The following is a 72,089-nucleotide window of genomic DNA, read 5'->3' on the forward strand; positions in this document are numbered from 1 at the left end:
ATTACCATGGTGTTGTTTTTGTGCAAAAAATGGAAGTTCTCGGAATCACCCGAAACTTTTTTATATTTTTTCTGAAGGATATAATTTATATTGGAGTGAAGAACCACCGGAGGGGAGCCACTTGTGGGCCACAAGCCAACAGGGCGTGCCCCCAGGCCGCACCAATGATGGCTTGTGGGGCCCACATGGCTTCGTTTTGCGTGATTCCAGTGCTGGAAAAACATATATATACCAAAACCCTCAGAAATAAAGAGAGAACTTCACTCCGCCGCCGCAACCCTGTGTATCGATGAAAACCCATCTGGAGCTTTTCCAGTACCCTGCCGGAGAGGGGAAATCATCTCCGGTAGCCATCTTCATCATTCTAGCAGAGGCCATGATGAGGAGGGAGTAGTTCACCCTCGGGGCTAAGGGTATGTACCACTAGCTATGTGTTTGATCTCTCTCTCTCTCTCTCGTGTTCTTGAGATGGCACGATCTTGATGTATCATGGGCCTTGTTAATCTAGTTGGATCATATGATGTTATTCCCTTGCCATCTTGTTGTGATGAACTGAATATTTTCCTGTAAGATCTCGTTATATTGGATTGGATATTTTGATTTGAGGACACTTGATGTATGTCTTGCATGCGGATCCCCATAGTGACATTAGGGTATTCAAGTGATTCATTTGATATATGTTATGGCATCAACTTGGGGATTCCGATGACCTTAGGGATCTACGCACAGGGGTTGATTGCACGTTTTTATACTACATTCTCCGATGGAAATCTTGGGGTGCTCCTTGACGTTGTTTGTGTTGGATTGAATATGATAGGTCTAAAATTGTTTGATGCATGTCGCATAATTTACCCACGGATACTTGAGGTGACATTGGAGTATATAGGTGATATTAGGGTTGATTGATATGTATCATGGGTGTTATTCTAATACAATCTCTATGGTTGTTTGTGACACTTATATGAATAGCTCAGAAGATTGATCATAAAGAATAACTTTGACGTGGTTCTACTACCTACACCAATTTCATCTTGTTCTCCGCTACTTTGGATTGAGTCTTTGTTGCACACTGAGGGATGATCATATGATTCTGCTATGTTAGTATTGTCGAGAGATTGCACTAGTGAAAGCATGAAACCTAGGCCTTATTTCCAAACATTTATACAATGTTTTGCTCGCTGTTTTACATGTGCTACCTTGCTGTTTTTATATTTTCAGATTACAAAACCTATATCTATCATCCATATTGCACTTGTATCACCATCTCTTCATTGAACTAGTGCACCTATACAATTTGTCATTGTATTGGGTGTGTTTTGGACACAAGATATTTATTGTATTTGATTGCATGGTGGTTTGAGAGAGACCATCGTCATCCTATACCTCCCATAGGTTGATAAACCTTAGGTCATCCACTTAAGGGAAATTGTTGTTATCCTACAAAACTTTGCACTTGAAGGCCCAACAACATCTACAAGAATAAAGTTGCGTAGTAGACATTAGCGATGCAATGGAGCGGGTCGCTGGTGGCTCTTTTTCAATGTTGTGATGCAACATTCTCTGACAGTTCCGGTGTTGCGAGGTCGCTGGCACAGGTGCCACGGTGGGTGCATAGTTGCTTTTTGCTGCACCATTGATGTATTCAAAGGAGGCGAGTTGTGTGTTGACGACACGGTGCCACGGCTTAACTCTGGAAGAGGCCGCGATGTGGATCGAGGACAGGCTACTCGATTGAACGTCATCCGGCTGATTTGTAGCAGCCCATCATATATAGTACTAGAGCAGCACTAATAACAGACTCGCACTATCACCTGATTATCACTTACCTGATTCAAACAATTACGGCAAGCTACCAAATCACATGTGCTGATTAAACTGTACTGTTACTACTATGTTTGGGGTAAATTAATTTATATTACGAATTGTGCTTTCCATGCAGAACACTACTGACCAACTGACTTGGTTACTTTCCCAGTTTAACCAAACTCTACCTAATCAGCAGACAGCCCGTACGTGCAAGATCTCATCTTGCATGCCCAGTTGCCCACCCAGTCACATGCACGGAAGAGAATCTCCAACCAGGAAGCAGCACACGAGAAAAGCAGAAAAGCACTCCATCGCATAGTCACATGCAGAGGGCGGGTAGGGCCAGGGCCGGTAGGTCCGGCGGGTAGAGAAGAAGAAAGCAGACAAGCGAAGTGAGGAAAAAGAGGAGATAGAGAGGGAGGCCAGTAGTACCTGCAAAAGCAAGAGAGAGAAACACGGATCCATGTGGCCACCCGCTAGGCTAGCCGGCAGCAGGTACTGGTACCATCAGGGATGGCCCGTAGACGGATGGCCCACTGTCCACTTGCCTATCATTCACGCACTTGCAGGCAACCCAGAACAATTTGCTACTGGTACCACCAGGTCACGCAAACAATTTGCACATGGGATGAGACAACCTTCGATCGGTCTTTGCTGCTATCAGTTTACTTTTCTGGTCTTTTCAATTTGCCTTGTTGTGAAAAATTGCTAAAAGAATGCATAAAAGTTGCTAAAAATATTTATAACTAATGGAAAGAAAATGCAAATTTAAGAATGAAGAAAATAAAAAAGTATAAAATTGAATTACTGTTAAAAAAAATGTCAATGTGAATGTAAACTACATAGGTATGATGCAAGCGACAAACACATATATTTTCAATAAAATATCTAATGAAAAAAATAAGTTGTGGATAGCATGCAAGAATTGATGATATGTTGCTTGCATGCATAAAGTAATGTAAAAATAATGTAGTTTATGACTTGCATGCATGACTTGCTTTTGTGGCATAGTTACACGATTTAGGAAACATATCTAGTGGGTAGTAGCTATACTGAAATAGAAGATGATATGGTGCTTACATGCATAAAGTAATGCAAAAATAATGTAGTTTATGACTTGCATGCATCACTTGCTTTTGTGGCATAGTTGCATGTGCAGGGGAAAATTAGAAATAGAAGATTATGGTGTGCCTTACTTATTTTATATTCTATTGAGATAAAAACGCTAGTGATACATAAACTTGCGCGTTATGTTCAAATTAGTCACAAAGTTGCAAAATACAGTTTTTTGGTCCAAAAACTTGTCTATGGTGCACCTTTGGTCAATCCGTCGTATCCTGTCGTTTTCGTGATGACGTGGAAAGATGACATGGCACAGGGCCCACTCTATTGGAGAAGGAAAGGTTTTAGATCAGTGCCCGCGAAACATAATCCCTCGTGTGAAATTTTCCCCTGCTCGGAAAACGGCCTGAGCGATCGGCAGCCCACGTCTCATCTCCATCTATCCTTCCCGATCATTCCCACGTGACGACGACAATACTGATATTTGGCGAAGTATGGATGAACCTCTTCGTCGTTGACCCAGCGAGAACGCCCCCGTGTACGGTGAGACCTTGTCAACTTCATCGTCCCCGACTCTCTTTCTCCCCCACCCAGCAAGGACGCCGCCGAGTATGGTAAAATTGTGGTTAGGGTTTGTTAGCGCACATGGTCGTTCGCATTGTGGTTTGCTTCTGCTCGTGTTCATTTGTGATTCATGTTTAGTGGTAACGGTTCCTCCAAGTTTTGGTTGTGCCCATACCACACAAAGACAAGGTACAAAGAAAATTTGCTAAGCAGTTCGAATTGACCCCAACGACTGCATATTTCCCATTGCTTTTGGTCTAGTGGAAGTTGAGTCGAATGACATCTGGAAATGGTTTCTAACCAGTTTAAAGGATGACCTGCATATTTGCAACACATCACCATTCACAATCATGAGTGACAAGCAAAAGGCACTAAACTTTGCTCTATGAATTTTGTTGCACACTCTCATAACATAAGACGGAGTTTTCCTTTTAACATGCTCTCTGAATGCTCTCTCATGTAATATTACTTATTGGTAGGGTTTAATTGCTACTGTATAAAAGGTATTTTCATATTCTGAACATCGATTTTGTGTGAGGCATCTTTACCAAAATTTCCACAAACTTCATAAGGGTCAAACACTCAAGAACAACCTATGGACCATAGCTAGATCAACTACTATTCCGGCATATACCAATAATATGGACACGATGAGAGTTGATAGACAGGATGCATATAATTGGGCTGACAGACTGTCACCCGGAACATGGATTTAAAGCATTCTTCAATCCTTTCCCAAAATGTGACATTCTCTTGAACAACATGTCTCAGTATGGGAATTGTCAGGAGTTCCATGCCATCATGCCATAGCATGTGCTAGAAGTGAGAGGATTGAGCCTGAAAGCCTTGTGCATGAATGTTACACTGTAGAACCTTACAAAAACGCCTATGGGACTCCTTTAATGCCAATGAGGGACAAAGTGTTTCGGGAAAAATAATAGGTCACGAGAACTTAAAGTTATATATCTGAATATTACAAGAAATTATTTGGTGCACCTGATGAGACTTGGGTCTCTTTGGATGAAAGCACAACTCATGACATTCCTCAACTCAATTCAGATGAGAATGAGATGTTATCACCACCATTTACCGAGCACGAGGTGTACGACTCAATATTACAAATGAAACAAAATAAGGCCCCGGGGCCAGACGGGTTTCCGGTGGAATTTTATAAAAAATGCTGGCACATCATTAAAGGAGATTTATTACCTATGTTTCAAGTTACAGTTATTCCATCTTAACTTTGGAACAATTATGTTGTTGCCCAAGAAGACGGAGGCTGTACGCATAAAGCAGTTCAGACTGATATGTTTGCTCAATGTCAGCTTCAATTTTTTTACAAAGGTTGGCACGAATAGGTTAATGAAGATAGCTCATTCAGTAGTCCAACCAACCCAGATGGCGTTTATGCCTGGGAGACACATCTTAGAGGGTGTTGTTGTCCTGCACGAAACGCTGCACGAAATCCATTCAAAGAAACTAGATGGGGTTATCTTTAAAGTGGATTTCGAGAAAGCATATGATAAAGTGAAATGGCCATTTCTTCAACTGGCCTTACGTATGAAAGGATTCAATGAAAGATGGAGAGATCATGTTCATACTTTCATTCAGAAAGGCAGTGTGGGGATTAAAGTTAACGATGACATTGGTCATTTCTTTAAAACACACAAAGGGTTAAGACAAGGTGATTCCATGCCCCCAATGTTGTTCAACATTGTAGCATACATGTTGACAATACTCATTAATCGGGCCAAAGAAAAGGGTCAAGTGGGAGGCCTTATTCCGCATCTAGTAGATGGGGGTGTATCTATACTGCAATATGCGGATGATACGATAATTTTCATGGAAGACGATATGGCTAAATCGAGGAATATGAAACTACTTTTATGTTTATTTGAACATCTTTCGGGGCTGAAAATTAATTTCAATAAAAGCGAACTCTTCTGTTTTGGGAAGGCAAAAGAGGAGCAAAATGCTTACAAACAACTATTTGGATGTGAAATGGGATCACTACCGTTTAGTTATCTGGGTATTCCTATTCATCATAGAAGACCGACGAATAAGGAATGGAAATATATTGAAGATAGGTTCGAGAAAAAACTAAGTTGCTAGAAGGGCAAGCTTATGTCATACGGGGGGAGGCTAGTACTAATAAACTCTGTATTAACAAGCCTGCCCATGTATCTATTGTCTTTCTTTGAAGTACCAGTAGGGGTACGAAAAAGATTAGATTTTTACATATCTCGTTTCTTCAGACAAAGTGATGAGGCTAAGAAGAAATACAGGTTGACACGTTGGGATATTATATGTAGACCAAAAGATCAAGGGGGTTTGGGAATAGAAAATTGGAAGTAAAGAACAAATGTCTACTTACCAAATGGCTATATAGGATATCCACAGAGACCAAGGGGATGTGGATTCAAATATTAAGGAATAAGTATTTACATTCCAAGACTTTAGCGCAGGTTACATCTAGACCAAACGACTCACCATTCGGGAAAGGATTAATGAAGATTAAGGTTGCTTTTTTTTCCAGAAGGTCAAATTCGTTGTTGGGGATGGTACCTCAACAAGATTTTGGGAAGATACTTAGCTTGGGGACATTTCTTTAGCACTACAATATCCAATGCTTTATAATATTGCACAACGTAAACAGGACTATGTGTCTACGGTACTACAGTTGGTACCTTTCAATATGCAGTTCAGGCGAGCTTTGTTGGGAGCACGCTGGAACGAATGGTTACATCTGGTAAGCAGACTCATGTACATACAATTATCTGACTAGGCAGATAGTGTTCGATGGACTTTAGCTGTGAATGGTGAATTCTCAATAAAGTCCAAGTACACGCATCTCATTAACACTGGACCACTGCCCATATCACTACATATTTGGAATATCAAAGTGCCTCTCAGGATTAAAAAAATTATGTGGTTCATACACAAAGGGGTGGTATTAACCAAAGGTAACTTAATAAAAAGAAGATGGGAGGAAGACCTTATTGTTATTGTGATAACAATGAAACAAAAAAATATGACACTTATTTCTAGACTGCAATCTTGCAAAACTACTATGGTGCACTGTTCATATAGCATTTAATGTTTCCCCTCATCTATGCATTAGTTCGTTATTTACAACGTGGCTCAGTGGAGTGGACGTTAAAATATCAAAAATTATCAGAATTGGGGTCTGTGCTTTATTTTGGGCTATATGGAATACCAGGAATGATATCATCTTCAATGGCAAGAACTTCAACAACTTTTTGCAGATTATCTTCAGAGAAATGTCTTGGATCCTTACGTGGTCGTTACTTAGTCATGCGGACTCCAGGGATCTTATGGATATTTGGTACAACCGATGGGAGATGGTCGCACGGGCTATCTTCAGCCGATTTGGATGGTGTGCTAGTAATAGACTATGTGTATAGGCATCGTAGTCTGCTTTTATTGACGCCGGATATGGCAGTTTGTTTTTTTATTTTATCTTTGTTTTCATTAACTAGTAGAAAATGGGTCTTTCGGCCGGAGCACAAAAGACCATTAGCCCCGGTTCAAATTAAAACCGAGACCAATGTCAGGCATTGGTCCCGGTTCAGTTTGCCAAGGCATTGGTCCCGGTTCGTTTCATCTCATTAGTATTTGTCTAGGTTTGGTCGTGCACCAACTACACAAGTGTTTTAAAATGTTAGCTACTTCATCCTTTCATCTCTCACTTCTAGTTTAGCTCATTTCAAACAGGTGGTATCGATCCGGAGTTTGTTGCAATATACGGAGAAGCGGTCAAGGCTCAAGGCATGTCTATTGATGAGTACTTAAACCATTTGCAGGAATGCGCTGACATAACATACGTGTACCAGTACGGGGCTCCTCTCGTCAAACCTCAGTTAGTCAACGAGCTACCAACAAAAATGCGAAGATTGCATGACTGGTACATGCAAGCATGTTCTTCACAGCAAAACTGGATCTACCTTGCATATAAGGACGAGCATTTTGGCACTGGGCGAGGCGTGATAATGATTGAATTCAACGAATTATTTTAGTTATACCAACAAGACGCCCTCGACAAATCTATCATCACTGCTTATTGTTTGTAAGTATTATTAATTTATGTCATTAAGTCTTACTCAGCTCGTTCTTGCATGTATAATCTTACTCGTCACTATATTAATTTTGGAGGATGAAGATTCTCGAATGCAAAAGAGGACAAATCTATGACATTGGGTTCATTGAACCATATTACATTCATCACCAAAGTCTCGCAACGAATCCCCGCGACACAGAGAATAACTTGGTACAAGGGTTAAGGTTTTCCGGTACCAAAAGGAAAATACTATTTCCTTACAACTTCAAGTGAGTGTTACTACACACATTCTATTTTCGCTTACTCGATGTTATTATAAGTGTATAATTGACTCGTTATGCGTGCGTAGGTTTCACTTTATTTTGTTAATCACTGTACCTGATGAGGGACAAGTAATAGTCATGGACCCGAAACGCACACCCCTCGCTGAATGGGCGAACATGCAGGAATGCCTCTAGAGGTATTTTCAATCATTATGGCACTATATTGGTAACTTCTCGTTCATTTCTTGATAGGAAGGAATTAATATAGAACTCTTTTATTCATTTCCTTTTCTTGGCACGGCTTGGCAACGGTTCACCGTCAAGGCTCGGGGTGTTTGGAAGTCGGAGCTTACATTTAAACAAATTGATGTAAGTGACTACTAGCTAGATCCGCACATCTCTTTATTCTAGTTTCAATAGCATTATAATTCTTGATTATGTTTTTGATTGAACTCTGTTCACGTAAAGTGCTTGAGGCAGGAACAGGGAAACAATTTATGTGGATACTATGTTTGCGAGTTCATTCGCCAGACGACCCATGAGACGAGCAAAAACCGGGACATAAAAAAATTAAAGTACGATAAACAATACTCACGGATTTATTTTATTACCGTGAATTGTGTTCGTTTTCATTTATATATATATATTGACACCTTCTTTAAATTTGATTGAATAGTTGCGGGACGGTCTTCTACCACAGGAATGTGTACGAGCAATTCAATTCAAGAGGAAATTGCCGGATTCTTAGATGCAGAGGTCCTAGATGTCAAGGGAGAATACTATTGGCTGTCGATGCAATTGATATGAAATGATATAGTGTAAAAAAAGTTGCGTATATGTGCATGTAACTCGTGTCCACATTTTGTAATATGTTCGACAAAGCACGACGGATGAGATGGTGTAATATATTCGTGACAATGATGTGCAATATAGTTGTTCCTTTATTGCTGTGTATATACCATCCAATTTAGTGCAAAACAAGAATTAAAAAGTGCCCAAAACACATAAATGGGAAAATAGGGGGCAACAAAATAGCCCCATCCAATTTAGTGCAAAACCCTAAACCCTAAAAAGTGCTAAAATAAAGCAGTGAAGAAATAGCCCCGGTTTGTAATACGAACCGGGACTAATACCCCTCCCCCCTCGCTCCCAGCCCCGCCACGTGGAAGGTCATTAGCCCCGGTTCGGGGCCGAACCGGGGCTAGCATTAGTCCCGGTTCGTGAACCGGGACTAATGGCCCAACCGAACCGGGACTATAGGCCCTTTTTCTACTAGTGATTATTGAGCTTCAAAGACTTATGGAGCTTAGACATTGTTTTGAACCTTTTTTTAATAAGATGGCTGGATGCATCGACTGATGCAGAGGTCGGGGACTAAATTCCTCCTTTTAAAAAAAAGTGTTTCGGGAAAAGTTAAACGACATTGATGTTCATCCACCATTGTACACTAAAGTGATGGGAAGGCCCAACAAAAGTAGAAAGAAAGATCCGGAAGAGAAATTAGATAAGTTTGGGGGTGGGGGACTTACCAGGCATGGTGCTACAATGCACTACTCAGTTTGTGGAGGTGCTGATCACAACAAGAAGAGCCATCAAAAATATCAGAGCAGTACAACAACACCTATTACAGAAGAAGAAGAAGAAGAAGAAGAAGAAGAAGAAGAAGAAGAAGAAGAAGAAGAAGAAGAAGAAAAGGAGGAGGAGGAACCAGATTTCCAAGCATCACTCATGCACTGTAGTTTTCATACAAACATTGTCGTTTTCCAATTTCTGCAATTATTGAATTAAATACTATAATCTACTTTTGTAGAATGTAGCGCACACAAAGTTAATCCATGGAAGGATCCAATACAAACAAGAGGCAGCATGATCTACACTATATAGGAACGGTAATGAGGTTTGTCAGATTTTGAATGGGCTAAGAAGACTAGATGCTGATCTAATACTCTCTGAATTTCACTACGTTGTTATTTCCTTGTTTAGGAGAGAAATAATTATGCACCACCCAGACAAAACGTCCCTCTCGCTGAGTCAACATTTGTTGCTGGAGCCAGGGGCGCAATCCCTCGGGGCAGCGCCATCTTGTCCGGTTGAAGGAGATGTGCCAGAAACAAGTAGCCAAGCAAGAGGAGGAGCTGTAAACAGAGCTAGAGGAAGCCGTGCTGCTACTAACACAACTGGAGGCAGAGGAGTTGCTACAAAATGCACCATACGCACAAGTTTTTAGACCAAAAAACTGTACTTTTCAACTTTGCGGCTAATTTGAACATAACGCGCAAGTTTATGTATCACTGGCATTTTTACCTCTATTCTATTGGTGGAAAATAACAAGAAAGCTATCGATAAGTTGGTCAAACACACACTAAAATAGGCAACGGTTGGTTGCCAAACACATATCGTAATCTACCACTATGCCAAACGCAGTCTTAGTGTGCACATCTATTTTCAGCTGACTACCATATGATTCCAATTCCCTCACAAAAATAAACACATTATTCTTTGCATAACTTGGTGGCCTAAGTTTGGGTATATGTTAGATATGAAGCCTTTTTAAAAAGAATTTGAAGGACTAATAATTGGTTTCCATAGTGGTATCAGTCGTAGGTCACGACCCACTATTAGCTTGCTCAAGACTTACTACATGTACTCCCTCTATTCACAAATATTAGATGTTTAAACTTTTTTCTAAATCGAATATATATAAACGCGTTTTAGTGTGTTTGTTCATCCGTTTAAGATTGTATATAGTCCATATTGAAATTTTCAAAAGATATTATATTTGTGAACGGAGGGAGTACTTCTGTGCAGCCATACTAATGTAATCTTGATGATCTTACCTACAAAAATAATAATCAATGATATTGTTCCACCTGCATGATTTTTTCACCACAATGCAAATAGCTCTTGGAACGTCTATTAACTCTGTCCCAAATGCGAATCAAACTGCGGTTAAATGGTTAGAGGGACTGTGGAATTTTCAGCCCATCAGGGTTCAAGTCTTGGTGCTCGCATTATTTTTGGATTTATTTTGAAATCCGGTGATGCGCATTCAGTGGGAGGAGACGTTCCCGTCCACGACAAGAGGCGCCTACGGTGACTTCTTAAATCTCAAGATGATATGTCGGCTTAGTCTCTCGGAGGTTTTCATAAGGGTAGGATGTGCGTGTGTGCTTTCATAGGGATGAGTGTATGCGCGTTTATATGAGCGCTTGCGCCTGTACTGTGGTTAGAAAAAAAAATGTCCCCTATACATTTCATTTTTTCGCAATTGGAATGTCTATTAACTATGTTTAATTGACATCTACCTTTTGTTTCTTAATTCCTCATAAGTTCTTGCCCAGTTTATTTCCCATTTTCCCAATGACATAACAAAGTTATTGTGTTTGCCCTCTTTAGCATGTAAAGAGCCCATCTAATGAAATGCTCAATATTGTACATTTCTTATTTTCTTCTATACAGTTATTTAGCCAATAGATTACATATTGCTTTCTTATTTTCTCTACCGCTAATTGTTTTTTTCCTCTTAAGTTGGGATGCATGATTGGAAAAAAGGAGGGTGGTTTAAATTTATTCTTAGAAAAATAGTGATTAAGTAAACCTGTTTTTAATATCCCATTTTGTGTAGGTCACTAAAATCACAACTCATCAATATTACCACTGAATTCAAAGAAAAATGAAGAAAGTCATTTGAATTGCCCCACTTTGTACATGTACCTTTCCAAGTTCTATTATATGGATTGTGTTGTTCACACATAAAAACTTCTATTAGTTGGATAGGGCATGCTTGATTTCTTCATATTTGCACTCCTTACACTAGATCACCGCGATGTTTATTGTTCTATTCATATACTTCCTCCGTTTCTAAATATAAGACCTTCTAAAGATTTCAATATAGATTACATATGGATGTATACAGACTTATTTTAGAATATACATTCACTCATTTCGCTCCATATATTGTTCATAGTGGAATCTCTAAAAGATCTTATATTTAAAAATGAAGGTATTACTTTATTGGTAATATACTTCGGACACTTATTGAATGTTGTCTTGTGGCTTGCTTCTTCGGCCCTGCACACTAGTGGAAAACGGGCCTTTGGCCGGGACCCTTTAGTCCCGGCCTGCCTCTGGGCCGGGACTAAAGTCCCGGCCACGTCGCCCCAATTCTCAATGCCTCCCTCGAGGCTTTAGTCCCTGCCCGTAAGGAGCCTTTAGTCCCGGTTCGTGTCCCAAACCGGGACTAAAGAGCTACGCGGCAGGCAGCCCGCATGTGCGCCACCTTTAGTCCCGGTTTGTGTCTCAAACCGGGACTAAAGTCCTCTGCCTATATATAGCACAACCCCCCTCTCCCCTCTTCCTTGCATTTTTCTTGGATGGAGGATTGTTGGTGGGTGCTAGCTCTCCACTTTTTTTGATGCACTAGAGGTGTTTGTTGAAATGTGTGTTAGAGCGATGCCGCTTTAGTTCACCGAACACAACTACGATATGAGATGCCTGAGCCACGCTTAAACCTCTTCATATTTATTTCTACTTATTCTAATAGGTTAGCAACTATATTTCCTCGTTTAGACCGTGCGGTACTAATTTTTAGGATCGTGATTGTATTTGATATACTGTCGTATAACACAGATGAGCCATCCATGGATGTACGGTGATCGACGCACAGCCGCTTACAGAGAAGGCGTGCATTCTTTTCGGGATGCAGCCGATGCGAACAAGCATGGTGGTGTCTATATGTTTTGTCCATGTGTTGAATGTCGGAATGAGAAGGATTACACTTCCTCAAGATTCATTCAGAGCCACCTGCTTCGGTCCGGTTTTATGTCGGGCCATAATGTTTGGACCAAGCACGGAGAAAGAGGGGTTATGATGGAAGACGACGATGAAGAAGAAGAGAACAATGATGACAACTACCGATCTATGTTCCCTGAGTATGCTGATACCGCAATGGAAGACAATGAAGAAGAAGATCAGGATGAAGAACGGGAACCAGATGAGCACGCTGATGATCTTGGCCGGGTCATTTCTGATGCACGGCGAGGTTGCGACACAGAAAAGGAGAGGTTGCAGTTCGAGCAGATGTTACAGGACCACAAGAAATTGTTGTACCCAACTTGTGAAGATGGCCAGAAGAAGCTGGGTAGCACACTGGAATTGCTGAAGTGGAAGGCAGAGACCGGTGTGACTGACTCGTCATTCGAAAAGTTGCTGGTACTGATGAAGAAGATGCTTCCAAGAAAGAACGAATTGCCCGCCAGCATGTACGAAGCAAAGAAGCTTGTCTGCCCTCTAGGATTAGACGTGCAGAAGATACATGCATGCCCTAATGACTGCATCCTCTACCGCGGTGAGAAGTACGAGAATATGGATAAATGCCCAGTATGCACTGCATTGCGGTATAAGATCAGAAAAGATGACCCTGGTGATATTGAGGGCGAGCCACCCAGGAAGAGGGTTCCTACCAAGGTGATGTGGTATGCTCCTATAATACCACGGTTGAAACGTCTGTTCAGAAATAAAGATCATGCGAAGTTGTTGCGATGGCACATGGAAGATCGTATGAAAGACGATAAGTTGAGGCACACCGCTGATGGTCGGCAGTGGAGAAAAATCGAGAGAGAGTTCCCGAGATTTGCAACTGATGCAAGGAACATATGGTTAGGTCTGAGTACAGATGGCATGAATCCTTTTGGGAGCAGAGTTGCAGTCACAGCACCTGGCCCGTTACTCTATGTATCTACAACCTTCCTCCTTGGTTGTGCATGAAGCAGAAGTTCATTATGATGCCAGTGCTTATCCAAGGTCCAAAGCAACCCGGCAACGATATTGATGTGTACCTAAGGCCATTAGTTGATGAACTTTTACAGTTGTGGGCCGAACCAGGTGTACGTGTGTGGGACGAGCACAAACAAGAGGAATTTGACCTTCGAGCGTTGCTTTTCTAACCATCAATGATTGGCCTGCTCTTAGTAACATTTCAGGACAGTCAAACAAGGGATACAATGCATGCACGCACTGTTTGGATCAGACAGAAAGTATATATCTGGACAAATGTAGGAAGAATGTGTACCCGTACAATCGTCGTTTTCTTCCGCCCAAGCATCCCTTAAAGAAAAAAGGCAAGCATTTCAATGGCAAGGCAGAACCCCGGGGGAAGCCTGTCATCTGCACTGGTGCTGAAGTATTTGATATGGTCAAAGATTTAAAAGTAATCTTTGGAAAGGGTCCTGGTAGCCAACCTGTTCCTAACGGCCCTGATAAGCGCGTACCCATGTGGAAGAAGAAATCTATATTTTGGGAGCTACCCTACTGGGAAGTCCATGAGGTCCGCTCGGCAATCGACGTGATGCACCTGACGAAGAATCTCTGCGTGAATATTCTAGGCTTCTTGGGCTTGTATGGGAAGTCAAAAGATACACCGGAAGCACGGGAGGACCAGGAACGTCATAAAGGAAGAGATGGTATGCATCCAGGGCAGTTTCAAGGGCGTGCCAGCTACGCTCTTACTAAGGAAGAGAAGGAAATCTTCTTTGAAGTCCTTTTCAGTATCAAGGTCCCGACTGGCTTCTCGTCGAATATAAAGGGAATCGTAAATATAAAGACAAAAAATTCCAAAACCTAAAGTCTCATGACTGCCACGTGCTTATGACGCAATTGCTTCCGGTTGCATTGAGGGGAATTCTACCGGAAAATGTTTGCCTGGCAATTGTGAAGGTATGTGCATTCCTCAATGCAATTTCTCAGAAGGTAATCGATCGAGAAAGTCTAACAGGGTTACAGACTGATGTGGTCCAATGTCTGGTCAGCTTTGAGTTGTTGTTCCCGCCATCCTTCTTCAATATAATGACACACCTCCTAGTTCACCTAGTCGAAGAGATTAGAATTCTCGGTCCTGTGTTTCTACACAATATGTTCCCCTTCGAGAGGTTCATGGGAGTCTTAAAGAAATATGTTCGTAACCGTGCTAGGCCAGAAGGAAGCATCTCCAAGGGCTATGGAACAGAGGAGGTCATTGAGTTTTGTGTGGACTTTCTTCCTGACCTTAAGCCGATTGGTGTTCCTGAATCTCGGTACGAGGGTAGGCTGACAGGAAAAGGCACACTAGGAAGGAAAGCAAAAGTATGTATGGACAGGCATTCTTTCTCTCAAGCACACTACACAGTTCTACACAATTCTACCGTGGTGGCTCCGTATATCGTGACACACAAGAATATTCTACGCTCCGAAAACCCGGGGAAGGCTGACTCTTGGATTAAAGGGGAACACGAGAAGACTTTCGGAGTTGGTTGCAGACACATCTCATGAATGACGACACCGTTGGAGATGAGCTGTACTGTTTGGCCAGGCCACCATCTTCGACTATATGTACTTTCCAAGGGTATGAGATAAATGGGAATACATTTTACACGGTTGCCCAAGATAAAAAGAGCACCAACCAAAATAGTGGTGTCCGCTTTGATGCAACAAACGAGAATGGGCACTGTTTGGAAACATATTACGGGTACATAGAGGAGATATGGGAACTTGACTATGGACCTGCTTTTAAGATCCCTTTGTTTCGGTGCAAATGGGTGAAGCTGACAGGAGGCGGGGTAGTTGTAGACCAAAAGTACGGCATGACAACAGTGGATCTCAACAATCTTGCGTACATGGACGAACCATTTGTCCTAGCCAATGATGTCGCTCAGGTTTTCTATGTGAAGGACATGTCTACAAAAACGAGAAAAAGAAATCAGCAAAAGAAGATATCGTCCGATGAGCCAAAACGCCACATAGTTCTTTCAGGGAAAAGAAACATCGTGGGAGTAGATGACAAGACAGACATGTCAGAAGATTATAATAAGTTTCATGAAATTCCGCCCTTCAAAGTGAAAACTGGCCCAAGCATCCTACTGAATAATGAAGATTCTCCATGGCTACGACCCAGAAGAAAACAAAAATAATAGATAGGAATATTGGTGCAATAATGTAATAATGTATTAAACCTTTTATGTAATGCATGTATGGAATGTACAAAATTTCAAACACTTTTCATTTACATAGTATCCATGTAAGAGATGAGTTCTCGTTCGAAACCCTGATACTTCGAGAGAGATTATCCGTTTTGTACACGAAGTGCATCCAGTTTTTGTCGTAGCCCTCTCAACTTTTTAACACATGCTATGTGGGTGAAATGATGATAGCATGCCAACTTTCAACATTTTCAGAGTTCATTTGTAGTGCTTTTCAATTTCAGGGTCAAATTGGCGATTCATCTCTATTATGAAATTAAATATATCAAAAAACCATTGCAGAACATATGACCAAATTAATACAAGTTCATCATCACATTAAAGCCAAAGAACAGTAGTGATCAAATGTTATTATTGCAAAAAATAAATACATAAAGTTCTCTCATAAAACAACATACAACTATGTAAAACATTTAAATGCAACAACAAATGCGATCAAAATCGCAACTAAGGTAACAACTGACCCAACAGCATAATGATACCAAGCCTCTTTATCAATGGCATATTTTCTAATATTCCTAATCTTCAAGCGCATTTCATCCATCTTCAAGCGCCTTGCATCCATCTTCAACCGCATCGCATCGATCTTCATCTTGCGATCATCGATGACATTGGCGACATGCAACTCCAGTTCCATATTCTTATCCTCAATTATTTTCAATTTTTTCTTCAAGTATTTGTTTTCTTTTTCAACCAAATTTAACTTCTCGACAAGAATTTTTATGTGGGTTGGAATTTCCGGTCCACATACCTCCTAGATTAAAAAAATATATGTCACGCTCGTCGTCATAATTGTCATAAACACTAAATAAAACAAATAGTTATGAAAGATAATATATACCACATCCGAATCATAGACAGGACGAGGGCCGACGGAGGCAGATACCAAAACCATCGCAATATATAATAACAAAAAATAATGAAAGTTAGTAATTTATACAAGTATGTATCTAAATCATACAAGTAAGATTTTTTTTTCTTTTAAAAAGAAGATAAGAACAAGAGGCTCACCACGGTGGTGCTCGCGACGAGATCGGCATGGGGCGATCGACAATGGTGAGGACGGGCATGGGACAACACCCTACGCATGTGCAGACTCTAAGAAGTTAATTTGAGCATTTGAAATGAGCTACACTAGCAGTGACAAATGAAAGGATGAAGTAGCTAACCTTTTAAAACACTTGTGCAGTTGGTGCATGGCCAAACCTAGACAAATATTAAGGAAAATGGAGCTTGGAGGTCGAGCTTGGAGAGGAGAAAGCTTAAGTAGAGTGGCTCGGGCATTTCACCGAACACGTCATGTGCATGAACTAGAGTGGCAAGAGCATGGCATGGAAAACTTCAACAACCAAAAAACAGGGGATATGGTGGGCAGGGGCGAGGGTTTATATAGGCAACACTTTAGTCCCGGTTCCTGCCTTCTGGTCTGCCGAAAAAGGGCCTTTAGTCCCGGGTCGTGGCACCACCCGGGACAAAAGGGTGTCTTTAGTCCCGGTTCGAGCCACGCCCCGGGACTAAAGGCCCCTGCTTCCCGCCTTTTGGTCTGCCGAAAAAGGGCCTTTAGTCCCGGGTCGTGACACCACCCGGGACTAAAGGGGTCTTTAGTCCCGGATCGAGCCCCGAACCGGGACTAAAGATCCACCTGTATAAGTGGGAGTTAGAAAATTTCGAACCCAAATCGTCCATTTCTCTTCTTCTTCCTCTCGTTCTCCTGCCCGGCGCGGCACAGCGACGAACTCGACGACGCCGTCAGGCTGCCCGCCGTCCTGCTCGCCGCCGCCTGCCGTCCTCCTCGCCGTTGCTGTCGTCCTGCTCGCCGCCGCCGTCCTCCTTCTCTCAAAAGAAGAAAAAGGAGAAGAAAAGAAGAAAAAGGAGAAGAAAGGAAGAAAAAGGAGAAGAAAAGAATAAAAAGGAGAAGAAAGGAAGAAACAGGAGAAGAAAGGAAGAAAAAGGAGAAGAATAGAAGAAAAAGGAGAAAAAAAGAAGAAAAAGGAGAAGAAAAGAAGAAAAAGGGAAGAAAGGAAGAAAAAGGGAAGAAAGGAAGAAAAAGGAGAAGAAAGGAAGAAAAAGGGAAGAAAGGAAGAAAAAGATTTTTTTTGTCATTTAATTCCTATTGTTATTAGTTTGTGCTAGATTATTAGGGTTAGTAATATGTAGAATTAGGAAAAAGGAAAATAAGAAGAGGAGGAGAAGAAAAGAAGAAAAAGGAGAATAAGAAGACGAGGAGAGGAGAAGAAGAGGAAAAATAGAAGAAAAGGAGAAGTAGAAGAAGAGAAAAAATTAGAAGAGGGGGAGAAAGGAAGAAAAAGGAGAAGAAAGGAAGAAAAAGGAGAAGAAAGGAAGAAGAAGGAGAAGAAAGGAAGAAAAAGGGAAGGAGAAGAAAAGAAGAAAAAGGAGAAGAAAAGAAGAAAAAGGAGAAGAAAAGAAGAAAAAGGGAAGAAAGGAAGAAAAAGGAGAAGAAAGGAAGAAAAAGATTTTTTTTGTCATTTAATTCCTATTGTTAATAGGTTTGTGCTAGATTATTAGGGTTAGTAATATGTAGAATTAGGAAAAAGGAAAATAAGAAGAGGAGGAGAAGAAAAGAAGAAAAAGTAGAATAAGAAGAGGAGGAGAGGAGAAGAAGAGGAAAAATAGAAGAAGAGGAGAAGTAGAAGAAGAGAAAAAATTAGAAGAGGAGGAGAGGAGAAGTAGAAGAAGAGAAGAGGAAAAGTAGTAGAAGAAGAGGAGAAGTAGAAGTAGAAGAAGAAGTAGAAGAAGAGGAGAAATAGAAGAAGAGGAAAAATTAGTTTAGGGTTACAAGAAGAAGAAATATATTTTTTTGTCATTTAATTTTGCTATTGTATAGTTTATATGCTTAAGTGTTAATAGTGTTTCTTAGATTATTGCTTAATTTTGCTATTGTATATGCTTAAGTGTTAGGTTCTAGCCAAGACCCGGGACTAAAGGTCCTCCTATATAAAACGACACTTCGAAGTTTCCAACCCCTCTTATATAGTTTGTTAGTTTATTAGTTAATCAAATGTCCATTTTTTGCAGAACTATGGATCCACATATCAGGAACCTCGAAGAAGAAGAACTTCTCGAAGATATAATCAAAGACGGCCCCGACGTTGAACCAGCTGTATCTCCGTCGTCAAATCTAAACGCCTCCGGATATGGAATGGAGGTGGAGCGACACGAAGATGAAGCCGATGGGGCAGGAGATAGGTCCAATGACGGAGAAGGTGATAGCTCCACTGATGGAGAAGCCGGTGGAGAAGCCGTTGAAGAAATAATAAAGTCCGGCGAGGTATACATATGAAGTTCGACAATCACTTGTAATATGTGAAAAATATTGGAGATAGCTCTATATTGTATACATATACATTCATTTGACGAATGTTTCTCCCTCTTAGACCTCCACATCGAGCAAAGCTACGAAACGAGGCCCGACTAGAAAGTTGGATGCACGGACGCATTACACCTTTGAGGTGATATTGCCTACGGGCGAACCCAAGCTTCCCAAGAATGTTGCTGACACATTCAAGAAGCAATGCGGAGTTCTCGTTAGGGATCACGTCCCGATCAGCGTTCGGGAGTGGAACAAGCGCAAAGGGGCAGCCGATAGTGACTATGTCGCCGAAAGGTACAAAGATAATCTTTGGAATGATCTCATGTCACATTTCAACCTACCAGAATGTGAGAATGAAGACGCCGCAGACAAACTGAGGGCCAAAGTCAAGCAGTGGACTCTAAAGAAGATGGCCGAACTGTTCCGTAGCTGGAAGAAGAAGCTATGGAAAAACTATCTGAAGACAAAGAAAGTGCCAGTATTCGAGGGGTATCTAGCCAAGCAGGCGAATCACTGGAAGGCATTTCAAGAGTACAAGGAGTCAGAAGATGCCCAGGCATTATTAGAAAAGAACAAGATAAATGCCGACAAGAAGAAATATCACCACAAGCTGGGGCCAGGGGGCTATGAGACTGCCATCCCAAAGTGGGATAAGAAAGAGCAAGATCTGCTAGATAAAGGCATCGTACCTGAACCACTCCGTGATGAGTGGGAATTGAGAGCAAGAAATTGGTTCCTTGCGCATGGTGGGTCGTACGACGAAAAAATAGGGGACCTCATCTGCAGTGATGGTCTTAGGATACCCAGGGAGAATTGGAAAAGGATAGTGAAAGAAATTAAGGAGGGAAAAAGAAAGTTCACTGCAGATAGAGAGAAAGATTTGCTCACACTGGTCCTCGGCAATGACGAACATGGAGGACGAACGCGAGGCTTCGGTCCTTCTTACACGTGGTGGCTTGGGTTTGCCAGAGACCAAGACACTTACAAAAGCCGAGAGAGAGCAAAGAAGCGGCAGCAGGATGAGGACAATGACAAGTTCAACCAGTTGCTTGCCAGGATTAACGAGCAACAGAAGCAGATTGATGAACTTAGAGGAGTAGCGCGCCAGGAAGATCCTGCACTTGATATTACCGGCGCCCCATCTAAGCGGAAAAGCAGTGTGACTAAATCTGAGGCCCCTCCCGATGATGCACGAAGAATGATAGAGGGCGGTCCCGGCTACCCCGTGGATGGAATCAAGGAGTCAACATCATGTGAACTCCATCAGAAATTCAAGAACATATCCATGAAGGTGGCCGTCGGACAAGCTTTACCTTCTGGCCCTGATGCACGCTGGCATGGCCGTGAGATTCCAGCTGGCTTTGCTAAAGTCGGGGTGGATGAAATCCTGACGGGGTTTCATGATATGGAGCTCGACATAGCTGGACCCGAAGATGAGAGGACACTCGGAGAAGTACTGGGTGGAGTCATCCTATGGGACAAGAACTACATCAAGCTTCCAGGCTCGACCCCAAGGACAACACCGCCTCCGAGTCGTCGCAGGTCACCTACATCTCCATTACCTCCAAGCCCTCCACATGACGTCGGCAATCACAACAAGAGTCCATCTCGATCACCGCCGCCGGACTTGGGTCGTCCGTCTCCGCCGCCGCCCGCTCCGGATACTAAGCGGGAGCGTGCCACCAAGAACGCTCCGCCGACGATTCCTAAGCCACGGAGCCCCCCAAAGCGCAAACGGTCGCCCCTCCCAAAGGTACGTCATGCTAATCTTCCTATCAGACCTTATGATCGTACCCCCGAGGAAAACGCCAGGATAGCAAAGGAACATCATGATGCGCAGATGAAAAAGAAGGAACCCGAGCCTCGCCCGGAATACACCGAGAAGCAAATAGCATTTGCAAAATACTTCACGACCCTTCCATCACAGTATGACTTACACCATAAGCCGATGACTATACACGCACATTGCAGAAGGAAGTGAAAAAGAGCAGATCACCTCCAAGCCCTCCACATGATGTCGGCCAGCACAACACGAGTCCATCTCGATCACCGCCGCCGGACTTGGGTCGTCCGTCTCCACCGCCGCCCACTCCGGATACTAAGCGGGAGCGTGCCACCAAGAACGCTCCGCCGACGATTCCTAAGCCACGGAGCCCCCCAAAGCGCAAACGGTCGCCCCTCCCAAAGGTATGTCATGCTAATCTTCCTATCAGACCTTATGATCGTACCCCCGAGGAAAACGCCAGGATAGCAAAGGAACATCATGATGCGCAGATGAAAAAGAAGGAACCCGAGCCCCGCCCGGAATACACCGAGAAGCAAATAGCATTTGCAAAATACTTCACGACCCTTCCATCACAGTATGACTTACACCATAAGCCTGATGACTATACACGCACATTGCAGAAGAAAGTGAAAAAGAGCAGATCACGTGCAAGTGCAAGTGGGAGCAAATCAAGTTCAACTACAAGCAAGAAAAAATCAGACGTTCCTCAGCTTGGACAACAGGCCAAACAGTCGATCCCACCCCTCAAGGTGTTAACCGAGAATGTTCCCACTCCGGTGCAGGGGCTAGCTTTTGAAATAGCAAAGGAGTTGGCGGCTGAATGTGGTGTCTTGGTTGAAGATTTGCTGGCTTCCCAAGACGACAGGATACCCAAGGCTGTGGTAGCCCCTAAGCCACAGTTTTTCATGGGTGAGCCTTTGGTCAGCAAAGATGATCTCCCAACAAATATGCGTTACTTGCATCAATGGTACTTAAGTGAATCAAAGAATGGGAGAACGATGATCGTGCTGAGTGTCCCACGGGAGTACTACGGCCGCCCCGAAGAAATCAATATCGACTTTGATGAACTCTTCCAGATGTACAATGGCGACGCCCTCGACAAATCGCTTATGAGTTGCTATTGTCTGTAAGTTTTTCAATTCGTTGTCTACATATAACTTGTTTAGTTATTTCAATTCATTGTCTATATATAACTTGTACTCTATTATGCAGAATGAAGATTCTGGATTGTAAAAGTAAGAACATCCTAAATATTGGGTTTATTGACCCAGATAAAATACATATAGCGACGCTAACTGATTATCCCAAGGAGACGGAAGAAAACCATCTAAGGTTTCTAACAGATCAAAATTTCTGTGACCACATACTGTTTCCATACAACTTCAGGTGAGGGTCTTTACTCTGTTGTGTCCATTCACTTATAAGTGTAACTAATAAGTTACTGACATATATATATATATATATATATATATATATATATATATATATATATATATATATATATATATATATATATATATATATATATATATATATATATATATATATATATATATACATGTGTAGCTTCCATTGGATTCTGTTGGACATTCAAATTGATAAGGGAAGAGTTGATGCCTTCGACCCATTATCGAGACCCTTGGAACAGTTCCAAAGCCTGCAGGACATGCTCCAAGGGTAATTTCAATCATTCTTGCGCTCTATCGGTCTCTTTCGATGATTTTCTGATATATCAATTAATAAAAAACTTAGCAAATCATTATCCTTGTCGGGCAGGGTTTGGAAGCGGTGCAAGTGCGTGACTCCCGGTAACTTTCCTGAGAAGTTGACCTTTAGAGCGGCTCAGGTAAGTAGTAGTATGATATACTTCTATTTTCACTACATTTATGATGCTAGATTATTATTTTGATTATATATATTCTATTCTCGTAAAGTGCGAGCAGCAGCCATGGGGAACGCATCTATGCGGATACTATGTTTGCGAGACCATTCGCACGTTTACCTCTGAGCACAAGGATCACAGATTCGACGTAAGCAATGAACATTCACACCTCTATTTTTACCCGTCATTCTTTGTTATCATGATTGATATTCATATTCATCTCCTCTTCTTATATAGCACACGGCCATGACGACGAAGGTCCTACCAGAGCAACGCGTGATTGCTGTTGCAGAGGAGCTTGCGGGATTTCTGAGGACGGAAGCTATAGATGACAAAGGACGATTTAGTGTAGCTAGGGGCCATTACTGATGTTCGTCCATGTAATCAAATAGACGGGCTCTAGTCCCGATAATTCGGATCTCCATATAATTGTATATATATGCTCGCTTGTAAGATAAGTTAACCTTATATATATATATATGCATAATTATTTCTATTTAAATTATATGAAAACTAATTCCCGAACACCAAACGAGGCATCACGTTAATCTCCCGAACACCTAAACCCTAAAACCCAAAAATAATTTCATTCAAAAAAAAACCCAAAAATAAGCAAAATCTGAAATTCTTTAGTCCCGGCCCGTGTAACGAACCGGGACTAAAGGTCCTGCCCCTGGGGCGCTACGAGGCGCCCACGGGGAGCACCTTTAGTCCCGGCTTGTAACAGGGCCGGGACTAAAGGTTAAGCCTTTAGTCCCGCCCCTTTAGTCCCGGTTGATGAACCGGGACTAAAGGCCCCGTCCCCACTAGTGGCAGAATATGGATTGGCATCAATGTGATTCTCGTGACCAAACCTTATTAACATCAAGTGCCTACTATTACGGGTATGAATATTTTCATTCATAGGCTACGAGTCTAGAAGGATTACAATCGTGTATTGATGCGACATCACTACTATAAATTCCACATTTCTCATATGCTTTAAATTATTTGTATTAATATTTTTTTAGAAACACCGTGCAGATGCATACACTCAAAAACTCATTCACATACTCACCATTATAAACACAAGCACGCCCTACTCGTATATATGAACATCATTGAAAAGATTAGCGTTGCGGGTCTTGAGACTGATGAAGTAACCATAAGTGTCTCACTGTCGGGAGGGAACATCTGCTCCCGCTGTTATATATGAGATGCCAAAGCGTCAAACCTGGGATTTGATCCTCGGTTACAGTTTGGTTAACAATTTACTTTTTATATTGGAGGATCATAGTATTGGACATATATAGACAACTAGATGCATGGTGGCTTACGCATTGCCTGTGAACCATGTTACAAATAAATGCATGAATATGTATTTAAAATCAACTGAATTAATGGGAAATTAATGTAAGACTATTCCCAATTTATGTTAAAAAATAATAGAACATGTCGAGTATATGAAAAAACGAGTATAAAGCGAGAAATGCATTTCAGTTGAATTTAACATGATAAGGTCTTTAACAAAAATGCGTAGCATGAACTATATCTTTTACTACAAGTGTCACAACATATACCCTCCATGGCTATACAAAATTAACGCACAAAATGAACTTATAACTGACATGCATGGCTCGATTCATTCGGAAAAAGGACATGCATAACGGGATGAGGTGGCATTTTTCATGGGTATATTAATGCAAGATTGTTACTTATGAGTACATGCATAACTCGAGAATGTCACACCAATTCCATCGGATGGCTATAAATAATTGAATTGATCTGAGAGCATGCATCTGAAGAGAAATCCATATTTTGTCATTAGGTGATTTTAATATTTCATCCAACACATACAACTAGACTATGAATATAGGTAAAATGTTGGGGGCACCTAGGTGTCTGGGCATCTAGGTCAGTTATGGCAAGTCATATTCATTAATGCATGACATTCTATCAACAAAACAATACATTTCCACGTTTTGTTTGCATGTAATAATATATTAAATGGTCAATTATTGCTTTTCAAAACAAAAATAGTCTGAACATTCATACATGGTTCGTATATGTATACATGTATCTCACATTTCCCACGTAGAACATGATACGTGTTGGGGGTATTCTATCAAACAAAAATATGTATGTGCTGGTGTTATACCCAATAAAAATATACACATAAATCTCATACATTTTGATAAATATGTTTTGATGTTATACCCAATAAAAATATACATATAAATATTCATACCTCGATGTGAATGTACACATGAATATACATACCTCAATGTGAATATACAATGCTATACCCAATAAAAATATACACATAAATATAAATACCTTGATGTGAATTTTATTTTAATATATACCGATAAATGACACACCCTTTAATAAATGGTACATGCATGTATCTGAGATACCACGTGTATATTTTTTTAGACCGTGATACAAGTTAGTGATTATTATACCTAATGAAACCATGTATGTGTTGGTATTGTACACAATGAAAAGACGTATGCATTAGTGTTATATTCAATAAAAATATGTATGCCTGACATAAGTGCTAAGACTATTACGTGATGTTTTCCTATTAAAATATCTTGCACCTCCTATACATGGCAACAGGTATGGTTTATAATTAATTATGATTTTTTACATTAAATGACAATTAATGACACGTATTAATTAAACATTCGAACAAATAGGATAGTAATAATGCAGACATACATGTAAAATTTAAACTAAGCTTAACAGCGAAATCAAGTATAATCCAACAACATCTAGGTAAGGAGCCTGGATACCTAGATGCCCCAAGCAGTCGTGTATGTATGTGTATACATCCTCCATTTGGAGGCACTTGCCACGCATGCAAAACCCAAGCCCGTGTGGTACGCAAAATGTACATGTTATTAGACCGTGGCACTAGTTATTATAATAGACACGTGTGCATGGTATTAAATCGTGAACAAGTTTGTGGGTATTATACCTACTAAAAACAAGTAGTAATCAGAACTCTGGTTATATACCAGGTGACTTAAAATAAATACAATATACATAAAACAACTAATTTGCACGCCTCAATATTATAGCAAAAAAAGACGTTTTTTTGAACTAGACAGTGTGACATATAACTAGACATCTACTTATTCACTTTTGCTTCGGTACACATCCCTCAACAAGACATAAAAGGGAAAACGTATACCCACCTTGTATCCTACTTAATTATTATACCCAGGGGACTAATACTCATTTTTCTTGATTATATACCCAACATGTGAAACTGATATCAGATACAATTCTAATACCCATTTTTCTTTTTTTTTAGAAAAGAAGGTTAAGACCCCCGGCCTCTGCATCAATCGATGCATACATCCATTTTTATTACTTATTCAACAAAGGTCTGATAAAAACATACATCAAACCACCCGAAGCTTCCAGTCACACCTACAAAACGCGATAATGTGAAGTGCTCTCACTCATCATATCTAAAACCGGTGTCGTCGCCGATCCATCCGCATAACGTATCGGAACTAACAGCCGGTGCAGCACACCTAAAGCGCACACCACATGCGCACGTTTTACAAGCCCCCATCACCATCGAACCGCTGACCCATCTTCAGGAGAGAAATCCGCATCATCCTTGCCTGTCCTGCCATCCGTCGACGCCACCACGGCGCCACCTCCCTGCGCTCGTCCATCCAGACATGAAGACTCTGTAAGATCTGTCGTGCGTAGCACCTGCCGAACAGGCATGAAAAAGCGTAGCACATGTCGGCCAGGCATGACCTGACATCACCACCGAAGCTCCGTACAGGACGAAGACGGTCCACCTCCTGCCTGTGTCTTCTAGCGCTGCTCCACAAACGATGCTCCCAAGAGAGGAACGACACCGCAATGCCGCCATCGTCCGATCTGGAAAACCAGATACTAGGGTTTCCCGTGGAGCAGCACGAGTGGATCGACATTAGTTACAAGACAAAGCCTTCATCAAGGTAACGGCGCAGAACGCCGTCATCGTCCGCCGTCGGCTCGGTTTTCACCGGCAATTATGTCTCCCTAACTCGCAACCAATACCGGATCCTACGACGAGCTCGATCACGGGATCCCAAGATCCGTCGTCACCGGTGCCGTCACAAAGACCCACCACCTGGTCCGTCATCCCCGGCGGAGGGGACGTCGCCACCACCATGGTCGGATCTGGGTTAGCCGTCGCCGTCGCCACCGCCAAGGCCGGATATGGGCTGAACGCTGCCGCTGCCACCGCCACCGGCCACGCCCAGCCTCACCTTCATCTTCTAGCCACATCCAGCCGATCGGCACACCACGCCCAGCCAATCTCCATCCGCGCCGCCAGACGCCGCTGTCAGGAGCTGCTGCACCGCCGTGGCTTTGATCCGCATGACGCTGTCGCCGAAGCCGTCGTCCTGCGCCGCACGACATCGAACGAGGAGAAGGGAAATCCCCGCGGCTTCCTACACCGACCGGATCGGCGGCGCACACCGGCGGCGGTGAGGGAGGGAGATGGAGGCAGCGGACTAGCCCCGACGGCTAGGCTTCGCCCCCTCGGTCGCTCGTGGGAGCGACGCGAGGGGGTACGCGAGGTTGATACCCATTTTTCTTGAGTATCTAATAATACACCACATTCAAAGATCCTCCAAATAGAAATTTAATTTGAAAAAAGGGTCCCGGCCTGCCTCTGGGCCGGGACTAAAGGCCCGGCCATGTGGCCCCAATTCTCAATGCTTCCCTCGAGGCTTTAGTCCCGGTTCGTGTCCCAAACCGGGACTAAAGGGCTACGCGGTGGGCAGTGGTGGTGGCAACCGTTCGTATCCCCCTTTAGTCCCGGTTGGTGGCTCAACCCGGGACTAAAGGCCTAACACGTGGCCTGCCGTAGTGGTGGCAACCGTTGGTATACCTCTTTAGTCCCGGTTGGTGGCACGACCCGGGACTAAAGACCCAAACGGTTTGCATCCCGCGTCGTTTCGGGCGATGAAAAGCACGAACTGAAGCAGAGTCGCCATTTCTCTGTTTCTTCTTCTCTCTCGCTCTCGCTCTGTTCTTCTCCTCTCTTCTTCCCTTCTCTTCTTCCACCATGACAACTCGCTTTGGAGAGGTGCTCGCACATGGCAAGACCAAGCTCGATGTCGTGTACACGAACGAGAGCAGGGAGATGCCGTATTTTCTTGAACAGTTGAAGGAACGATGGCTTGACGCCGCAATGGATCATGAGAAGTTCTTGGGGCTTGATCTGGAGTACACGGCCGATCAACGCGGTGTTGCCGTCATCCAACTATGCTTCGCACACCATGTCTTGATCTTCCAATGGGCGAGGTAAGTTTTGAGGCTTTCTTTGATCCAAGGTAATGACATTGTAAGTTTATTTGTTTCAATCATAGTTGGTTCCCTTCAAATAGTTGTAGTGAAACAATTTTGATTAGTTGAAGGGGAACACAATCTGATTGGAATAGTGTTCCATAATCTGAAAAATCGTATTAGAATCAACTAGTGTTTAATATGTTCCATTGGAATCATAGTTGGTTCGCTTCAAATAGTTGTAGTGAAACAATTTTGATTAGTTGAAGGGAACACAATCTGATTGGAATAGTGTTCCACAATCTGAAAAATCTGATTGGTTCAATATGTTCCATTGAAATCATAGTTGTAGTGATACAATTTTATGCGGTGTTCTTTGATCCAAGGTTATGAAAATTGCATATAGCTAGTGCTCTCTCTAGGTTCCATTGGATAGCAATATGATATGTCATAGTCATGAAAATTGCATATAGCTAGTGATCTCTCTAGGTTCCATTGGATAGCTATAGTGATCTCTCTAGGTTCCATTGCATATGTTCTATTTGAATCCTAAAGATAATTTTCTCTTTAGTTGCAGTGAAACATGTTTCCTTATTGCAGCAGTATGTAACATTTGTTCCATTTTAATTTGTTTCTGTTGCAGTAGTGACAAGCATTGTCCAGAACTCATGGACTTCCTTCGCAGCGGCATCACTTTTGCTACCGTTGACATAACGAACGACAAGCTGAAGATGAGGTACAACTTTGGTATTGAGATACCAACTGGTTGCCTCATTGATCTCCAAACGGTATTCAGGCTTCGACATGTCAGGACTTCGATGGCTCATATGGCAGTTGCCTTGATCGACGAGGAATATGGTGATATGAAGACCAATTTCCCAAAGTCTCAGGACAAACTTTGGGAGAAGGCCCCACTTGATCGTATCAACATTGAGTATGCAGCAAAAGATGCATACGTTTCATACGAGTTGTACCGCAAGATTCGAGTCGTCAACTATGGCCAGCGTCACCTCGAATAAGGTGGACATTCTAATTCAAGTTGTCAACTATGGACTGCGTCACCTCGAATATATATATCTATGATAGCTATTATTATGTACTGTTTGGACTAGTATCATGTACTGCTTGGACCAATTTATATATGTATAGTTTCTGTTTGTGCCATTATAGTTTCCAAATTTGAATGGTTTAGCCCTTTCTAACTTCATTTGCTACTTTTGAATGGTTTAGCCCTTTCTAACTTCATGGTATCATGCATTTCGACCACATATATATACAAAAAGTCTTCAGTTCAAATAAGTTCAAAAAATGAAATCCCTTTTGTAACAGATCTGTTTTTGATTAAAACAGTCATTTAAAAATGAAAGACCATTAGTCACACGTGGCGTGCAGCGGAACCACGTGGCGTGCAGCGGAACCACTTTTGTTGTGGGGGTCGCTTTTCCTTCTTCTCCTTGTGCTAGATATTTGTTATGCATTAGGGAAAGAAGGAATAGCGACCATCATCGACGGTTAAAAAATCAGGTGAGGGAGTGTCCACCATACATGAGAGAAGAAGAATGCCGACTGTTGTTGTGGGGGTTGCTTCTCCTTCTTCTCTTTGTGCTAGATATTTGTTATGCACTAGGGGAAGAAGGAGTAGCGACCATCATCGACGGTCGAAAAATCAGGTGAGGGAGTGTCCACCATACATGAGAGAAGAAGAATGTCGACTGTTGCTGTGGGGGGGTCGTTTCTCCTTCTTCTCCTTGTGCTAGATATTGGTTATGCACTAGGGGAAGTAGGAGTAGCGACCATCATCGACGGTTGAAAAATCAGGTGAGCTAGTGTCCACCATATATGAGAGAAGAAGAATGTCCACCATCTACCATAGGTGAGCTAGTGTCCACCATATATGAAATTGTTAAAATTTTTTGATGTGCCTTTGAATGGTGCATTTTGAACACATAAAAAGTATGGAGTTCAAATAAGTTCAAAAAAATGAAATCCCTTTGTACAATCTGACTTCATGGTATCATGGTATCATGCATTTCGACCACATATATATACAAAAAGTCTTCAGTTCAAATAAGTTCAAAAAATGAAATCCCTTTTGTAACAGATCTGTTTTCGATTAAAACAGTCATTTAAAAATGAAATGCCATTAGTCCCACGTGGCGTGCAACGAAACGACGTGGCGTGCCGCGGAACCACTTTTGTTGTGAGGGTCGCTTTTCCTTCTTCTCTTTGTGCTAGATATTTGTTATGCATTAGGGAAAGAAGGAATAGCGACCATCATCGACGGTCAAAAAATCAGGTGAGGGAGTGTCCACCATACGTGAGAGAAGAAGAATGCTGACTGTTGTTGTGGGGGTTTCTTCTCCTTCTTCTCTTTGTGCTAGATATTTGTTATGCACTAGGGGAAGAAGGAGTAGCGACCATCATCGACGGTCGAAAAATCAGGTGAGGGAGTGTCCACCATACATGAGAGAAGAAGAATGTCGACTGTTGCTGTGGGGGGTCGTTTCTCCTTCTTCTCCTTGTGCTAGATATTGGTTATGCACTAGGGGAAGTAGGAGTAGCGACCATCATCGACGGTTGAAAATCATGTGAGCTAGTGTCCACCATATATGAGACAAGAAGAATGTCCACCATATACCATAGGTGAGCTAGTGTCCACCATATATGAAATTGTTGAAATTTTGTGATGTGCCTTTGAATGCTGCATTTTGAACACGCAAAAAGTATGGAGTTCAAATAAGTTCAAAAAAATGAAATCCCTTTGTAAGAGATGAGTTCTCGTTCGAAACGCTGATACTTCGAGAGAAATTGTCCGTTTTGTACACGAAGTGCATCCAGTTTTTGTCGTAGCCCTCTCAACTTTTTAACACATGCTATGTGGGTGAAATGATGATAGCATGCCAAATTTCAACATTTTCAGAGTTCATTTGTAGTGCTTTTCAATTTCAGGGTCAACTACCTCAAAAAAAAATAAGTTAATGCACGAAGAATACCAAATGAAGTCAGAAATTGTTGAAATTTTGTGATGTGCCTTTGAATGATGCATTTTGAATACACAAAAGTATGGAGTTCAAATAAGTTCAAAAAAATGAAATCCCTTTGTAAGAGATGAGTTCTCGTTCGAAATGCTCATACTTCGAGAGAGATTGTCCGTTTTGTACACGAAGTGCATCCAGTTTTTGTTGTAGCCCTCTCAACTTTTTAACACATGCTATGTTGGTGAAATGATGATAGGATGCCAAATTTCAACATTTTCAGAATTCATTTGTAGTGCTTTTCAATTTCAGGGTCAACTACCTCAAAAAAAAAATAAGTTAATAGTTTGGATAGTCAAAATAATTACTTTTGAAAATAGAAAATAGTTTTGCATTATTTACTCAATTTCAAACACTTTGCATTATCATATTTTTGTCAAATTCTCAAATATGCAAAAAGAATTTTAATAAACATAGTTTTTAATTGAAAATAACAAAATAGATAATGGTTTGGATAGTCAAAATAATTACTTTTGAAAATAGAAAATAGTTTTGCATTATTTATTCAATTTCAAACACTTTTTATTATCATAGTTTTGTCAAATTCTCAAATATGCAATTTTTTTTAATAAACATAGTTTTTAATTGAAAATAAAAAAATAGATAATAGTTTGGATAGTCAAAATAACTACTTTTAAAAATAGAAAATAGTGTTGCATTATTTATTCAATTTCAAACACTTTTTATTATCATAGTTTTGTCAAATTCTCAAATATGCAAAAAGAATTTTTAATAAACATAGTTTTTAATTGAAAATAACAAAATAGATAATAGTTTGGATAGTCAAAATTATTAATTATGAAAACAGAAAATAGTTTTGCATTATTTATTCAATTTCAAACACTTTTCATTATCATAGTTTTGTCAAATTCTCAAATATGCAAAAAGAATTTTTAATAAACATAGTTTTTAATTGAAAATAACAAAATAGATAATAGTTTGGATAGTCAAAATTATTAATTATGAAAATAGAAAATAGTTTTGCATTATTTATTTAATTTCAAACACTTTTCATTATCATAGTTTTGTCACATTCTCAAATATGCAAAAAGAAATTTTAATAAACATAGTTTTTAATTGAAAATAACAAAATAGATAATAGTTTGGATAGTCAAAATTATTAATTATGAAAGTAGAAAAAAATTGAAACTATATGAGAATTTATAGAGAAAATTCAATCTAAATTCAAAGTGAACTCACTTTGAATTCAGGTTGAATTTTCTCCATAATTTCGAATATAGTTTTAATTTTCACTGAGTTTAGGCCCGTAAGCCTCCTTTAGAGAGGAGCTCGATGAAGAAGCTGCGACGGGGCTTATAAACAAGTGCTAGTCCCCCTCGCTGGGCGAGGTGGGACTAAATTTATCGTGCAGCCGAGGAGGGGCTGTAGTCCCGGGTGGAGCCACGCCCCGGGACTAAAGACCCCCTTTAGTCCCGGTTGGAGCGTCGCGCCGGGACTAAAGGCCCGTGCTTCCCGACTTCTGGTCTGTCGAAAAAGGGCCTTTAGTCCCGGGTCGTGGCTCCACCCGGGACTAAAGGGGGTTTGTAGTCCCGGATCGAGCCCCGAACCGGGACTAAAGATCCACCTATATAAGCGGGAGTTAGAAAATTTCCAACCCAAATCGCATTTCCTTCTCTCCTTCTTCCTCCTTCTCCTGCCCGGCGCGACACAGCGACGAACTCGACGACGCCGTCAGGCTGCCCGCCGTCCTGCTCGCCGTCGCCGTCGTCCTCCTCGCCGCCGCCATCCTCCTCGCCGCGCGCCGTCGACACCTCCGGCCGATAAGCCCCCGCCCCCTCCTCCCCAACACTCCGGCCAGTAGAAGAAAAGAAGAAAAAGGAGAAGAAAAGAAGAAAAAGGAGAAGAAAGGAAGAAAAAGGAGAAGAAAGGATGAAAAAGGAGAAGAAAAGAAGAAAAGGGGAAGAAAAGAAGAAAAAGATTTTTTTGTCATTTAATTCCTATTGTTATTAGGTTTGTGCTAGATTATTAGGGTTAGTAATATTTAGAATTAGGAAAAAGGAAAATAAGAAGAGGAGGAGAAGAAAAGAAGAAAAAGGAGAAGAAGAAGAGGAGGAGAGGAGAAGAAGAGGAAAAATAGAAGAAGAGGAGAAGTAGAAGAAGAGAAAAAAATAGAAGAGGAGGAGAGGAGAAGTAGAAGAAGAGAAGAGGAGAAGTAGTAGAAGAAGAGGAGAAGTAGAAGTAGAAGAAGAGGAGAAATAGAAGAAGAGGAAAAATTAGTTTAGGGTTACAAGAAGAAGAAATATTGTATAGTATATACGCTTAAGTGTTAATACTGTTTCTTACTCCCTCCGTCCCAAAATAAGTGTCTTAAGCTTAATACTATTTTGTACTAGCGCTAGTACAAAGTTAAGACAGTTATTTTGGGACGGAGGGAGTAGATTATTGCTTAATTTTGCTATTGTATATGCTTAAGTGTTAATAGTTTAATTTTTCTATTGTATATGCTTAAGTGTTAATACTTTATTTTTAGCAAGAAAATTAATATAACTAGTTTATTTTTTTAGTTCATTTTACGATGCCTATCCCGCATCCTCGTCGTCGACTCGGCGGAGGACACCTGCTTGATCAGAGGGCCCTGTCCGAGACTGGGCTCCGTCCGGCTGGTATTGGGAGGTGCTACCTTCCGGGGGGCGTAGGTTGGTGAGGAGCCAGCCCGTCGTTCACCCGATCCTTGTTTGGTGGCGGTCGCGTGGGCCAGTGAGGGTGCCGAGGCTTCCGGACACCGCGGAGGTGGTACGTCACCGTGTCAGCGAGGAGGATGAGCACGTCCGCCGCTACATGGTTGCGTTGGAGGGCAGGTTCGAGCATACCTGGCAGGTTCTTCGGGGATCTCACTGGAGCTATGATCCTGTGATGGTTCCTTCTCTTTGGGTGTCCACCGCCCGCGCCGATACCCGTCGGGCGCTACGGTTCTAGATGTATCAGTGATGCTATATGTATGATAGTATTCGAGGAGTATTAGTGATAATATTCGACGATGTACGGACAAAAGAGATGATGTATTTGCTTATAATTGAATGCATGCTAATTTGAATACTACTTTATTTTACGATTTGGTTTTGCTTATTGAATGCTCAAATTAGAAAAGTACTCCTACTTTGAATATTATGCGGAAATCTAGGAGTCCCGGGTGGAGCCACGACCCGGGACTAAAGTTGTTTTAGAACGGAGTTCCTGATAGAATAATTCTTTTTTGGTACAAAGGTTAAGAGAATCCGTTTTTTGCAGAACTATGGATCCACATATCAGGAACCTCGAAGAGGAAGAACTTCTCGAAGATATAATCAAAAAAGGCCCCGACGTTGAACCAGCTGAATCTCCGTCGTCATATCTAAACCCCTCCGGATATGGAATGGAGGTCGAGCGACATGAAGATGAAGCCGATGGGGCAGGAGATAGGTCCAATGACGGAGAAGGTGATAGCTCCACTGATGGATAAGCCGGTGGAGAAGCCGGTGAAGAAATAATAAAGTCCGGCGAGATATACATATGAAGTTCGACAATCACTTGTAATATGTGAAAAATATTGGAGATAGCTCTATATTGTATACATATACATTCATTTGAGGAATGTTTCTTCCTCTTAGGCCTCCACATCGAGCAAAGCTACGAAACGAGGCCCGACTAGAAAGTTGGATGCACGGACGCGTTACACCTTTGAGGTGATATTGCCTACGGGCGAAGCCAAGCTTCCTAAGAATGCTGCTGACACATTCAAGAAGCAATGCGGAGTTCTCGTTAGGGATCACGTCCCGATCAGCGTTCGGGAGTGGAACAAGCGCAAAGGGGCAGCCGATAGTGACTATGTCGCCGAAAGGTACAAAGATAATCTTTCGAATGATCTCATGTCACATTTCAACCTGCCAGAATGTGAGAATGAAGACGTCGCAGACAAACTGAGGGTCAAAGTCAAGCAGTGGACTCTAATGAAAAACTTAGAAAATCATTATCCTTGTCGGGCACGGTTTGAAAGCGGTTCAAGTGCGTGACTCCCGGTATCGAGCCTGAGAAGCTGACCTTTAGAGCGGCTCAGGTAAGTAGTAGTATGATATACTTCTATTTTCAATACATTTATGATGCTAGATTATTATTTTGATTATATATATTCTATTCTCGTAAAGTGTGACCAGCAGCCACGGGGGACGCATCTATGCGGATACTATGTTTGCGAGACCATTCACACGTTTACCTCTGAGCACAAGGATCACAGATTCGACCTAAGCAATGAACATTCACACCTCTATTTTTACCTGTCATTCTTTGTTATCATGATTGATATTCATATTCATCTCCTCTTCTTATATAGTACACGGCCATGAGGACGAAGGTCCTACCAGAGCAACGCGCGATTGCTGTTGCAGAGGAGCTTGCGACCTTTCTGAGGACGGAAGCTATAGATGACAAATGACGATTTAGTGTAGCTAGGGGCCATTACTGATGTTCGTCCATGTAATCGAATAGACGGGCTCTAGTCCCGATAATTCAGATCTCCATATAATTGTATATATATGCTCGCTTGTAAGATAAGTTAATCTTATATATATATATATATATATATGCATAATTATTTCTAGTTAAATTATATGAAAACTAATTCCCGAACACCAAACGAGGCATCACGTTAATCTCCCGAACACCTAAACCCTAAAACCCTAAAACCCAAAAATAATTTCATTCAGAAAAAAAACCCCAAAAATAAGCAAAAACTGAAACTCTTTAGTCCCGGTCCGTGTAACGAACCAGGACTAAAGGTCCTGCCCCTGGGGCGCTACGAGACGCCCACGTGGAGCACCTTTAGTCCCGATTTGTAACAGGGCCGGGACTAAAAGTTAGGCCTTTAGTCCCGCCCCTTTAGTTGAACCGGGACTAAAGCCCCTTACGGGCCGGGGCTAAAGGCCCCGTCCGCACTAGTGTTCGTAGGAAAATATTGTAAATACCCGGTCAACTTATATACCCGGACACGGCGTGGAAAAAAGTAGGAAAATATTGTACATACCCCAGCCGATATATATATACCGTGTATGCGAGAATGATATATAGGTAAATTGTACATACATGGTCGTACGTATGTACTCGACTATGTGAATAAATATAGGAAATTACTGTACATTCAATAATATATCTCAAGTGAAAATATACTCAATGTGTATAAATACTTATATACCTGGGGGTGTGAAAAAAGTTTCGAATTTTTTTATATACCTAGACGACATATGTACCTAAACTAAAATATGGTTACGTATATACCCAACTACATGAGGCATCTAATATGGGTATATAATATATACTCAATATGCTTGTAGTACATAAACAAAGCTAAGAAATCTTTGGGTTATGTATTTATATACCTAATGATTTTTTAAGATATTTCTTGTAAAAAAGGATTTATTCCAGGTATTAAATACTTGGTGAAAAATAAATAAGAGCACATATAAAAAAGAGAGAAGGAATAACCATAAGATATCAAAAAATACAGCTTCATACAAATAGGTGCACGTACCATGAGACGTGCATGGCTTTAAAACATGGACAATTAATACTAATTTTCTCTAGTACCTTATCTAATTTAGTCATTAAATGTCCATATCAAGCAATAATTCTTTCTAAAAAAACTAATGGGTTTACCCATTAGTGCTAATAATAATTGCACGCACACACATCTTAGTGTCATCCAACGGTTACTAGGCAAGATGTCCACGCACCTAGGTGTCCCAAACGGTATATGTCAATATATATATAATTAACTAGACAAGGTCTTTAACAAAATTGCGTAGCATGAGCCATCTTCAACCTAGAACTTGAAGTGTTCCTAGATTACGTATAAGAAACAGAAATACATTTGAATGAACTTAACGGAACATTGTCTTTACCAAAAATGTGAAGCGTGAACTATAATTTTTATACAAGCATCCAACACATATACCCTCCATGACTATGAACAATCAACACATGTACTTATGATTGACATCGTGACTTGATGAGGTGGCATGATTTGCATGGCTATATTAATGCAAAATAGTAACTTATGAGTACATGTGAGAAATAGTTCAGATTGTAACTTATGGCTTGATCATATGCCTATAAATGATTGAAGTGATTTGGAATCACGCATGCGAGAAAATTATAGTAGTGAGGCTAGCTATTTAGATATTGAAGAATCCTCATATTGAAGATGAGGATTCTCTTTTGAGCTCGTTATACTTGCGGATGATTCTCGGTATCCATACAATTAATCTTGATTAATATGAGGCTCTTCAATGCTCCAATGCAAATATCGGCTAGGAAGGTTCTAGTGCATCCAATGGTGCACACTTTGTCTGTACTATGGGCAGGGGCGGCCACAAAAATACAGAAATAAGGGGTTGAGCTTCGGATATTCAATTCAGATCTTGGAAGCATATGCTCCGTGTTTCATGGAAAATATATGCCAAGAAATATGAAAAACATAAACATGTTTATGTTCATATACAAATGCTATCTGCAATTTTTTTGGGAGGGGATGATTTAACCATTTCAATCTATGGGAAAAATCATTTTGAACGCCAATATTTTGGCAATTTAAGACCATTAAACTTTGATTTTCTTTTCATGGATGAAACACTGCTATTCCTTTTCGCATGAAAATTGTCAAGCACCCTTTGAATACTAATACGAACATCAACAAAACAAATCATATTTTTAAACATTTTACTATTTATATCGAATTTGTTGTTCATCCAAGAGCAAATGCTCCCCAGAGCTAAAGCAATTTGCCTTGGGCCTAGTTGTGCTAGGATTATTCATATTTTAATAGTTTTCTCAAAAGTTATGCATGTATACCCGTTTGAGAACTTGGGCTGGATTAGGATTATAGCCATCCTAGCCCAGGCTAGGCCCGGCAAAATATTAACCATTGTAATCATGTAACTTATCTTGTACCCCACTATTGGAAACAATCATGTGTATTGCGTTATTCGCTACTTGATCTTCACACACAACTGTTTTGAACTAAAATGAGGCAAGACTTGAACTTTCCCTTTGGTATTCTTTGGTCCCTATTACTTCTAAATTCGATTTCCCTTTCTATGATTAATTAAATTAATAAGTATACATTACATGGCGTTTAAGTGCCAGGGGATGATCCCATACGCATACTGGTAATTAGAGGAATTAGAAGGAGGGCACACCATGCAGACTGCGGAATTCATGGCCTTATGCAATGGACGTCGAATTACTGACTAGGGATGGAGGGAGATTTGTGAGGGTGAGACGCCGAGTCACACATGTATGCTAGCTACTTAGGCCGATCACATCGAGACAATGGCATGGGGGCGTCAAAGTCAAATTCGTGAAGAGAAAAATGTACAAATTTGGTAGGGATGTTTTTTAGTGGGCCTATGCCTTATGTACGAATTTGTCCCGAGGGGTAGATAAAAACCAGCTTAGGAACCTGAGGGAACTGAAGGTTTTTCGAAGGAAAAATTTGAGGCTAGGGGTTATCACGCCTAATGGGCTGAAGAGCTAGTACTTAGCGGGCCCTGCAAATTGGATGTTCTGTTTCATCGACAGGATGGGCCAAGCCTGGTTAGTGCCATCACATATCCCCAATTATAATATATATGTGTTCATATGAAGAATAACACAAAATCACCGTTTCTTGTGTTAGCGTGCGTAGTGTGCATGCCAACATATGTGGTTAACTGGACCATATAAGTTTTCGCACGTGTTCGAAAATTGAACTATAGTAGTAAACAGTAACGACACCTAGCGAACTATCATATTTACTCCTTTTAACTTTAGGATCAGCTTTTAAGCCTCTTTCTCAAACAAACAAATTGCAAAACTATACCGATTATGCGTTTGTGGATGAGCACAAAATACAAAAACATAGTCTAAGACACTACTAACACATGTAGCCAACCATCACATTTACACGTTTTAATTTAGGATTGCCTTTTTGAGCCTCATTTCCAAAACGAGCAAATAAAAAAAAAGAATAACCATGCATATAGCCCTATAAACAGCTAAGATTGTACTTTTGAAAGAAAACAGAAATTCACATGTGTTGCTTGAATGGGGTATAGGGGGGCTGAGTTGTGCGGCCCCACCGCGCAACAGTCGTTATCACATGATGACGCCCTCCGGCGAACCGAAGACCGTGATAGTGCAAGTTTACCTGCCATACAGACACAAAAATAAAATAAAGCAAAACAAATTGTCCGCTGTCCATCACCGGTCGCTGTCTGCAGCAGTAAATAGATATTGGCCACCGGGCACGACACCGATGCCAGCCAGGACATTAACTGCTGAAAAATCAATAAATTGTACCCAAAATAAGAGGTGGGAAGAGCGGGAAAAAAGTAAAATATTCGCATCGATCTCATCGAAGGCCACCTCGAATATTAAATACCATACGGTAATCGCCATCCTTTAAATACTTAGCTGCCTTTCCCTGCACCCACCCCTTTCCTCTCCCCTTCCTTCCTTCGAGTCTACTCCTTCTCCTCTCCCCCCAAATCACCAAACCCGGTGCGAAATCGGACGCAGATTTGCGCCGAGGAAGCGCGTAGACCCCGCGTCCATGGCCGCCGCCGCGTTCTCCATCAGGTTCGTGTTGAGGCACCGCGCCATCTCGTCGGTATTACGGTAGTTGTGTTTGTGTTTACCTTTTCCTGATCTCCGTCCGTGATCTGTCCGAAGGGAGTATGCGGCGAGCATGAGGGGCGGGACGGCAGCGGAGGGGCGGCGTCTCTTTGGAATCGAGGATCTCCCTCCTCTCAGGGCGCCGAGGTGCCGGTGGTGGGCGGACGAGGTCGCCTCCACCTTGGCAGCTGCAGCTCCTGCGGGGTCCCCGAGGAGGGCGCCAGCGAAGGCCAAGCCGCCGAAGAAGCGATCCCTTTCGGACCTCTTCGCCGCGTCACCTCCCTTGGCTCTGCCCCCTGCCAGTGATACCGGATGCAAAGAGCAAACGGAGGTCGACGGCGACGAGGCCCTGCGCGCGATCGCGAGGCGGGCCAAGGAGGAGAAGAAGCGAAAGAGGAAACGCCAAGAAGAGGACGAGACGGCGGTAGCGGCTGCCGCGCCGGAGAGCAGCGGAGGCCGAGAGCCCGAGGGGAATTTCGCTGGCAGAAAGGTACGTGGTCCAGCCCAACCCAAGTCTTCGCTGTGTGCCAATGCAATGATACCACGTCTGCTATTATTCCCACGTATTTTTATTTATTTTTACCTGCTAAGAATTGATGGAATGGTCGGTTCAGGTTTTGATTGATTTGCTGGACAGTAGGAAGATGGTTAGATGCTTGCTAGCTCCATGTTATTAGATTTTGGTTGTCTTATTACCACGCTATTAGTAGTATTTGCAGATAATGTGATTGCTATTTGTGGATACATTTTGTGTGGCCAATTAGTTGTGGTTCTATATACATGGGACCGACGCATGGCCTCGCAGGATATTTTATGCAACGATTCTGTATAGATGTGCCGATCCCAGTTCCAAATCTGCATAGTTAGTCCGTCAATTGCTGGCAGGTGCATGACGATTTTCTGGCAAAGCCTATACGGGGCTTGTGCTAACTGCTAAAATTAGAACGATCATTGTGTTTTCTTGGTACATTTGCTACTTCTTTACTATCTATATGTGGAAATATTGTTATTGCATGCTTAATTTGTGGACTTTGGTCGATTAGTCCAAGTCAGGGAAAGTGACATTCGTGTGAGGAACTGAGGATTATATTATGACCGCCAATAATCAACAAGAATCCGGTAGAAATATATGATGACCACGAAATCAAACCACTAGTGGTAGTGTACCCTAGACAGGCTAGCTGGTACTGCAGCATAGATGTACCTTATCTTTTAGTACATGTATATATGTTGCCTTCCAACACCATGCACGGTGAGTTGCGAGGTGCCTACTTGGTCTCCCTCCTCCGGATTTCAGTCGGGTCAAGGCTCATACACGTGGGATTATCATAGGACGGGGACGTGGAGCGGGAGTTTGTACTTCATTGATATCTGCTGCATTTCTCTTGGATAAGTGGCTTATGTATCGACCTGTCTTATTATATGCTAATGATAGCCGTTCTTAATACAACTGTTAAGCATGCATCCAAGCAATGTTTCGAAGAGGGTGGTGGTTCCCAATATGCTTCACATGATCCATAATCTAGTATTGCTTGACAGGATCCATATTCCATAGTCTATTATTGTACTGTTTTGGGGACTACAGTAGCAGCTTTGTGTAGTACTTGCAAAAAATTTATATACGTATGTGTTAAAAACCACATTATTCCTACAGTTCCATATAGCCCAAAGAAGTGCACAAACTTCAATACGGATGTGTCTAACAATAATCGTGTCAACTCCATCTAGCCACGTTCCAAATAACGTGTCCATGCTATCCGAAGGCATAATATTAAAGGCTATACGAATCGTCTGCCAAAGAATTCTTGCAAGTGGACATCGGAGAAAGAGGTGTTTAATGTTCTCCTCATTATCACAGAAGCTACGTAGTGTACCCCCCAATTACGTATAGCTAAATTATCCTTAGTTAGAATCACATTCTTGTGCACAAATCACATGAAGACTTTGATCCTTAAGAGTATCTTGACTCTCCAAATATTCATAGACTTGGCGATGCTAGTTGTATCAATAAGATTCAGATACATTGATTTGACAGTAAATATTCCGCTATTCGTAAGCTTCCAATGCACCCTATCAGACTCTTTTGATAACTGGACATCCATGAGTCTCCTCACAAGGTGGAGCCAATCCTCCCAGCGATGTCCAATCAATGATCGTCGGAATTGGATACTTAGAGGATTTGACTGTAAAATTGTGGCTACGTACGCGCGTCCTTACGTTGCACAATATTATAGAGAGCTGGATATTGAATGGCTAGAGGCATCTTTTCCAGAATCTCGTTCCCTCACCATTTCCAATAATAAATTTAGTTCTATGAAAAAAGGTTGACCTTATTCTCATCAACCCTTTCCAAAATGGTGAATAATTGGATCTGACATTTACCTCGGCTAAGGTTTTAGAATGTAGGTACTTTATTACGCAAAATTTGTACCCACATACCTTCTGTCTCTACAGAAAGTCTGAACAGCTACTTACTCAGCACACATCTATTCTTTACCTTTAAATTCTCAATTCCCAGACCTCCTTGGTCTTTGGGCCTACAAATAATGTACCATTTAGCTAATCTGTATTTCTTCCTATCATCATCACTCTGCCAAAAGAATTTGGTTCGATAAAAATCCAACCTTTTGCATACCACTACTAGCACCTCAAAGAAGGACAAAAGGAACATCGGCATACTCGTAAGTACCGAGTTTATCAGAATTAATCTTCCTCCATATGATAGCAGCTTACCCTTCCAGTAGCTTAGCTTTTTCTCAAATCGATCTTCGATGCATTTCCACTCACTATTGGAAAGCTTCCGATGGTGAATAGGTAGGCCTAAATAATTGAATGGTAGGGTCCCCAGTTCACATCCGAACAATTGTTTATGAGCATTTTGTTCATCTTTGGCTTTCCCAAGCAAAACAACTCACTCTTTTGAAAATTATGAGAATTAATTTTCAAGCCTGACAATTGTTCAAATAGGCAGAGTATAAGTTTCATATTTCTAGCTTTTGCTACATCATGTTCCATAAACACTACAGTATCATCAGCATATTGCAGGATAGACACGCCACCATCCACCAGATGTGGCACCAGTCCACCTACCTGGCCTTCCTGTTTAGCCATTCCTATTAGAATAGCCAACATATCGGCAACTACGTTAAAGAGGATGGGTGACATTGGATCTCTCTGCCTGAGACCTTTGAGAGTTTGAAAAAAATGGCTTGAAAAAAATGGCCAATATCATCATGTGAAGCATCGATATGGGATCCGTCAAGTTTTAAAAACAACAATATAGCAAATATATATAAATAATTAATAAAATGACATCTATAAAGATAAAACATAATAAATGTGTGAGATGAGATCAAAATACTGTCATTGGCTGTCGGATTGCCTCCATGCTTCTTTTCAAGTCATGAATGATCATCAAGGTCCTCAACTCCTCATGGTGTATAGCAGTACTGCCAAGTGAAGATTGGCTTGTTGTGCTGCCATGCCACTTCCCACATATGACATGTCCCATTTAGCTCCCAAACAATAGCAGCAAAGTAGAAACATCAACCAAGCAAGACAAAAAGTTGTGTCGAATATTGTATACAAAGTAGAATACAATTGAACTTGGATTTGGATTGTGTGTAGACAGGCTAGGAGCCGTATCTTGTTAGGACACCTATACCCCTAGACCGCTTATATAATGAGGGATAGACACATGTCGTAACCTATGCCAACATAATAGCACATGCACGCAGGGGGAGCCGACGGCATGTGCCGGCGCCCGGGCGGTCGGGGTACGGCATTGTGACGGTATCGCGGGGAGGAATACCCGTAGTCAGACCTCAGGGATATAACCATATCGATGAACCTCGTTAACAAATCTTGATGTCGTGCTTGTGTGATTGCTTGGTCCTTGATAGATCGACTATGCGTTTCGGTTTAATTCTAACAAGTGATGTCATGAGTAAGGTTTGATTTAAGGCCGTTGTGTTGATTCTGAGGGTGATCGTATCTGCGAGTTATGTCGATGAAATCGACAGAGAGCGGAGCACGACGCTTTTTGACGAAATTGTTGCAATCGGAAACAACCAATATGGCAACATATAGCAGCAGGAGGTCGGCGGCAACTGATAGATCTGATCGATATGGCGATTAAGACAGGCAGGCGGTGGCCACCAGGTGCGATTGAGGCAGGCGGGCGGGCTGGATGCACGCGGAAAGCCTAGGTGCTCGACGTGACCAGGCCTGGTGTGGCGGCAGCAGCCAGGGAGGCCCAACTGATGAAGGGTGCACAAAGGTGGCTTGGCTAGGGCAAGGCCGAAGGTCAGGAGGTGCACTGAGCCAAAACGGATCTGTCAGCCATGCCAGGTTGGCCGTACGTGTGAGATTTGTTTTTAGAAAAAGAAAGATGACACAAGTACAGAACTTAGAGCGAGTAAATCTATGACATGGGTTGCTATCAAAGTGTGAGAAAAGGAAAAAGAGTCTAGAAGCTAGAGTGTGCTGAGTTGGTGTTTTGGTACGTGCACACACAAAAGCTCAAGGGACTACTTTTGGATTTCTTTATTGGTACATGGTTTGTGTATGGATGGCAATGATCTCGGTTATACACTAAGTAGTCTGGATCGTGTCGTTGGCAAGATCATGCATACACGGGGCGACCAAAACATACATGAATGTGCGAGCGGTCATGGTGCAGGATGGAGCATGATTGCAGTCAGATATATTTGGCTGGGCCAGACTGGATAGTTTGATGGATCAACGCGAGTCGGTTGGTACATATAAGTTGAAGATGGGATCGGCGACAACGACATAAGTGTGTGATGCTCATGGTGATCGACTTCTAGGTGTGAAAGCACGTGGCGCAGGCCAGATGGCTTGTGTGGCTTCGACAAGACTATGTCGCAGGGTTGATTCAAGGTGGTATACCCACGGAGCTTGAAGTCGACGGGGCGCGAGGCTGGATTGATCATCTATAATGAAGTCGTGTTGAAGGTGGAGCTGGATTGAGGGGCTATGGTGTAAGGATCCAAAGAATCGAAGCCTATTTCAGCGAAAAAGCGAATGCCACGTAGTTCGGACTGAAGCCCAGTGATCTAATGGAAACATGAAACTCGTCATCGATCGGTGATGATCGGTGGTACTTTACAGTGGAAGTTGAGTGGTGTGGTTCGCGATCCTTGAGACTTGTTCGGCGCAGCAGAGGCTTGACGCGGTAATAGCGTGAGGCGTGCATACCGCACGAGACATGAAGACGTGCCAGGGCTCTGGTGGTCATACATGTGGTGACACAACTGGGAGTTTGACTCGGGATGACTGCAAGCAACGGTGAAATTTTTTCAAGTTTCAAACATGCGGTCAAGGAAGAGCGGCGATGTTGAGTTCTCGTATCTCTTATGTATGACACCCAATATGAGAGTTGTTCACTTTCAGGTAGGTCTATGATGAGTGTGGGACGACATTGAACGGATACTTTGAAAGATCTAAGCACATACTAGAGTAAGAGGAACTTAATTTCGCTCCAGTTGACTATGGTAAGAAAAGAAGGGATTACAAGTTGCAGGTGAAGTCACATGGTGTGTTGGAGTAGCAGCGATGCTCATGGGATAAAGTCAAGTTCAATGTACATGAAAGTTTGGCACATGGAGTAATTCAGGATGGTGAAGAATATTCGTCAAGGTGGAATTTGTTGGAGTTGTGTTGAATATTATGTACAAGATAAGATAAGTTATGTAACCTACACCAACATAATAGCAGAGGCACACAAGGGGAGCCGGAGGCGTATGAAATCGATTGGTAGATGAAGGCATGAAGGTGGTAGGGGCAGCGCGAAAATCTGCTGTCGTTGCAGATGATGATGATGGTAGGGTTGATGTTGCTGATGGTGGGTTGCTGTTGGTACGTATAAGTGGGCTGAATTTTTTTGGTGGGATTTGGATTGTGGTGTGAGGGTGCCAATTAGCTCAGATTGATGCTAAGGCTTGGTTGTGGTAAGGAGATGGCTGGAGGTGGTAAAAGGGTGTTGGCGGCTGATGATGGATGCAAGCGGTCGGCAGTTCGGCACATGGTTGTGTTGCGAGGGGAAGATGACGGTGAAAGGCAGGGGAATGAGCGAGTGGTGGGGTGGGCAATCTGCACCTTGGGGTGGAGGTCCACCATTGACAACGATGGTGATTCCCCCGCTGGATAAGGTGACACCGAAGGTGCTTTGGGTGAGGGAAGCACCAAGGGCTTGCGATGCAGAGGTTGCGTCATGGGCGGTTTTTGTAGCCATGGAATCTAACAGTGGGGATAGGCTCTGCAGGCGTTGCTCAAGTGTTGCACCAGCCCAGCAAGGAGTGTCTAGTTCTCTACTCGTTGGCATGTGAAGTCCTCCAGTTGCTTCATGATGATCTTCATCTACTCCATAGCATTGATCTCATTCTTTACCCGTCATCGTAGATGGCTCCGGTACCAACCACTGATCTAACCCTAATTATTGAAAAATATATAAAAGTAAATGATAATATTATTTTCTGCTTTGTTAAGAGGGGTCAACCATTACATATAGTAGACAAGACTTGAACAACAAGCCAGTAAATCTATTCATACTCTAAACTAGCTGGACTTTTTATTAACAAAGATGCTTAATCAACTATAAGATTCTAAAATGGTCTACAAATTTGTGTACAAGCTGGAGAAAAGAAAAATCAAATAAATTGGATGCACATATGAAGTCACAGTCAAGGAGAACTCTTGACCAACTTCAATTTGGATTGTGGGATAATTTTATATGTATTTTTTTTCTAAAAATATGGATATGAATGTGCCATAATTTTTTTAGATAAAGAGTATATATTAATATCGCGGAGATACCAATTACACCTAGCATCTGCAACAATGCAATGCCCTAATGACATGGCGGATACACACAGCCAAAAAAACGAAGAAGAAGCTTAAAAAGAAAAGTCCCGCTATAAAATTTCAGCACTTGCAGCAGCAGCACAACCACCAAAGACAACACCTGTCATCCAAGTACTCAAAAAATGACGCCTCCAAGAAGGAAACAATGCACTAGCACCGTCATCGCCCGATCGTAAATCTTGGGTTTTTACCTTGGAGATAATCCTCGCTTTTAAAACAATGTCTTCAACAAGGCCATTGCCAGACACAACCAATTAAAGTCAGACCTTGGATTTTCACCCTGAAAGGTAGGACCTTTAACTTCACCTATGATGTCGCCCCCACTTACATACCACTACTATGAATCCCGAAACTCCAAGCAAATTCCTCAATGGCGTAGGCTACAATCACCATTACTAATCCTTCAATCTCGGCTTTCATGACATGATGTGCCTCTAAAATATCTCCTGATGGAAACAGATAACAGAGTTTCATGCTGCTCCCTACTTAACGGAGAACCGATGGGCACGATCGAATTTCACCCGATCCAGCAATCTCCAAGCATAACACGCCCATGAAAGTTCGCCGACGGAGCCTTGCGGAACCTGCCACTCCGACCAGATCAGAAAGTACGGGCATCGGGTAGATCTTCGTCTTGGCGCAAGAGGAACCCTAGGACCGTCGCCTTCGGTTATCACCGCATGTCGGCCCCTCTCAGCCCATCCACGCCTCCCTGCATCGTGCCGACAGACGCCACGCGTGGGCAAGCGCCGTTGCTGCGCTGGCAGACCGAGGGAGGTGGCACCAAAACCGGCTCGGGGAGGCCCCAGAACCAATCTGGGTGGGCGAGGATGGTGCCCTGGGAGAAGTGCCCCGCCGCCGCCATCACAGGGCCCGACGCGAAATTAAAGCATCCACATGCCTAGTTGTTAACCAGACGTTAAGTCCTAATGTGCTATAACTAACATTCAGTTCCTGTCTGATCCAAATATTATTTTTATTTCTTTTATATCCTTTGGTATAAGTGGTTAATACCAATGTTTTAAATAGCGGGCCTCAAGACGCCATGTTTAACACTAGGTGGCATCAATTTTTGCATGTATTCATGGATCAAGTCTGAACGCCTTCATATTTTGCGTGCCGCCTTCATGTTACGAATTGTGTTCATTGTATCTACATTTGCGCAATTTGTAACTAGATTTTTTCCAGGACAGCTCAGACACATCAATGCCACATCATTTCTATGTCCTGCCTGTGAGGTGTGCCGAAGATGTCAGTATGTAGTTCAGGTCGTGTAGCTTGACACTTCTCCAAAAGAACACAATCTTGTTTCCATCAAGCATTTATTCCTCTAGGAAGTGTTAGAGCTAGGGCTGGACACGACCCGAGCCGAGTTCGGTCCGAGCCTGGCTTTGGCTCGTCTAAAGCGAGCCAAGCTCGGCTAGGCTCGCTGGCTGAACGTGCCTGCTTCTGGAGGCTCGTCTCGTTTTGCCTCTGGCTCGGTCCAGCCCGATCAGCTTGTGTGTGCACTGTTATGTGTATCTATGTGCCTGTGCAGTATACATACAAGTGCGTCCATAAGTAGCAGCGCAAGCATACAGTATGACAGTGCGCCTACTAGCCATCTATGTGTGCGTGAGCGTGAGTGTGTGCAGTCTGCGTGTGCTCCGCCGGAGCTGGCGTGTAGCTGGGCGCCTGAGTCATTGTCACAAAGAGGGGGGCAAGGGCCGGAGGGAGCCAGGGAGGTCATACCTGCTTGTGCCTCCATGTGAGCAACGTACGTCGGGGGCCAACGCGACGATGAAAGGGCGGCAGACACTAGGGACGGCAGCAGAAGCTTGGCCAAGCCCATGTGAGAAACGAACGGGGGCGTCCAACGCAGCGACGAAAGAGCATGCTCGCCTTCGATGTCGATAGCGAGCCCTGCAGCGTCGGGCGCGGCGAGGACGACGCAGGCATCGGGCGTGACAATGAGGAGGACGGCTTCAGGTGGTGGCAAGAGCGGCCGCGCGGCGTGGCGCGGAACAAACCCTAGCGGCATGGGGGGAATTTTGGGAGGAGAGGAGGATGACATCGGGTCCCTCCCGGGGAATGCTTCGTACTGGGCTTGGGCTGTCGTGTTGGCCGCTGTCTTTACACTGGGCTGCAAATTCTAAAAAAATGATTGGGCTATGAAACGAGCCACCGAGCTGAACCGAGCGAAAACAGGCTCGGCTCGCTCGCCGAACGGGCCGAAATTTGCAGCTCGGCTCAGCCTATTTCCTTATCGGGCCGAGCTGAAGCGAGTTTTGGGCCGAGCTAAATAGCCCTAGTTAGAGCCACTTTAGGCATCCATCAGCACCTATATGTATGTCTACGTAGGACTGTAACCCTGGTATGATCTTAAAACTCTTTCTCCTAAACAATGGTGATGATATATGAGACTGACATTAACAAGTATATCTACAGGAGACCATTTAAGATTTGTGAATTTTGCAGCGGGTGTGAAGTGTAAACGCATAGTCCATCACCTACATGCATGCCTGCAACACCAATGTCATTTGTGTATAGCACACTTGTGCTGAAATTTCTATGATCCAAAATTAATGAACATGACAAATTATATATATGCAGTAACCTTCCCGTCTAGGGTAATTCCGCTTTCCTAAGGATTTGTTTGAAATTGGTATGCATCTGGTAGATCTGATTTGTGCTGTTCAGTTTTTATTTTATTTTTCGTACTCACAGTTATATATATATATCATAGGGTTTCAAATAATTCTCTTCAATTCTGTAGGAAGCACTTGAAAATCCAGACCTGTTTGCTGGACTGGATACTCACTCATCATGGAAACCTGAGGTTTCACAACAATACAGAGAAAAGATATCTGAGAGAAGGAAGCAGGCGAAGATCAATAATATAAATAAGAAGGCTGACACACGAAAGCACATCGACAACAATAAAGCCAACAAAGCAGGAAAACCACGAGATCTGGAAAATTTTATCCCTAGGAATGGCATTCTGAAGTGCACAAAGCACACATCAGTGAAAATGGTCAAAGAGAAACGTGGCAGTTCAGAAGGCAAGGAAGTAATAGAACTCTGCTGCAAATCAGTGAAACGTGTGAAATTCTCAGAAGCTGATGCTATACTTGAGCTACCAGAACGAGAAAGTCTTTGCAAGATGTTTTCAGATGCTATGGCTTCTTCATCGTCGTCCTCGTCATCATCATCGTCATTCACGTCCACCGAAGGAGACAAATGCATAACTACAGAAAGTGGTAGTTCTCATATGCCCATGGAAGCTTTTACTAAGGCGAAAGAAGCAAATAAGAATTCAGATCATGAGGATTCTGCTGACAAATGCATAAGTGCAGAAACTGGTACTTCTCATATTCCCATGGAAGCTTTCACTAAGACGATAGAAGCGAATAAGAATTATGATCATGAGGATTCTACTGAGCCTGGTAACAGAGAGATGTCCCCTCCTTTGATTGATCTGAATATGGCACTACCGGAATCTACTGAATTGGACCATAGGTATGATTCATATTCAGTGGTGCTAAATCTGGAGCATACACATGAGGAAACTTTAAGTTCTGTTGTCGAATTGCTTGATGGGAGAGAAAACCGGATGAATTTTTCTGTTGATTCACAGAGACTGGAAAGCGAAGAATCTACTGCTGACTTGGAAATAATAACGAATTCAAGTTCAGCAAGCACATTTTTGCATGGTGAGGCGATAAAAGTTTCTGATGTAAATGCTGCTGGTCCTCCATTGAGCTTAACTGAACTTGCTGAGACTCATCGTGGTTGCAGTAATGTTTCAGTAAAAGATACTATGACTATGAGTACGACTCCTTGTGCATTGCCAGATCATACATTTCAGGATTCATTTCGGCAGCAGCAGGGTTGGTTCTCCACCAGCGACAAATTTTCTTCCTGGCCATCTCATGAATCTAATGTGTCGCACAGCAAGGAGTTAAATTTTCATGCTGAGTTGCACGTGCCTCATGAGAATGGACCTTCCACAGGACAGACAGTTCGTTTGATGGGTAAAGATCTGCCAGTTTGCACGACCAGATTTTTCGAGACTGCACAGAAGCATACAGGTACTTTCACCAGTGATTATCTGAACTTAAATGTGTTCTTGCCACAGCAAGGACAGCCTTTTCTCTCTTTACAAGGTCAGAATTTCCCCAGTGATACAGTAAATTCTACCAGTACAATTCATGCTTCAACATACCATGCAAGTACAAGTCAGGCACGGACTACACATGATTACAGCCACCCTTTCCCGGCAACTAATGTACTTTCTGGAGATCAGTTGCCATACGAAGACAGGTTTGTTGATTTTTCAAACTCGCAGACCAATTGGTCTTTTCAACTGGGGTGCCCACCTCCTCCCAAACGTGGCAGTGCAGCATTCGAACAGAATTCCCCGTCGCGCCGTTATTATTCTGATCCTATCACTATTACAGAACCACCCACAGCACCACCTTTGCCTACAACCAGACAGCACGGCACACCGTCTTCAGGTTTCCATGCCAATTTGCCTCAGCCACATGTTGTGCATCCTGTAAGCTCGTCAGTTTGTCATCTTAATTCTGTGGGTTTTACATTCAACCATCCAGACCGGGTAGTCCAAGCACCTTCCAACAGCATAAGAGATGCGACCTTTTCAGCCAGAACAACAGATAACAGAGTGGGGAGTGCAGTTCTTGGCAATTCCAGTGCTTCACCTAGTGGTCGGTATGTGCAGATGAGATCAGGCCCAGTGAAGCTCACTCCTGGGGTAAGGCATGTACTGGTGCCAAACGATGGGACAGGTGATGACGATTCCGCGCCTGTGTACTCCTGTGTTCCGTTGGGAAGTAGGAGCACAAATGGTGCAGGTTCTCGGAACAAAGGAGCATGATACTCTTAGTGGAACTTTCGCTTGGTTGCAGTTGCATGAATCTATAAAACACCGGCACTGTTTTTATTCAATTTCATTCATTTAGTTGGAACCTTTTGAAAAATGTTTGTTACATTTTGTTGTTGTAACAGCTTTGTTTGCTTCGTTTGTAGTTATTTCGTCAGCTGAACCTGAATCCATGGTTGGTATAACCAAAGACATGTTCTCTGCTGGAGTATTTCTGTATTGTTACTCTTGGTCTGGAAGCTGAATAGTTGTTATTAGCAGAAAATGTTACCACACTTTATATATGCTAGGTTCATTCTCAACAGAACAAGCACTGAGCTCATGATATTTTTTTCTCCTGAAAACCCGTCAGATCTAAGGTTTTTTGTATTCCCTCATTCCAAAAATAAACATCGTGGTTTTAGACTTTTAGTTCAAATTTGAACCAAAACCATGTCACTTCTTTTGAATCAGAGGGAGTAAAATTCTTTTTGAGAAGACAGTTTTTTTCTGGTACTGTTTGTCTTACACTGTGTAGTGAGCATTACCTGCTCATTTGAAACTTTGTCGAATTCAGGCGACACCCTCTTGAAACAGGCTTTCTCCCTGCTTTATAAGTAAACCCAAACGACATAACCGATACAATGTGATAGAAAATCCTCTTTCAAAGCAGGTCAAAATAAACTTGACATCTGAGAGAATGGCGAAGACGCCCGCAACTAAGTGGAGCAAGAACCCATGAGAAGCCACACCCAACAAGTAACCGAGACAACTGACTAGGAACGAAAGCCAAGGTTCGTTGTAAAACCACCAGACACTGTTACTTCACACACACCTAACTATCGTCGGAGAGGGCCCTCTCGCTTAGAGTTGTGGAGCACCTATCCTGCTTGTAGACAGCGAGGACCTAGAGCGGTGACAACATTATCGTATGTAAAAGGTAGGGGACCAATGTTAATGCCCCATGCCACGATCAAAGAAGCTTCACACAAGGATCCATGCCTAAATATGCCAACGCGTTGTGACCAGAAGGTACTTAATTAAGTTCCACGACGTCGCCTCCAAGAGTGTAACAATGCACCATGTCCTCGTCGTCGAGACCGCAAAGACGGACTAGGGTTTTCTTCCAGAGTTCTGGCGGGAGGGAACCACATCGGCACCTCCAATAGGGAATTAACACCCACAAGCATCCCCGCCGATGGCACCGTTGCGTAGAGATTTCGCTCGGAATCTCACTCTCGCCACATCGAGGTACCAAGGTAGCTAACCCATCTCAAGGGAAGGACCTTCACCATCGAAATAGAACTCCAGATCAATACCAAGGAGCGACCACGAGGGAAACACCGACAACATCAGGATCATCCGTCGCCCCCGCTACTCGACGTCTATGAAATGCTCTCCTCTAGGCCCTTAATGGTTAAGTTATATGCAGTTGACGTTTGCAAATCATTTACTAGAGAATTACACCACAACACAATATCAAAACATTGAAATAGATTCTGCCTCACAAGATTACTAGCAACAAAGTTTATCACGTGTCCTCAAGAACATAACGAACTACTGACAACAGGTCATATGGATCATGATCACCGGAGATGAATATATGATTAACAATCTGAACATATGAATCTTTTACTAATAAAACTTGTAAGCATAAACTACTAGTAATCAATTCCATAAAATATACTTAGTAAACGATCTGAGGAAAAAGTTCATAGAATCGAAAGTTAGGATTGAGGGAGTTGATGGCGATGATGGTGTTGATGAAGATGTTGATGGAGATGATGATCCCAATAATGATAGGAATGTTGGTGATGATGATGGCTTCGAATTCTCCCTCCACGAGGGATGGATCTCCAGCATAATCAACCCACACAAGGGGAAAATTATTTCTTCTCGGTACCGCCTCGAGGCAGTGGCGGAGAAATCTTAAATAAATTCATGTGAAGTTTTAGAACATAGTACAATTATAGGACAAAGGGGGTCGAGTGGTTGTGGACAGGGGCCCCATGAGGCCAGGGGCATGTGCCCGCCTGTGTGGCTTATCTTTCGGCACCTTGCTTCTTTTCCTCTCAAAATAATTCAGTAATACATTAGTGCAGAAAAGTCTAGCTATGGCGTGACAAAAATAGCCTTGCCAGCGTGGACACCCGACACCACCAATATGTCATCATAGTTAAAAAATAATGATGGCGTTGGAGACGACGCCAACAGTAGATTACATGTTGCTGGCGTTCATGTAGTCCAACGCCGACAATTTGTTTTTTGGATAATAAAACAAAAAATACTTTAGAAACTAAGAGTTTAAACTTCACAAAACATACTAATCAATTAAACATACTCCTAGACTTCAGAGTTTACAACTTAGTAGTGATCAACTAAACATACTCATAAACTTGAGAGTTTAAAGCTTCACAAAAGACACTGAAATAATTAAACTAGTCTTCATCAAGGATTATTGTCGGGACCCCGATCCTAAGCCATATGAATCCAACATGTAACACATCACATCACTTTGCGGCCTCATGCACGGTAAATTCCACGGCTGCCACCTTACCTTGGCCGGGACCGTTTGCGTCTTTTCGCTCACGTATATGAATGTGTAGCTAGCAATCATGTGTTAGAGAACCCGAGTCGACATAACTAGTTATAGACCCCAAGTGGCACAACCGTACAGGGACAAGCATACTTAACCCAGCAAGGCAGGTGTCGGTCATCATCATGTGTAGACGAGTCATAGCAAGCTACATGGACTCCGTTACACCGCGTGACATTTTCCCGTGGAGGACAAACACAACAACAAAGAAGGATACATGTTGGTCAATCAATGTGTCCGGAGCAATAGCAAGCTACCAAGGCTCAATGGAAGCACAAAGAGGCATTTCCCCGTAAAGAAGGCTACAAAAGGCATACAAGTAGGTGTTGAATCCCGCACATACAATGCATTTCAAAACATACACACAATATGCACGATATGTGTAGATACAACATGGCATCACAACATAACTCTACGACACAAGCATTTATTAAAGACTCATAAGAGTCAACATAGTATGATATTACAAACAGGGGTCATATGACCCAACATTCAAGTCATACAAGCATCAAGCGGAAGCATAACATGTTTGGGTATAGACATCTACTAAAAGTGGCTGGAGGAGCCTGCAAATCTAGAAAGACCCTGCCAAAGGAACGAAACATCTGTCTGGGATTCCGAAGCTATTCCGGTCAACATCAAACTCATCGCGTAGAAACCTTTAATGAGACTAAGGTCTCCTCTGCAAAAACATAATTAAGCAACCGTTAGTACAAAGGTACTCTGCAAGACTTACATCAGAACTATCTACATATGCATCATTGTCAACAAAGGGGTTGTGGAGTTTAATTGCAGCAAGCCAGCTTTGACTCTTGGGTAACATGTACTACGACCACGAACACTTTCTTTGAGGTGGGTAGCGCACACGAGTCCACATATTTACTAAATCAATACACCACTATGGATCCACTCCCATCTTCCTACGAAAAGGCCATCCACAACACTCACACTTATCTTGCATGTTTTAGAGTATCCATTTCAAGTTGTCTATGTACCACATAATGTTTACAAGTAGTCCATATCCGAGGATGCACCTATTCGAACAGAATAGTTCACCCTGCAGGGGTATACTTCTTCACACACGGTCTCACCACTTATCACCATATGCACGTCATGCATCTCGGCAACCTTCAAGCGGAAGCACTGGCGTGGGCGTCGGCCATGACAGTTAATCACACAAGATCCTAGTCGAGGTTTCTCGCCTATTTGAGACTAACGTGCAAGGAAGTCGAGCCGAAATTTCCTCTATGGCCTCAAACGATGTGTTCAGGGTTCCACAAGCCCACCATCCTGGTGCCACTTGGCACACCGTGCCACTGTGTATCTACCGCTCTAAAGCCTACCCCATCGGGCAGAGCTAAATACGACCGCCTGCACTTTTTCTACAAACACCGGAAACTAGTTGCAACTCCTAGACAGAGATCAAGGCGATTAATAAGCCGAGTGGGGTGATATTTTAGGGCCAAATGTGTGGTAGTAGATGTGTTGGATAACATACACAGAACTAAGTTAAGTACAGTCCCAATGAGACAACCCGCCATGTACTCCTACATGGTCTCTCATCGCTACCTTTACCAAATAGGATTCACACACTTTACTCTCACACAGTAGGACATGAACAAAACCATTCTGATTCATCGTCCAAATGGATCAGACCCGACACAACTCTAAGCATAGCAGACACAGTTAGCAGGCATGGATGAGTAGGTACATCAAGGCTCTAGCAGTTGCTACTCATGCTAAGTGGTTTCAACTATTTACTGTGGCAAAACATGTTAGGAAAAGTAATGGTTCAACTACCAAGACATGTAACAGTTGAATCATTGTTGTCCTAATTCAGTAAAAGAGAGTAGGAGCAAGAGAGTGGGTTTATATCAGTATGCTCAAGGGGGTTTGCTTGCCTGACAGTTTTGAAGACAACCATGGGTCTTCACCAGTGTCAACGATCACATCATCGGAACCATCATCTTCCGAGAGGGAACAACACCGGCAACACAAAAAGAACAACATTTACTTCATAGAAATGCAACACTATGATGCATGATCATGACATAACAATATGATGTTAATTGAGTTAATTCATATAGCAACAACATTAAATGAAGTTGGTTTGAACTAAAGGTTCAAATTCAAACTTCATATGTGGTTATTTATATGGCATTTATTTGATTTGTCCAAAACAGAGGACATATGTAGTTCTAACATGCATGAAAAACCATAAACATATTCCTTCCATTTTTTTGATAATTTTTCATATATAATTTATTTTCATTAAAGTTATAGATTATTTTCTATGAAATTTAGAAGCTTTAGGTATTTTTTGGAATTTCCTGATTTTTTTAAATCAGAAACCAATAACTGCATCAGCATTACGTCATCATGACGTTAGTTGCTCAACAAGCAGGGTCCAGGTCAAACCTGACGTGTGGGGTCCACACGTCAGTGGCTCTATGATTTAACCAAGGTTGAATTAACCTAATTACTAATTAGCAGGCATTGGGGCCCACTGTGAGTGACCCATATAAATAAGACGGATTATTTAACTTAATTATAACTTAAAACTAATTAAACCAGGGGTTGGCCCCACCTATCATTGCCTCTTGGTGGTCAAATCCTGGTCAACGAGGGTCAAACCTATTGGAAATATGCCCTAGAGGCAATGATAAAATAGTCATTATTATATTTCCCGTTTGAAGATAATCTTTTATTATCCATGCTATAATTGTATTGAATGAAAGCATAGATGCATGTGTGGATATATAGACAAAACAATGTCCCTAGTAAGCCTCTAGTTGACTAGCCAGTTGATCAAGGATGGTTAAGATTTCTGACATATGCAAGTGATGTCACTTGATAACTGGATCACATCATTAGGAGAATGATGTGATAGACAGGACCCAAACTATGAACGTAGCATGTGATCGTGTCATTTTGTTGCTATTGTTTTCTTCGTGTCAAGTATTCGTTCCTATGACCATGAGATCATGTAACTCACTGACACCGGAGGAATACCTTGTGTGTATCAAACGTCACAACGTTACTGTGTGACTATAAAGATGCTCTACAAGTATCTCCGAAGGTGTCCATTGAGTTAGCATGGATCAAGACTGGGATTTTTCACTCCGTGTGACGGAGAGGTATCTCGGGGCCCACTCGGTAATACAACATCACATATAAGGCTTGTAAGCAATGTGACTCAAGTGTTAGTCATGGGATCTTGTATTACGGAACGAGTAAAGAGACTTGCCGGTAACGAGATTGAAATAGGTATAGAGATACCCACGATCAAATCTCGGGCAAGTAACATACCGAAGGACAAAGGGAATGTTATACGGGATTATATGAATCCTTGGCATAGAGGTTCAACTGATAAGATCTTCGTAGAATATGTAGGATCCAATATGGACATCCAGGTCCCGCTGTTGGATATTGACCAGGGAGTGTCTCGGGTCATGTCTGCATAGTTCTCGAACCAGTAGGGTCTGCACACTTCAGGTTTGATGATAATTGAGTTATAGGTGTTGGTGACTGAAGGTTGTTCGGATTCTCGGATGAGATCACGGATGTCATAAGGGTTTCCGGAATGGTCCGGAAACGAAGATTGATATATAGGATGGTTTCATTTGGTCACCGGAAAGATTTCGGGCATTACCGACAGTGTACCGGGAGTGACGAATGGGTTCCGAGTATTCACCGGGAGGGGCCCACCCACCCGGGAGTGAGCCCAATAGTCCTAGAGTGAGGCACCATCCCTTAGTGGGATGGTGAGGCCAGCCCAAGTGGACTATGGCGCCACAAGAGGAAAAACCAAAAGAAAAGAAAAAAAGTGAGAGGGAGGTGGGAAGGAAGAGGAGGACTCCTCCTTCCCAAACCGAATTGGAGTGGGAGTCCTCCTCCTCCCATCAGCCGGCTCCCTTGGGGCTCTCTTGAGCCCCAAAGCTAGCCCCTCCCCTCCTCCTATATATACTGGTGGTTTTAGGGTTTTTGAGACACAACTTTTCCACGTGCAACTCAAACCTATACCTTGTAGTTCTGCGGAGCTCAGGCGGAGCCCTGCTGGAATAGATCATCACCATCACCGACGCCCCGTCACACTGCTGGAGAACTCATCTACTTCCCCATCTCTCTTGCTGGATCAAGAAGGCGGAGATCGTCATCGAGCTGTACGTGTGCTGAATGCGTAGGTGTCGTCTGTTCGGTGCTAGATCGGGACGGCTCGTGGGACGACGGTGATTTGAATCACGAAGTTGTACCACTACATCAACCGCGTTTCTTAATGCTTCCCGCTTAGAGATCTACAAGGGTATGTGGATCCGATCTCCCTCTCGTAGATGAACATCACCATGATAGGTCTTCGTGTGCGTAGGAAAATTTATGTTTCCCATGCAACATTCCCCAACAGTGGTATCAGAGCTAGGTTCATGCGTAGATGTAATCTCGAGTAGAACACAAAAGTTTTTGTGGGCATCAATATTCGATTTGCTGCCCTCCTTAGACTTTTCTTGATTCGGCGGTATTGTTGGATTGAAGCGGCCCGAACCGACATTACTCGTACGCTTACGAGAGACTGGTTTCATCGACCAACATGCAACTCGTTGCATAAAGATGACTGGCGGGTGTCGGTTTCTTCAACTTTAGTTGAATTGGATTTGACCGAGGCGGTCCTTGGAGATAGGTTAAATAGCAATTTGCACATCTCCGTTGTGGTTTTTGCGTAAGTAAGATGTGATCATACTAGATACCCATAGCAGCCACGTAAAACATGCAACAACAAATTAGAGGACGTCTAACTTGTTTTTGCAGGGTATGCTTGTGATGTGATACGACCAAAGACATGATGTGATATATTGGATGTATAGATGACCATGTTATAATAGTTAATATCGACTTGCACGTCGATGCTACGAGAACCGGCAGGAGCCATAGGGTTGTCTTTAAACTAACGTTTGTGTTTGCAGATGTGTTTACTATATTGCTAGGTTGTAGCTTTAGTAGTAATAGCATAGATAGCACGACAACCTCGATGGCGGCACGATGATGGAGATCATGATGATGGAGATCATGGTGTGGCGCCGGTGACAAGAAGATCATGCCGGTGCTTTGGTGATGGAGATCAAGAAGCACATGATCATGGCCATATCATGTCACTTATGAATTGCATGTGATGTTAATCCTTTTATGCACCTTATCTTTCTTATAATGACGGTAGCATTATAAGGTGATCCCTCACTAAAATTTGAAGATAAAATTGTGTTCTCCCCGACTGTGAACCGTTGCGACAGTTCGTCGTTTCGAGATACCACGTGATGATCGGGTGTGATAGACTCAACGTTCACATACAACGGGTGCAAAACCGTTGCACACGCGGAACACTCGGGTTAAACTTGACGAGCCTAGCATGTGCAGACATGGCCTCGGAACACAAGAGAACGAAAGGTCGAGCATGAATCGTATAGTTGATATGATTAGCATAGAGATGTTTACCACTGAAACTATACTCAACTCACGTGATGATCGGACTTGAGTTAGTGAATTTGGATCATGCCACACTCAAGTAACTAGAGGGATGTCTATTTGAGTGGGAGTTTATTAGTAATTTGATTAGATAAACTCTAATTGTCTTGAACATAGTCTAAGTCCACTTTGCAAGATTTTATGTTGTAGATCAATGGCTCACGTAGTAGCAAGCCTGAATTTCAATACGTTCCTAGAGAAAGCTAAGTTGAAAGATGATGGAAGCAACTTTGTATACTAGGCACATAATCTTAGGCTCATCCTACAAGCTGGGAAAAAGAATTATGTCCTTGATGCTGTGCTAGGAGATGAACCACTCGCTACGTCTGACCAAGATGTTTTGAACGCTTGGCAATCGCGTAAGGAGGACTACTCAGTAGTTCAATGTGCAGTACTGTATGGCTTAGAACCGGGACTTCAACGACGTTTTGAGCGTCATGGAGCATATGAGATGTTCCAGGAGTTGAAGTTTATCTTTCATAAGAACGCCCAGATCGAGAGGTATGAGACCTCCGATAAATTCTATGCTTGCAAGATGGAGGAGAATTCGTCTGTTAGTGAACATGTGCTCAAAATGTCTGGGTATTCAAACCGTCTAGCTGAGCTAGGGATAGAACTCCCGCAAGAGGCTATCACTGATAGAATTCTTCAATCACTGCCACCTAGCTATAAGATCTTTGTGTTGAACTATAACATGCAAGGGATGTACAAGTCACCCGGCGAGTTATTCGTGATGCTGAAAGTCGTAGAATCAGAACTCCGTAAAGAGCATCAAGTGTTGATGGTCAATAAGACCACTGGTTTCAAGAAAAACGACAAAGGCAAGAAGGGTAACTCCAAGAAGAGCGGCAAAACTATTGCCAATCCAACGAAGAAACCCAAGGCTGGACCTAAGCCGGAAACAGAGTGCTATTATTGCAAGGGGACCGGTCACTGGAAGCGCAACTGCCCCCAAGTATTTGGCTGATAAGAAGGCGGCCAAAGAAAAATCAGGTATATGTGATATACATGTTATTGATGTACTTAACCAACTCTCGTAGTAGTGCGTGGGTATTTGATACCGGTTCTGTTGCTCATATTTGCAACTCGAAACAGGAACTGCGGAATAAACGAAGGCTGACGAAGGATGAAGTGACGATGTGCGTGGGAAACGGTTCCAAGGTTGATGCAATCGCCGTCGGCACAGTCTGACTTTAGTTACCATCAGGATTAGTTATGAACTTAAATAATTTTTATTTAGTGCCCGTGTTAAGCATGAACATTATATCTGGATCTTGTTCATTGCGGGACGGTTACTCATTTAAGTCAGAGAATAATGGTCGTTCTATTTTTATGAGTAATATCTTTTATGGTCATCCACCCAATGTGAGAGGTTTGTTCGTATTGAATCTTGATTGTGATGACACACATATACATAACATTGAGACCAAAAGATGTAGAGTTAACAATGATAGCGCCACGTTTTTGTGGCACTGCCGCTTAGGTCATATTGGTGTAAAGTGCATGAAGAAACTCCATACCGATGGGCTTTTGGAGTCACTTGATTTTGAATCTCTTGACACGTGCGAACCATGCCTCATGGGCAAGATGACTAAGACTCCGTTCTCCGGAACAATGGAGCGTGCAACTGACTTGTTGGAGATCATACATACCGATGTATGCGGTCCAATGAGTGTGGAGGCACGTGGCGGATATCATTATATTCTCACCTTCACTGATGATTTGAGTAGGTATGGATATATCTACTTGATGAAGCACAAGTCTGAAACCTTTGAGAAGTTCAAGCAATTTCAGAGTGAAGTTGAAAATCATCGTAACAAGAAGATCAAGTTCATGTGTTCTGATCGAGGGGGCGAATATCTGAGTTTCGAGTTTGGTGCTCACTTAAGACAATGTGGAATCGTTTCGCAGTTAACACTGCCTGGAACACTATAGTGTAATGGTGTGTCCAAACGTCATAATCGTACTTTGCTTGATATGGTGCGATCTATGATGTATCTTACCGATTTGCTGTTATCGTTTTGGGGTTATGCATTAGAGACAACTGCATTCAATTTAAATAGGGTTATGCATTAGCGATAGCAACATTCAGTTTAAATAGGGCACCGTTTAAATCCATTGAGACGTCATCCTATGAGCTATGGTATGGCAAGAGGCCAAAGTTGTCGTTTCTTAAAGTTTGGGGATGCGATGCTTATGTGAAAAAGCTCCAGCCTGAAAAGCTGGAACCCAAAGCAGAAAAGAGTGTCTTCATAGGTTACCCAAAGGAGACAGTTGGGTACACCTTCTATCTCAGATCCAAGGGCAAAGTGTTTGTTCCTAAGAACAGAGCTTTTCTTGAGAAGGAGTTTCTCTCGAAAGAATTGAGTGGGAGGAAGATAGAACTTGATGAGGTTGTAGAACCTCTGCTCCCTCTAGATGGTGGCGCATGGCAGGGGGAAACCTCTGTCGAGGAAACACCGGTTGAGGAGGAAGCTAATGATGATGATCATGAAGCTTCATATCAAGTTATTATTGGACCTCGCAGGGTGACAAGGTCACGTACTACTCCTGAGTGGTAGGTAATCCTGTCTTATCTATCATGTTGTTTGACAACAATGAACCTGCGAATTATGAAGAAGCAATGGTGGGCCCAGATTCCAACAAATGGGTGGAGGCCATGAAGTCCGAGATAGGATCTATGTATGAAAACAAAGTGTGGACTTTGGAAGTATTACCTGAAGGTCGCAAGGCTATTCAGAACAAATGGATCTTTAAGAAGAAGACATACGCAGACGAAAATGTGACCGTTTATAAGCTCGACTTGTGGCAAAGGGTTTTTCACAAGTTCAAGGAGTTGACTACGATGAGACCTTCTCACCGGTAGCAATGCTTAAGTCCGTCCGAATCATGTTAGCAATAGCTGCATTTTTCGATTATGAAATTTCGCACATGGATGTCAAAACGGCGTTCCTTAACGATTTTCTTAAGGAAGAGTTGTATATGATGCAACCCGAAGGTTTTGTCGATCCAAAGAATGCTAACAAGGTGTGCAAGCTCCAGCGATCCATTTATAGACTGGTGCAAGCATCTCAGAGTTGGAATAAGCGCTTTGATGAGGTGATCAAAGCATTTGGGTTTATACAAGTTGTTGGAGAATCTTGTATTTACAAGAAAGTGAGTGGGAGTTGTGTAGCGTTTCTAATATTATATGTGGATGACATATTGCTGATTGGAAACAATGTGGAGTTTTTAGAGAGCGTAAAAGATTACTTGAACAAATGTTTTTCAATGAAGGACCTAGGAGAAGCTGCTTACGTGGGGGTGCCGAAGAGCTCGTCGTAAAGGGTTACGTTGATGCAAGCTTTGACACTGATCCGGATGACTCTAAGTCTCAAACCGGATACATATCTATTCTTAATGGGGGTGCGGTAAGCTGGTGCAGTTCCAAGCAAAGCGTCGTAGTAGATTCTACATGTGAAGCGGAGTACATGGCTGCCTCAGAGACAGCTAAGGAGGGTGTCTAGATGAAGCAGTTCATGACGGATCTTGGAGTGGTGCCGAGCGCACTAAATCCAATAACTTTGTTCTGTGACAACACTGGTGCCATTGCTTTAGAAAAGGAACCAAGGTTTCACAAGAAGACCAGACACATCAAACGACGCTTCAACCTCATCCGCGACCACGTCGAAGGAGAGGACGTAAATATTTGGAAAGTGCACACAGATCTGAATGTAGCAGATCCGCTGACTAAACCTCTTCCACGAGCGAAGCATGATCAACACCAGAACTGTATGGGTGTTAGATTCATTCCAATGTAAATCGCATAGCGATGTGAGACTAGATTATTGACTCAAGTGCAAGTGGGAGACTGTTGGAAATATGCCCTAGAGGCAATGATAAAATAGTTATTATTATATTTCCTGTTCCAAGATAATCGTTTATTATCCATGCTATAATTTTATTGAATGAAAGCATAGATGCATGTGTGGATATATAGACAAAACAATGTCCCTAGTAGGCCTCTAGTTGACTAGCCAGTTGATCAAGGATGGTTGAGGTTTTCTGACCATATGCAAGTGTTGTCACTTGATAACTAGATGACATCATTAGGAGAATGATGTGATGGACAAGACCCAAACTATGAACGTAGCATGTGATTGTGTCATTTTGTTGCTATTATTTTCTGCGTGTCAAGTATTCATTCCTATGACCATGAGATCATGTAACTCACTGACACCGGAGGACTACCTTGTGTGTAACAAACGTCACAACGTTACTGGGTGACTATAAAGATGCTCTACAGGTATCTCCGAAGGTGTCCGTTGAGTTAGCATGGATCTTGACTGGGATTTTTCACTCCGTGTGACGGAGAGGTATCTCGGGGCCCACTCGGTAATACAACATCACATATAAGCCTTGCAAGCAATGTGACTCAAGTGTTAGTCACGGGATCTTGGATTACGGAACGAGTAAAGAGACTTGCCGGTAACGAGATTGAAATAGGTATAGAGATAACGACGATCAAATCTCGGGCAAGTAACATACCAAACGACATAGGGAATGTTTATACAGGATTATATGAATTCTTGGCATAGAGGTTCAACCGATAAGATCTTCGTAGAATATGTAGGATCCAATATGGACATCTAAGTCCCGCTATTGGATATTGACCGGGGAGTGTCTCGGGTCATGTATGCAGAGTTCTCGAACCCGCAGGGTCTACACACTTAGGTTCAATGACGTTTTAGTATAGTTGAGTTATAGGTTTTGGTGCTGAAGGTTGTTCAGAGTCCCGGATGAGATCAAGGATGTCACGAGGGTTTCCAAAATGGTTCGGAAACAAAGATTGATATATAGGATGGTTTCATTTGGTCACCGGAAAGATTTTGGGCTTTATCGGCAGTGTACCGGGAGTGACGAATGGGTTCCGCATATTCACCGGGAGGGGCCCACCACCCGGGAGTGAGCCCAATAGTCCTAGGGTGGCGCTGTTGGAATTATGCCCTAGAGGCAATAACAAATATAGTTATTATTATAATTCCTGTATCAAGATAATAGTTTATTGTCCATGCTATAATTGTATTGAATGAAGACTCATTTACATGTGTGGATACATAGACAAAACACCGTCCCTAGCATGCCTCTAGTTGGCTAGCCAGTTGATCGATGATAGTCAGTGTCTTCTGATTATGAACAAGGTGTTGTTGCTTGAGAACTAGATCACGTCATTGGGAGAATGACGTGATGGACTAGACCCAAACTAATAGACGTAGCATGTTGATCGTGTCATTTTGTTGCTACTGTTTTATGCGTGTTAAGTATTTATTCCTATGACCATGAGATCATATAACTCACTGACACCGGAGGAATGCTTTGTGTGTATCAAACGTCGCAACGTAACTGGGTGACTATAAAGATGCTCTACAGGTATCTCCGAAGGTGTTAGTTGAGTTAGTATGGATCAAGACTGGGATTTGTCACTCCGTGTGACGGAGAGGTATCTCGGGGCCCACTCGGTAATACAACATCACACACAAGCCTTTCAAGCAATGTAACTTAGTGTAAGTTGCGGGATCTTGTATTACGGAACGAGTAAAGAGACTTGCCGGTAAACGAGATTGAAATAGGTATGCGGATACTGACGATCGAATCTCGGGCAAGTAACATACCGAAGGACAAAGGGAATGACATACGGGATTATACGAATCCTTGGCACTGAGGTTCAAACGATAAGATCTTCGTAGAATATGTAGGATCCAATATGGGCATCCAGGTCCCGCTATTGGATATTGACCGAGGAGTATCTCGGGTCATGTCTACATAGTTCTCGAACCCGCAGGGTCTGCACACTTAAGGTTCAACGTTGTTTTATGCGTATTTGAGTTATATGGTTGGTTACCGAATGTTGTTCAGAGTCCCGGATGAGATCACAGACGTCATGAGGGTTTCCGGAATGGTCCGGAAACGAAGATTGATATATAGGATGACCTCATTTGATTACCGGAAGGTTTTCGGAGTTACCGGGAATGTACCGGGAATGACGAATGGGTTCCGGGAGTTCACCGGGGGGCAACCCACCCCGGGGAAGCCCATAGGCCTTGGGGGAGACACACCAGCCCTTAGTGGGCTGGTGGGACAGCCCACAAGTTCCCTATGCGCCAAGGAGAAGAAAATCAAGAGAGAAAGAAAAAAAAAGGAGGAGGTGGGAAGGAAGGGGGACTCCCTCCCACCAAACCTAGTCCAACTCGGTTTGGGGGGGGGGGAGAGTCCTCCCCCTTGGACTCGGCCGACCCCCTTGGGGCTCCTTGAGCCCCAAGGCAAGGCCCCCTCCCTCCCACCTATATATACGGAGGTTTTAGGGCTGATTTGAGACGACTTTTCCACGACAGCCCAACCACATACCTCCACTGTTTTTCCTCTAGATCGCGTTTCTGCGGAGCTCGGGCGGAGCCCTGCTGAGACAAGGTCATCACCAACCTCCGGAGCGCCGTCACGCTGCCGGAGAACTCTTCTACCTCTCCGTCTCTCTTGCTGGATCAAGAAGGCTGAGATCATCGTCGAGCTGTACGTCTGCTGAACGCGGAGGTGCCATCCGTTCGGTACTAGATCGTGGGACTGATCGCGGGATTGTTCGCGGGGCGGATCGAGGGACGTGAGGACGTTCCACTACATCAACCGCGTTCTCTAACGCTTCTGCTGTACGGTCTACAAGGGTACGTAGATCACTCATCCCCTCTCGTAGATGGACATCACCATGATAGGTCTTCGTGCGCGTAGGAAATTTTTTGTTTCCCATGCGACGTTCCCAACAGTGGCATCATGAGCTAGGTTCATGCGTAGATGTCTTCTCGAGTAGAACACAAAAGTTTTTGTGGGCGGTGATGTGCGTTTTGCTGCCCTCCTTAGTCTTTTCTTGATTCCGCGGTATTGTTGGATTGAAGCGGCTTGGACCGACATTACTCGTACGCTTACGAGAGACTGGTTTCATCGTTACGAGTAACCCCCTTTGCTCAAAGATGACTGGCAAGTGACGGTTTCTCCAACTTTAGTTGAATCGGATTTGACTGAGGAGGTCCTTGGATGAGGTTAAATAGCAACTCATATATCTCCGTTGTGGTGTTTGCGTAAGTAAGATGCGATCCTACTAGATGCCCTTGGTCACCACGTAAAACATGCAACAACAAAATTAGAGGACGTCTAACTTGTTTTTGCAGGGCATGCTTGTGATGTGATATGGCCAACGATGTGATGTGATATATTGGATGTATGAGATGATCATGTTGTAATAGAAATATCGACTTGCACGTCGATGGTACGGCAACCGGCAGGAGCCATAGGGTTGTCTTTATACTAACGTTTGTGCTTGCACATGCGTTTACTATTTTGCTAGGATGTAGCTTTGGTAGTAATAGCATGAGTAGCACGACAACCCCGATGGCAACACGTTGATGGATGATCATGGTGTGGCGCCGGTGACAAGAAGATCGTGCTGGTGCTTTGGTGATGGAGATCAAGAAGCACGTGATGATGGCCATATCATGTCACTTATGAATTGCATGTGATGTTAATCCTTTTATGCACCTTATTTTGCTTAGAACGACGGTAGCATTATGAGGTGATCTCTCACTAAAATTTCAAGACGAAATTGTGTTCTCCCCGACTGTGCACCGTTGCTACAGTTCGTCGTTTCGAGACACCACGTGATGATCGGGTGTGATAGACTCAACGTTCACATACAACGGGTGCAAAACAGTTGCGCACGCGGAACACTCGGGTTAAGCTTGACGAGCCTAGCATGTGCAGACATGACCTCGGAACACATGAGACCGAAAGGTCAACCATGAATCATATAGTTGATATGATTAGCATAGGGATGCTTACCACTGAAACTATACTCAACTCACGTGATGATCGGACTTGGGATAGTGTAAGTGGATCATGAACCACTCAAATGAGTAGAGAGATGTACTTTTTGAGTGGGAGTTTAGCATATAATTTGATTAAGTTGAACTCTAATTATCTTGAACATAGTCTAAGACCACTTTGAATATATTTGTGTTGTAGATCATGGCTCACGTGACAGTCATCCTGAATTTTAATACGTTCCTAGAGAAAGCTAAGTTGAAAGATGATGGAAGCAACTTTGTAGACTGGGCTCGTAATCTTAAGCTAATCTTACAAGCTGGGAAGAAGGATTATGTCCTTAATGCTGCGCTAGGAGATGAACCACCCGCTACGGCTGATCAGGATGTTAAGAACGCTTGGTTAGCACGTAAGGAGGACTACTCAATAGTTCAATGTGCAGTCTTGTATGGCTTAGAACCGGGACTTCAACGTCGCTTTGAGCGTCATGGAGCATTTGAGATGTTCCAGGAGTTGGAGTTTATCTTTCAGAAGAACGCCCGGATCGAGAGGTATGAGACCTCCGATAAATTCTATGCTTGCAAGATGGAGGAAAACTCATCTGTCAGTGAACATGTGCTCAAAATGTCTGGGTACTCAAACCGTCTAGCTGAGCTGGGGATTGAACTCCCGCAAGAAGCTATCACTGACAGAATCCTTCAATCACTGCCGCCAAGCTATAAAGGCTTTGTGTTGAACTACAACATGCAAGGGATGAACAACTCTCCCGGCGAGTTGTTTGCGATGTTGAAAGTCGTAGAGTCTGAACTCCGTAAAGAGCATCAAGTGTTGATGGTGAATAAGACCACTAGTTTCAAGAGAAACGGCAAAGGCAAGAAGGGAAATTCGAAGAAGAGCGGCAAGCCTGTTGCCAATCCGCCGAAAAAACCCAAGGCTGGACCTAAGCCTGAAACGGAGTGCTACTATTGCAAGGGTATGGGTCACTGGAAGCGCAATTGCCCCAAGTATCTGGCAGATAAGAAGGCGGGCAAAGAAAAATCAGGTATATTTGATATACATGTTATTGATGTGTACTTAATCGGCTCTCGTAGTAGTGCCTGGGTATTCGATACCGGTTCTGTTGCTCATATTTGCAACTCGAAACAGGAACTGCGGAATAGACGAAGGCTGGCGAAAGATGAAGTGACGATGCGCGTAGGAAATGGTTCCAAGGTTGATGCAATCGCCGTCGGCACAGTGTCACTTCAGCTACCATCGGGATTAGTGATGAACTTAAATCATTGTTATTTAGTGCCTGCGTTGAGCATGAACATTATATCTGGATCTTGTTTATTGCGAGACGGTTACTCTTTTAAGTCAGAGAATAATGGTTGTTCTATTTCTATGAGTAACATCTTTTATGGTCATGCACCGAATGTGAGAGGATTGTTCATATTGAATCTTGATAGCGATACGCATATACATAACACCGAGACCAAAAGAGTTAGAGTAAACAATGATAGCGCCATATTTTTGTGGCACTGCCGCTTGGGTCATATTGGTGTGAAGCGCATGAAGAAACTCCATGCTGATGGACTTTTGGAGTCACTTGACTTTGATTCACTTGACACGTGCGAACCATGCATCATGGGCAAGATGACTAAGACTCCGTTCTCTGGAACAATGGAGCGTGCAAGTGACTTATTGGAAATCATACATACCGATGTGTGTGGTCCAATGAGCGTGGAGGCGCGCGGCGGATATCGTTATTTTCTCACCTTCACTGACGATTTGAGTAGGTATGGTTATGTCTACTTGATGAAGCACAAGTCTGAAACATTTGAAAAGTTCAAGCAATTTCAGAGTGAAGTGGAAAATCATCGTAACAAGAAGATCAAGTTCCTACGGTCTGATCGTGGGGGTGAATATCTGAGTTTCGAGTTTGGTGATCACTTAAGAAAATGTGGAATTGTTTCACAGTTGCCACCGCCTGGAACACCACAGCGTAATGGTGTGTCCGAACGTCGTAATCGTACTTTGTTAGAGATGGTGCGATCTATGATATCTCTTACTGATTTGCCGTTATCATTTTGGGGTTATGCATTAGAAACAGCTGCATTCACTTTAAATAGGGCACCATCAAAATCCGTTGAGACGACACCATACGAACTGTGGTATGGCAAAAGGCCAAAGTTGTCATTTCTTAAAGTTTGGGGATGTGATGCTTATGTCAAAAAGCTTCAGCCTGAAAAGCTGGAACCCAAAGCGGAAAAGTGCGTCTTCATAGGTTACCCAAAAGAGACAGTTGGGTACACCTTCTATCTCAAATCCGAGGGCAAAGTGTTTGTTGCTAAAAACGGAGCTTTTCTCGAGAAGGAGTTTCTCTCGAGAGAATTGAGTGGGAGGAAGATAGAACTTGACGAGGTTGTCGAACCTCTCATCCCTCTGGATGGTGGCGCAGGGCAAGGGGAAACCTCTGTCGTTGCGACGCCGGTTGAGGAGGAAGTTAATGATGATGATCATGAAACTCCAGTTCATGTTTTTGTTGAACCACGCAGGTCGACGAGATCACGCGCTGCTCCAGAGTGGTACGGTAATCCCGTCTTATCAATCATGTTGTTAGACAACAATGAACCTGCAAATTATGAAGAAGCAATGGTGGGCCCAGATTCCAACAAATGGCTAGAAGCCATGAAGTCCGAGATAGGATCCATGTATGAGAACAAAGTGTGGACTTTGGAGATACTACCTGAGGGCCGCAAGGCTATTCAGAACAAATGGATCTTTAAGAAGAAGACGGACGCTGACGGTAATGTGACCGTTTATAAAGCTCGGCTTGTGGCAAAGGGTTTTTCACAAGTTCCAGGAGTTGACTACAATGAGACTTTCTCACCCGTAGCGATGCTTAAGTCCGTCAGAATCATGTTAGCAATAGCTGCATTTTTCGATTATGAAATCTGGCAGATGGATGTCAAAACGGCGTTCCTTAACGGTTTCCTTAAGGAAGAGTTGTATATGATGCAACCCGAATGTTTTGTCGATCCTAAGAATGCTAACAAGGTGTGCAAGCTCCAGCGATCCATTTATGGACTGGTGCAAGCATCTCGGAGTTGGAACAAACGCTTTGATGAGGTGATCAAAGCATTTGGGTTTATACAAGTGGTTGGATAATCTTGTATTTACAAGAAAGTGAGTGGGAGCTCTGTGGCGTTTCTAATATTATATGTGGATGACATATTACTGATTGGAAACAACGTAGAGCTTTTGGAGAGCATAAAAGGTTACTTGAATAAAAGTTTCTCTATGAAGGACCTAGGAGAAGCTGCTTACATTCTAGGCATTAAGATCTATAGGGATAGGTCAAAACGCCTGATAGGACTTTCACAAAGCACATACCTTGATAAAGTTTTGAAAAGGTTCAAAATGGAACAGTCCAAGAAAGGGTTCTTGCTAGTTTTACAAGGTACAAGATTGAGTAAGACTCAGTGCCCAGCAACTGATGAAGATAGAGAGCATATGCGCTCCGTCCCCTATGCTTCAGCCATAGGTTCTATCATGTATGCCATGCGGTGCACTAGACTAGATGTTAGCCTGGCCATAAGTATGGCAGGTAGGTTCCAGAGTAATCCAGGAGTGGATCACTGGACAGCGGTCAAGAATATCCTGAAGTACCTGAAAAGGACTAAGGAGATGTTTCTCGTGTATGGAGGTGACGAAGAGCTCGCCGTAAAAGGTTACGTCGATGCAAGCTTTGACACAGATCCGGACGACTCTAAGTCGCAAACCGGATACGTATTTATTCTTAATGGGGGTGCAGTAAGCTGGTGCAGTTCCAAGCAAAGCGTCGTAGCAGATTCTACATGTGAAGCGGAGTACATGGCTGCCTCGGAGGCGGCTAAGGAGGGTGTCTGGATGAAGCAGTTCATGACGGATCTTGGAGTGGTGCCAAGCGCACTGAATCCAATAACCTTGTTCTGTGACAACACTGGTGCCATTGCCTTAGCAAAGGAACCACGGTTTCACAAGAAGACCAGACACATCAAACGACGCTTCAACCTCATCCGCGACTACGTCGAGGAAGATGACGTAAATATATGCAAAGTGCACACGGATCTGAATGTAGCAGACCCGCTGACTAAACCTCTTCCACGGCCAAAACATGATCGACACCAGAACTGTATGGGTGTTAGATTTATTACAATGTAATTCACATGGTGATGTGAGGGCTAGATTATAGACTCTAGTGCAAGTGGGAGACTGTTGGAATTATGCCCTAGAGGCAATAATAAATATAGTTATTATTATAATTCCTGTATCAAGATAATAGTTTATTGTCCATGCTATAATTGTATTGAATGAAGACTCATTTACATGTGTGGATACATAGACAAAACACCATCCCTAGCATGCCTCTAGTTGGCTAGCCAGTTGATCGATGATAGTCAGTGTCTTCTGATTATGAACAAGGTGTTGTTGCTTGATAACTGGATCACGTCATTGGGAGAATCACGTGATGGACCAGACCCAAACTAATAGACGTAGCATGTTGATCGTGTCATTTTGTTGCTACTGTTTTCTGCGTGTCAAGTATTTATTCCTATGACCATGAGATCATATAACTCACTGACACCGGAGGAATGCTTTGTGTGTATCAAACG

At 42.7% G+C, this 72,089-nt stretch overlaps 1 protein-coding gene across 1 annotated transcript; it reads left to right on the forward strand.

The window, feature by feature from the left end:
• Positions 1-39,551: 39,551 nt before the first annotated feature.
• LOC123443103 lies at positions 39,552-51,743 on the forward strand. The gene is made up of 3 exons (XM_045119362.1): positions 39,552-39,715; positions 39,809-40,241; positions 49,392-51,743. Exons 1-3 carry the CDS (start codon positions 39,690-39,692, stop codon positions 51,510-51,512), a joined length of 2,580 nt encoding a protein of 859 aa, XP_044975297.1. The 5' UTR covers positions 39,552-39,689; the 3' UTR covers positions 51,513-51,743.
• The last annotated feature ends 20,346 nt before the right edge of the window (positions 51,744-72,089 follow it).

This window comes from Hordeum vulgare, chromosome 3H, assembly GCF_904849725.1.
Source record: "Hordeum vulgare subsp. vulgare chromosome 3H, MorexV3_pseudomolecules_assembly, whole genome shotgun sequence".
Classification (NCBI taxonomy): Eukaryota; Viridiplantae; Streptophyta; class Magnoliopsida; order Poales; family Poaceae; genus Hordeum; species Hordeum vulgare.

What these genes read in the sequence shown, in the direction of transcription:
- LOC123443103 (XM_045119362.1), top strand. Translation starts at nt 39,690, where the DNA reads ATGGCCGCCGCCGCGTTCTCCATCAG. An exon ending in GCCGCCGCGTTCTCCATCAG is followed by an intron (nt 39,716 to 39,808) that starts GTTCGTGTTGAG and finishes ATCTGTCCGAAG; the next exon opens with GGAGTATGCGGCGAGCATGA. An exon ending in GGAATTTCGCTGGCAGAAAG is followed by an intron (nt 40,242 to 49,391) that starts GTACGTGGTCCA and finishes TCAATTCTGTAG; the next exon opens with GAAGCACTTGAAAATCCAGA.